The sequence below is a fragment of the Haemaphysalis longicornis genome, unplaced genomic scaffold (assembly GCF_048455015.1).
Source record: "Haemaphysalis longicornis isolate Haplotype H1 unplaced genomic scaffold, Haemaphysalis longicornis Haplotype H1 scaffold_10, whole genome shotgun sequence".
Classification (NCBI taxonomy): Eukaryota; Metazoa; Arthropoda; class Arachnida; order Ixodida; family Ixodidae; genus Haemaphysalis; species Haemaphysalis longicornis.
In genome coordinates, this window is record NW_027526204.1 from 80,187,368 (window position 1) to 80,259,456 (window position 72,089).

Sequence of the window (72,089 nt, forward strand, 5' to 3'; positions counted from 1 at the left end):
TGAACAATTGCTAAATGGAATTAATTCGCAGCTAAAGAAAAAAAAAAAGACCTGGGGAGTGTATAAGACAAATGGTGGGATTTCCTTTTCACGCCAACGGCGGGGGTTCAAGCCTCAGTAACGCCAATATTTCGCGCAAGCACCAGAGACTTTCTTTTACTGCAATATATTCCCATACGGCCATTCTAGGCATTCTTTCCCAAAATAAGAATGGTTTGATATCTGTTAGCCCGATTTAACCTATTCAGATGTTTATTAACTCTGCGGCTCATCTTAATACGACGCGGTAAAGAGGCGCATGTGGGGTGCGTCTGAGCGGCCAGGTTTGTCGAATACGCTGTCCGGTGGGTCAACTTTGGGCATTCTGGCCTGCAGCTTCGTTCCCGGACACGATGGAATGGGCGTTATCGCGCTCACCGTTCTGTTCCTCGCAGTAGGGCGTTTTTCTTACCTACGCTGGCTACGCTAGCACAGACCAGTGCAGCGACATATGCATCAACCTCGCCATACACCTCAGTGTTGGGAAAAAACACCATAACAGCTCTATACAGTGAGAACGAAGGGTGTAGATGACGGTTGCAAGATATATATATATATATATATATATATATATATATATATATATATATAGGGAGTAGTAGAACTTTGAAGATGGTAGAGAACACAAGAGAAGAAAAACTTCGAACAAGGTAAAAGCACGATTGTGGCCTACGTTTCAGCAAAGAGAACTTGCTTTCCTCAGGCCCCTCTCCCAACCCCTCTAGAGCTCACATTCTGGCCCTGAGGAAAGCAAGTTCTCTTTGCTGAAACGTAGGCCACAATCGTGCTTTTACCTTGTTCGAAGTTTTTCTTCTCTTTTTCTTTTCTATATATATATATATATATATATATATATATATATATATATATATATATATATATATACGAAAGAGTGTTTCGTTTGGGGCAACACACACATTGCCCCTCGCGATGACCACAATGTACCGCCTTTGTAAAAATTTTGTAGCCCATGGCACCATGGCCGGAGCAGGCGGCGCGGCCAAGCAGGGGCGCTGCGGTTGCCGCTGTAGGCTGGTTGCACGGCTTAAAGCGCTAGACTCATGTACGACGGGCGCACGCGATTCGCATGCGACTGATCGTTACGACGTATTGTTAGGATCGGTCGTACATGTGTCTAGCGCTTAAGAGAGTGAGGGAGCGTTCGCTGATGCTTTCGGGTTATGGATGGCGATAAGGGTGGTGAGGGGCCAATTTTTCAGAGCAGGTACTTCACTTCAGTGCAGACACTTCGCGCCGCACTTGTGCCAGCCACACTGCAAAAGCAAGAGCAAAAGTTCCCACAAACCCTTTAGCCGCGCAACCAGCCGACAGCGGCAACCGCAGCGCCCCTGCTGGGCCGCGCGCTCGCTCCGACCGCGTTCGCCGTGGCCTACAAAGTTTTGACAAAGGCTGTGCCTTTCTGCCTTGGTATAAAAACAAACTGGTTTTACAACTTCTGCGCCACATCTTGCGTCTGACACAACGGCGATTAATTTGAAGATCGGGGATCCCGTGCAGCTGCGTGAAAATGCACGGGCTTCGGTGGCAAGGTGTTCTATGCTGCATTTTATTTTATTCCACTGCTTACACGGCCCGGCTGGTGCAAAAGCTCGGCAGAGGTGGCGGATATTGGATGTCTATAGACGCAGATATGATGCGCGAGGCGTTCAGACGTCAGCGAGCGATTTTTTGTGCGTAGGCAACGCTCTTAACAGCGGGCGTTTCTCGTGACGAGAACGACATACATTTTAGCTTTTTTTTTCTTTCGGCGACGTCAAACATGACGTCGCACCTCCTACGCCACTGCTGTCACAGCTGACAATTGGGCGTATTCGGGGGCTGGTGCTTATACAAACCATTTCCCCCAGATTTTTCTACGTCAAGACGTCGACTGTGCGACTTCCGAGAATCGAGCATTCCATCGAGTATTTAAAAATAAATAAAGCGAAGCGACACGGAATAATTGATTATTTATTTCTTTGCTCATAATACAGTCGAACACGGATATATCGAACACGGGTATATCGAATTATTGTCTATATCGAACTCATAAATTATCCCCTTGAAAATTCTGTGCAAAAGTATAGGAATTCGTACGTTTATATCGAACCGTATTTTTCCCGACATTGGGTATATCGAACTCCGCGCGAGGTGCTCTTCGGCGGTCGCTGCACCCCTGATTGAGGTTGAGGAGGATGTGGAGGAATGCGCGGGCACGGCGAAGACTGGCTCGCGGAACTAATCCCCCCTACCGGAACGAATTTGCGCTTGCCCAGTCGGGCCCCGCTACCGGCCGCCGTAGCGTTAGCGAACGGAGCCCGGAGCCCGAACGCAGCTCTCTAGGCACACAAGCCCGAACGCTCCGAAGATGTGACAGTGTGAGGTAAGGATGCCCCGACTGCACACGTTCTTTTTTTTTCCGGCTGCGTACGTTCCCCGGCTTGCCGAAAAAGAATTTTTTTCTCTCTCTCTCTGGGTCTGTCATCCCGCGATGTCGTCTCGGGAAAGGGAGGAGGGAACGAAGGCGCTGACGGCCTCCTCCTTCTTTTGCATTTTGCTGCTGTTGCTGCTGTTTGGCGAGTTGTCCCGCGCCTTTCGGAGATCACTGTTTCTCTCGGAGATGACCATCGCGAGCGCTTTGTTGGAGTCCGTTCAGAGAGCCTTGGAATTGTTACCTTCAAAGTTCTTGTGGTACGTGCGCGCTGTTCTTCTTTTGCGTGCGTGTTGTGCATGGTGTGCGAAGGCGCAGCGTACTGCTGGAATGTTCTAGTTGTGCAGCCTCGAAAAGATCGAGACCAGTGTCTTTAATTTTATTTCCAGGACGAAGAAGCAGGCCATGATCAGCGATTTTTTTTCACGGAATTAAAGCGTCCTGTTGCGTCGTGAGTGCGTAATTAGTTTTCATTCTTGAATGCGACGATCGGTAAGTGATCGTCCGCCATAGGTGAGGTCTCAGAGCCCATATTTTTTATATCGAATTTTTCATATATCGAACTATTTCGCGATCCCCTTGGAGTTCGATATATCCGTGTTCGACTGTATGACATGTGAAGAATGCCGGCACGCGGTGTTTCAGGTGGTAAAAAGTCTTTTTCACTGAAGGCGTACGTTGCTGAGCACAGCCCGTACGCGCATGCGCAGTGACCTGTGTGCATTGCAGTTAACACCACTGGAGATGGATCTGCGGTATGCGGCAACTGTCTGCAAAAAGTGCGAGCAATGACTCCTCGGAAGAATACTGCAAATACCAGAACATTTGACGGGAAGGAAGCGTGTTTCCTTGAATTTGAATTTTATTTACAAGGGGTTTGATATTATGAGTAATACGATGGGGAACACAGGAACACGTAGTAACACCCTAAGATAGCTATGGGCATAGAGTTTCTTAGTGGGTATACTAGAGAGGAAACTGCACCTGAGAAGCTATGTCGTCGTGGGGGTTATGGGAAGACCCCTCTTGGGGTCTTCCCATAACCCCCACGGTCTTTGGATCTTTGGCTTGGGCTTGGCATGACTATTGGATTCTTAAGCGGTTTTTGGGATTTGCTTTCTTCACTATGCATTAACACATCTACGAGCTACGAGGAAGCCGACCCGCCGCGGTGGCTCAGTGGCTAAGGCGTTGCGCTGCTGAGCACGAGGTCGCGGGCTCGATTCCCGGCCGCGGCGGCCGCTTTTCTGATGGAGGCGAAAAGCAAAAACGCCCGTGTGTACGAGATTTCGGCGCACGTTAAAGATCCCCAGGTGGTCAAAATTAATCCGGAGCCCTCCACTACGGCGCGCCTCATCGCCTGCGTTGCGTCGGCGCGTTAAACCCTACAATCAATCAAGATCCCCAGGTGGTCAAAATTAATCCGGAGCCCTCCACTACGGCGCGCCTCATCGCCTGCGTTGCGTCGGCGCGTTAAAACCTACAATCAATCAACGAGGAAGCCGAAATCTTCCCTGTTGTGTGGTAGCCATGTTCGGTGAAAAGACAGGCAGTGCGTGATCGTACCTGACGTTGGTCATGCCGCAGTCGGCGGACGTATCACTGAGCGGGTAATATGCCGCTTCGAAAGTTGCAGCTAACGAAAAAAAAAAAAAGAAGCAAAACGTTCTTCGACGAAGTCAAGATACGACAGATACGGGTGCCTATATCTGTCCTATCTTGTCTTCGTCCGCGACTGTTTAATTAACGCCATGTTTTCTTTTTTCAGGTAGGAACCAACTCACTCAACAACAAGTTTTGTTAAACTGTAGCTGACGGTCGGTGCACCGGTTCATCACGAAGACGACGTTTTCGTAGGCACGCTCAAAAAGCTTTCCGAACTCTTCAAGCAACTTATTATCTGAAATAATAATAAATGTAACCAAAAAACTCTGTAATGAGTTTCCCACAAAATATTGAAATTGTTGTTAACTACCAGCTTGGACTGAAGAACAGTAGGCACAACCGTTCCTGCGAAAATACACTTTGCTTCCTTTTTCATTAGCCTTTAAACAGCCTGTTTTATGTTCCACTTATATAATAACACACCATTCTTTGTGATTTTGTGTTTGAATATACGGCCACTAAAGCGTTTCAATCCAATCCAATGATGAAACTAGGCGAGCGCACAATGTAATGACAGCCCATGACTACACAAATGGCCTTGATGTGAATCGCATAGACGCTAGCGCCAGATTCCTCTCTAGTGTATATTGTAAGAAACTCTACGCTTGCGTCTGCAAATTACGAAGCTTCGTATCGCCAGCAGACAGTGATAACTCTGTTAGGTAATGCGTCACTGGCAACTTTTTGCGCCGATTCGTTACAACAGGTAGCACTGTTCCTTACTTCGATATTGATTCATGGTCAATCTTGTAAAGCGCAAAAAAGAGCTCTAAGGTGAGTTGAAAATAAGTTTATTGGCGCTTGCCCAATGTTTAAAAGACGCAGAAGCAAATGAAAAAATTGGCCGCGTATCTGCTTCTTTCGTTGCAAATGTCGTCGAAAGACGATGGTCTTTATTGACTTTTGCCAAGTAAATGCCTCCCTTCGCTTTCCCGCTCACCTCTCATGTTGTTCCTCTTGCGTCGCGCTAGTCCCAAGGTAAAGACGCCAAAGGTTTGCATAAATCATTTTAAATTTCCCGCGTTCCACTGCTCCAAACCGGGTGTCTCGATGCCAACGCTGCCGTACGGCGAAGACGCGCGTGAATCGAGGCGCCCTACTTCAACGTTTATAGAACCGCGTTTCCATACTCCACGTGCGTTGCAAGCAGAACGTGAAACCTATCTAGTGGAACCTTTCGTAACTGTTGCCGGTTGATTCCTTAAAATTCCGCAAGAAGCTATAGTGGCGCGGGCGACAGCAAGCGATGGCGGAGTGAATTTTTTTTCTGGAGTTGATGAAGTATTTAATTTCGCCAAAGTGAAGCATGTATGATTTTTTATAAAGGAACACTGCAAACATGACTTCTGTATTAATTTGTTCTCTTATATTTGCGTAATGTCTTGTTCTTCTTCAACAATGTTGACAGGTACGAACATTACACCGGACTTAGACGGGTAGATTTAGCTGTGACTATATAAGACTCTTGCGCAAACATTGTTTTATTTTGGCCGGGTGGCTGAATCGAGTCACAGACCGACAGACGGACAGACAGACATATAGACAGACCAAAATTTCTGGGTTTAAGCAGCCCAAGAAACACTATCGTCTTTAATACGGCAATAGCGTCATCCAAGCTCCTCCTTTGTTTGGTCGTTGGTGGCCTATAATAACGCGCCATGCCACCGCCGACTTGAACGACTGCCTCTATTCTTCGGAGCAGAAACACGCAGAGAGCCTCGATGAGTGCGGTGTCACGTTGAAGGCGCTTCCACTCATGTTCTGTTGCTTCCCATAGTTGGGTCGGAGTTCGCCAATTCCAGGGACAACATCGAGAGGTTCACTTTGATACGGCCCCAAATATGCTCTGTAATCTTCACGTCGGCACCCTTGGCGCACCACTGAAGTTGCCTTACCCGTCGCTCTTCCAAAAGGCGCGCCACGTCCTTCGATGTGTGAACGGAAGACAAGTCCTGCTGGGAATGGGTGCGTCCCGTTCAACACATAGAGGATCATGTAGTGCTCGAGCAGAGTGCAATACTATTCAACGCAGAAGTTTGGGCTAGTCGGTGATACGACTACGATACCGTAAAAGGCCCGACAAGACGGGGACAAAGGAAGAGACGGGCCGAACGCTAGTTGCAATCGACAGCTGCAATCGTGGACTATCCTCTTCATGGGTCCCGTCTTGTCGCACCTTTTACCATGTCCGAGTACAATACGCAGCCCTGGCGTACCTCCCATCAATTATCACCAGTGGGCCTTCGTGGGAAATCGCCCCCAGACGTTCACAGACATGCGTCCCCTGGCGGCCACCTCCTGGATATTCTGCGGACTAAAGCGTGTGTGTTCGTTCCGCCACACTTCCTCTCGTTGGTCCCAGCGGCTCCAGAACGTGGACTCATCAGAGAAAACCGCATACTTGCGTTCGCTCTCGCTCTAGCTGCGGTGTTCAGTAGCGAACCTCAGAGACCTGCTTTGTTGGCTGCGGTGAGCAGAGGTTTGTGTGCCGCGATGCGACTTCGCAGTCCTGCTTCTCTAAGCCTTCGCCGTACCGCGCTGTCGCTCAAGTTGTCCTGGCCAAGTGCACTGCGAACGTCCTTCGCACTTTGAAATGGTTTGTCGCTGACGGCAGCCACGATGCAGAGGTCTTGGTCGTTCGTTGTTGATCGGCGTCGCCTGCGGTGCAGCGCATCGTTTGTTTGTCCTTCGTCTCGAAAAGCCTGAATAATCCGGTTAACCGTTTTTAAAAGGGCGGCGTATCACGAGAGCAATATTGCGCTGCTAACCACTTTCAGACATTTCTTTTGTACTTTCCCGCTGTTCGAGAATCACTCGAGGCATATGGAGGCTACAAAATCAGTTGACTGCTCTGCGTGGGCCACTGATGCGTGTGATCTGAATTTTTCGGAACGAAATTTGCGCAACAAAGTCGCCCGAGAGACAGTTTATCAATGTTTCTTTTTTTTTATCTATTCGTCTGTCATCCTGGGTTCGAGCGCCGCCGCTGTTTGAGGTTTCACTGACAACTGGGTGCGTTGATTCAAATAAAGAATCGGTTTGAATTACAGGTCAAGCTTGGTCTAAGAGTACTATCAAGGGGTTGTGCGAAGTAAAAAAAAGAGAATGGGTAAATGAATGGATAATGAATCGGTGTAAGTCACTCAATTGCACCCATTACCGTCTGATTGCCTGTCGGACGATACCATGCTATCGGCGAAATGACGTAAGCTGCTGCTTTGTAGAGATCCCAGCGTGGTGGGAGTGCCAACAGTTAGTGGAAGAGCGCCCTCCTCCCCCCTTTGATTTTCACAGCGCTATCCACGTATCGCTCCGAGTCTCTTTCGAGGCTGTTTTCCACGCGTTCCCGTGTTCCCTTTCATATTGCTCGCGATAGTACACGATAGAAGCATGATTTGGAAAAACACACTAACAGGTTCCAGGTAAAAGTCGCAGGCGTATCTTCACCTCCTGCGACTTCTGTAGTATTTGCGCTGCATTTCAAAAAAGAATAAGTGTTGTGTAACAGAGGACCTGTCAACGGTTGTTCGTCCGATCGGCTAAAGGCGGTGGCCAACACTGACAGTAGAATATAGTGACAAGTGATAAGAAAAGGAAATCAGAGCGCTTGGCAGTACAATTCTGCACGGAAATCACGTCCTTGTTGAACGCAGGCAATTCGGAATGATGCTCCTCGGTTCACCCGAACGTTTCTTGCGTCACTGGTTGCAGATTCCGAAAGCATAATACGGCGTATGTTTGGGGCGAGTTGATAATCGATGCTTAACGCTTTCTGCACAAAAAAGAAAAGAAAAACAATTGAGAAGAGAGAAAGACAGGGACGAACAGAGGAGGGAACACGGCACAATGTGGTTTAGTTAAGACAAATGACCTTTCGCTATATCCCGAGAAATGTACAGCTGTTTCCGGGCATGCTTAACCTCAGGCGACATTTAACGTAGCACACTGTAACAAAACTGCATCACTGACGTCGTGCTGTTGCCATGGGTCTCAAAACGTTCCGATACGTTTATACGGAGTTGTTTCCTACAGTGCTGGCGAAGTTTCTTCTTGTTCGTACCTGTGGCACCCCGCACTCCAGTTTCTTACTGCAACAAACGTGAAACAATTACCGTGTAAGAAAAAAAAAGTGAGGTTATAGGGACTTTTCATTTCGTGAATGTTTTATAAATGCGTTTAAAGACGATATTCGTTCCTGGCGTACATAAACGACAACATTTTGGTCTGTCTGTCTGTCTGTCTGTCTGTCGGTCTGTCTGTCTGTCTGTCTGTCTGTCTGTCTGCCGATTCAGCCGCCCGGCCAAAAGTAAGTATATTCTTGCACGATATGTTTATATAGACTAAAAGTTTCCAAACTACTAAATTTCGTAGCAATGTTCATAGTTTTTAACATTGGTGAGCAAAAAGCAAACAGGTATATTTGAAAGATAACATCAATGCACAACTGTTACTCGCAATGCTTCCGTAATTGTAAGTAGATGTGAGCTTGATTTTTCTATAGCAGATCAGACATACGGGTTGAAAACAATATTGTGATCCCAAAATACAAAAGCCTTCGCGGAGACATTTCAAGTCAAACAGTAACGAACTATTCCAACAGATGGTACGTGAGCAGTGGAAGTAGGGGAAATTTATTTTATTTATTTATTTATTTATTCAAAGTACCCCTGAAGGCCCTCACGCAGGAGGGTATTACATAGGGGGTAGTCAGTGCAGCAGAAACAAACATATGAACAAAATATATACACTGGGAAAAATAGAACATAAAAAGGACAACGCATGCGCGAACACAAATATGATATATGTAATGTTAGCTCGAAATAACGCGTAAAAAATTAACTCTGTAGAAGCAACAACAAACAAAACTTTTTAGAAAAAGAACAATCTGTCAGAAATTATACAATAAATAAGCGATAGTTTTGTTTTCAATTCACAACTTCAGTGAGTATTAGTTGATTAAAATTAACAGCATCAATGACGGTGGCTATGTGTGATGGCAATGCGTTCCAGTCAATGATTGTACGCGGAACGAATGACCGAGAATAGTGCAATGTATGACATAGTAAACTCTTCACTTTGAAAGGATGGTCGTGTCTGGGAAGAATGGAAGCTGGTGAAGAAAAGAAATCGTTATGAAGCAATGGGTGGTGATAAAGTTTGTGAAAAAGTGATAACCTTGCAGCTGTGCGTCGTTGCGACAAGTCGAGCAGTTCTGCACGAATTTTCAACTCAGTGACATTGGAATGACGGAAGTAGTCTGAAAAGATGAAGCGAACTGCGCGGTTTTGAAGTGATTCGATGTTGTTGATTATTGAATTGACGGAAGGACCTTTCCAGGGCAACAGGGGCTTAAAATAGACTGCGCTTTTGTGCTCCAACCACAATTAAACGACAGATGTTTTTCGCATTTCAGGTTAAGTTACTGTTGTTTAGTATGGTCGACAACTACACAGAAAAGTCTAAACAATATGATGACTTTACAAAAAAGAGCTCTGCGGGCAGTTGGTAGTAATATTTTGCTCCAAGAAAGTTGTACGCCTTACGTCAGTCTTGGGAGTACAGATTTTTAGACCTATGCAAATTACGACGTTAGAAATTTATCGTCAATACAAAACAGGCAAAGATATATTCACCATGAAACATCACGAAAACAGAAGTCCCTATGGATTAAGAAACGAACTGATAGCAAGAACTCGTGTTAGGACAACTTATGGGGGCCAGCTATTGGTTTCACAAATACTACATCTGTTGAATCGGTACCCTGCAGTATCTGTTCTAATTCAAACTACTATCTTGCGACATGGGTTTAAAATTAAATCGAGAAACAATTTTCTTCCTGCAGAGTAGCACGTGTTGTGTGCATTAGCACTAGACAATTATTTAATTCCTTTTTCCTTTAAACAGTAAAATATCGTGTTAGTTCATTTGTATACACAAAAAATATTGTGTATCGTGTACTTCATTTTATATATTTATGTTGCATGCACTAATTTATAGATCTTGGAAAATCTTTCCTCTGTATCCAGTTGCCTGATGAAAGTGATTATTGTGTAAGGGGTTTGAACTGTGTTAGCCAAAAGCGCTTGTTATCTCAATATATTTGTCGTGTTGTACCTATTGCTTGCTTGATTTCTGGTATGTTGAACTTCTTGGTTTTTTTTGTGCCTTGTAAGGGGTGGCATGGCCTCTTAAGGCATTTCTTTGCCTTTAACTTTTCAGTCGAGACAATACTTGTGCGAGAATTGTTTCGAATAAATGCAAAAAATAACAACAACGACAACAACAACAACAAATACTTGAGCAAATATCCACCGTGTTTATCGAGGGTGAGCGTGACAGGTTACGCGGAAGCGCTACCAGAAGACTCTCGTCTTTGGTCGACAATAACTGCATTATCACTATGGATGAATAAACAAATTATTATTATTATTATTATTATTATTTACAGAGAAGGGAGCATATGCGTGGTGATTTTTTCCTAATGAAACGATTTGGCTAAGCTGAAAATCGAATACCGTAAAAATAAACAGCGCAAATTTCTGCCCACAAAGCCTACTATCCCTTTGTTTGTGTGTGTGTGTGCGTGTGTGTGTAACCCCGCTAAGCTTCACCGTACGCATACCGGATTCCGAGAACGGGCACGGACTTTTTGTGGTCGACTTTTCGAGTGCTTCACTCATAAATAATTGATTGTTTTATTCATTGCTTGGTGCATGTCTTAGCAGTGTGTGTTGTAACCCACGCTGCAGCAGCGCAAATTTGTTTGCACAGCGCGTTTTAACACCTCGCTGCTTGTATGTTCACATTTCTGGGTACTCCATATACAATCCGCATCCCCATTCAATGAAAAGCACTCTACACAACGAGGTGCAAACGATTCCCGGAATTTTACAGACATACGTTCCACTACATACATATTTCTTCATAGCCGACGATCCAATGTTTTCTATTAAGCGCGTTTTGAAGTATTTAATAGAAATACATTTTTTACAGCTCATTTCATACCAGGCATAATCACAATTACCTGAACCTGACACCAGCCATCTTTATTGGCCTTAAATTGATTCCACCCTTTATTTTTACTGAAGGGCTTTAGTATTTACTTTCACACCACTGTCATGAAATAACTCTTTTGGCTCTCTTTGTCCGTAGTCGTACTTGCGCCATAAAAACACATTTGGTGGGCAGTAACTGTCGGGTATGTGCGGAGCATTGGATTTTAGGCGTAACATTTGGGTTTAAGTAGCTACGACGTCATCGGGTACCGGCAGCTTTAAGCACGTTGGGTACATATAAGCGAAGAAGGAAAAATGAGAGTTTATTCGAGGTGATGTAAAATATGGTCTTCAAGAGTATTTCCGAATGGGTACCGTTGACCGCGTCATACCTCAGCTGAGTTACGTTAGGCGTAGCATAATATGTTCTGGACTAACGTTATATCACCTTATTCATTTTCATTTCATTTCATTTATTCGTTCCTTAAGGGCCCGAAGGCATTACATAAAGGGGGGGGGGGGGGGTGGGGGGCAAATACATATAGGGAAGACAACAAAAAAGAAAGAAAAAGAAAAATAGTGACTGACATGCACCAGTCAGCACAACAACAACAAAGCAAAAAAAAAAAAGCAGATCAGAGGAAACTACCACCAGATTACCAGATTACACATGTTCAGTTATAAAAAAAAAAAGCACAGAAAAAGAAAAGACAAGCAACAGCAATCGTGCAGGTTCCAAATAGTAAGGGTCCCACTGGTAAGTAAGTTCAGCTTTAGCGCATGTCAAGCAAATTACGTCGCGGCTACAGCCACCGGTTGACGCTATTTGACCTCAAACCGCAGCGTTAGGCCTAGCGCCGTGTCGGTGCATACCCGGTTCTCCCCATCCCGCTACTGCGCATAAACGTTAGCCCAATGGAGTTATAAACTCGAAAACACGGGAATTCGAGAGCGACGGCGTTCTTTTTAAAGACGATAGTCTTTCTTGGGCTACTTAAACCCAGAAATTTTGGTCTGTCTGTCTGTCTGTCTGTCTGTCTGTCTGTCTGTCTGTCTGTTCAGCCGCCCGGCCAAGAGTAAGTATATTCTTGCACGATACGTTTATGTAGACTAAAAATTTCCAAACTTCTAAATCTCGTAGCAATGTTCATCGTTCTTAACATTGGTGAGCAAAAAGGAAACAGGTATATTAGAAAGAAAACATCAATGCACAACTGTTACTCGCAATGCTTGCTTAATTGAAAATAGATGTGAGCTTGATTTTTCTATAGCAGATCAGAAATACGCGTTGAAAACAATATTGTGATCCCAAAATATAAAAGCCTTCGCGGCGGCATTCCAAGTCAAACAGTAACGAACTATTCCAACAGATGGTACGTAAGCAGTGGAAGCAGGGGACATTGAATTGACGGAAGGACCTTTCCAGGGCAACATGGGCTTTATATAGACTGCGCTTTTGTGCTCCAACCACAATTAAACGACAGATGTTTTTCGCATTTCAAGTTAAGATACTGTTTTTTAGTATGGTCGACAACTACACAGAAAAGTCTAAACAATATGATGACTTTACAAAAAAGAGCTCTGCGGGCAGTTGGTAGTAATATTTTGCTCCAAGAAAGTTGTACGCCTTACGTCAGTCTTGGGAGTACAGATTTTTAGACCTATGCAAATTACGACTTTAGAATTTTATCGTCAATACAAAACAGGCAAAGATATATTCACCATGAAATATCACGAAAAGACAAGTCCCTATGAATTAAGAAACGAACTGATAGCAAAAACTCGTGTTAGGACAACTTATGGGCACCTGCTATTGGTTTCGCAAATACCACATCTGTTGAATCGGTACCCTGCAGTATCTGTTCTAATTCAAACTACTATCTCGCGACATGGGTTTAAAATTAAATCAAGAAACAATTTTCTTCCTGCAGAGTAGCACAGGTTGTGTGAATTAATGAGCACTAGACAATTATTTCATTCCTTTTATTTTAAACAGTAAAAATGACTTGTTAGTTCATTTGTATACACAAGAAAATATCGTATATTGTGTACTTCATTTTGTATATTTATGTTGCATGCACTAATTTATAGATCTTGGAAAATGTTTTCTCTGTATCCAAGTGCCTGATGCAAGTGAATATTGTGTAAGGAGTTTGAACTGTGTTAGCCAAAAGCGCTTGTTATCTCAATATATTTGTCGTGTTGTACCTATTGCTTGCTTGATTTCTGGTATGTCGGAACTGCTTGGTTTTTCTTTGCCATGTAAGGGGTGGCATGACCACTTATTAAGGCATTTCTTTGCCTTTAGCTTTTCACTCGAGACAATACTTGTGCGAGAATTGTCTCGAATAAATGCAAAACAACAACAACGACGACAACAACAACAACAACAAAAACCTGAGCAAATATCCACCGTGTTTATCGAGGGTGAGCGTGGCAGGGTATACGCGGCAGCGCTACCAGAAGACTCTCGTCTTTGGTCGACAATAACTGTATTGTCATTGTGGATCAATAAACAAATTATTATTATTATTATTTGCAGAGAAGTGAGCATATACGTGGTCATTTTTTTTAATGGAACGATTTGGCTGCGCTAAACATCGAATAGCGTGAGAACAAAAAAAAGCAGCGCGAATTTCCGCCCACAAAGCCTACTATCCCTTTGTTTGTGTGTGTGCGTGCGTGTGTGTGTCACCCCGCTAAGCTTCACCGTATACGCGTACCGGATTCCGAGAACGCGCACAGAGTTTTTGTGGTCGAATTTTCTAGTGCGTAACTCATAAATAATTGATTGTTTTATTCATTGCTTGGTGCGTGTCTTAGCAGCGTGTGTTGCAGCAGCGCAAATTTGTTTAGCGCGTTTCAACACCTTGCTCGCTGCTTATATGTTCACATTTCTGGGTACTCCGTATACAATCCGCATCCTCATTCAATGAAAAGCACTCGACACAACAAGGTGCAAACGATTCCCGGAATTTCACAGACATACGTTCCACTAAATTCATCTTTCTTCATAGCCGACGATCCAATGTTTTCTATTAAGCGCGATTTCAAGTAATTAACAGAAATCTAATTTTTGCACCTCATTTCATGAAACGCATAATCACAACCTGGCCATTTAGACCAGCCATCTTTATTGGCTTTAAATTCATTTCACCTTTATTTTTACTGAAGGGCTTCAGTATTTACTTTCACACCACTGACATGAAATAACCTTTTTAGCTCTCTTTGTCCGTAGTCGGCCCTGCGACATAAAAACCGAGTCATCACCATAACATTTGGTGGGCAGTAACTGTCGGGTATTTGCGGAGCATTGAATTTTAGGCCTAACATTTGGGTTTAAGTTGCTACGACGTCATCTGGTACCGGTAGCTTGAAGCACGTTGGGTACATATAAGTGGAGAAGGAGGAGTGATAGTTTATTCGGGGTGAAGTAAAATATGGTCTTCAGGAGTAATTCCCAATGCGTACCGGTTGACCACGTTATACCTCAACTGAGTTACGTTAGGCGTAACATATTATGTTTTGGACTAACGTTATATCACCTTAAAGTTCAGCTTTAGCGCATGTCAAGCAAATTACGTCGTGACTGCAGGCACCGGTTGACGCTATTTGGCCTCAAACCGCAGCGTTAGGCCTAGCGTCGTGTTGGTGCATACCCGGTTCTTCCCATCCCGCTACTGCGCATAAACGTTAGCCCAATGGAGTTATAAACTCGAAAACACGGGAATTCGGGAGCGACGGCGCTCTTTTCTCTCGTCCGGTCTTCACTGTAGTACTGTACGAAACCTGGCTGGACGCAGGGGTTCTTACACGCTGTACTTGAGAGCGGCTTCAGAAATCGTCTCGCCGATTTCAGAGGCGAAACACTTCAGATCACCCGAAAATAAATCAATCGATCAGAAATAAAGATAATCCACGGGTTAGATAAGAATACACACATGGAAAGACTGCAGTAGTATACATTTAACTCATAAACCACGTATCGGTATACGTTTAGACTGTTCGTATATGATGCGTTTACGTAGTGCGCGACATCCTCACATGGGTTCGCTCTTCGTTTGCTATTTGGGACTCTGAAAGTTTGAAAGTTATTGCAACCGGATGCACTTTCCGTGATGGTTGGACGCACTTCTAGCTTTTGCGTTTCTCTCAACATTCTTTAGGAATGGATGGTCTTTTTCTTAAAACAATCTGGCTGCTTTCCCATATTTTATCCCAAACATGCCTAAGGTTTCCTTTGTGTCGAAGGGATGGCAGAGTTCATTTACAGCGAAGGAACCATCGATACGTGGTTAATCTATGGTCGGGCGGCAAGCAGTCGAATTTGCGCTTAGGTAGGGCAAAAAAAAGTATCGATGGACTGAAGGGTACCATAGCTCTCACGACGACACACAGATAAAAATAAATTGAACATTGAACACTAAACAGAGACGTTGTTTGAAAAAGTAAAATTGTTTACGGAGTAAAGAAAAAAAACCCCAGAAAAATGCGTCGCCTTTCTGTCACATTTTTACAACCTAATTGTCTGAATACAGCAACCGCTACTAACCTCTTGCGATCTTTGCCACATTGACATATCGTTATTTTGTCGCGGCTTTTGTTATCATGCATTGGCGTTACCGTAGATGCCTTCTGTTTGTGCGCTTGGGTGACCTGAATCATGGTAATTACGGCTCGACATCTTGAGCAGTGCGCCCACGCCAAGGCAAAGTAAATTTCACGCCAGATGTCGAATTAAAAAAAAAACGGGGAAAAAATCCTTCCACAAAACCACTACATGTGTCTAATGGTGCTGCTTTTCGGGAAGAAAACATCGGCGCAACGTGCCCGTGTAGGGAGGTTAATGGGCCTTCAGCGTTATTTTAGATGCGAAGCATCTCATGGTCGGGGCTGTGTCCCTACCTCTCTCGTTGTCGTTTTCGGCCGTCCGCACTCTACTGCGCATGCGCGTCTCTTCAGCCCCGTCAGCGTTCGGCCTGACGTCAGCGCAGTCCACTATAAAAAGAAATAGTTAGGCGGCGCCCGATTTCGATCCCACCGATGGCCGCAACGGGAGGTACGTGGCGCTCTTCCCACTGCGCTACAAACCGAGACGGCAGCATGTGCTAAGAACGCGCCTTATGTCCTTCACTCATTCGGACTACGTCAAGAAGCTACTGATACAACTAAGGCACGCGAAGCTGAAGGTCAACGGAAACGACGAACTGAAAACTAAGGGGAACTTCAGTCGACCCCATGGCTGCTTGGCATACTACTCAGGGTTCCCCTACGGGAAGATGGCGTAATTTTTTCTTCCCTGTCTTATCAGAGCCGGATCTTGCGGTCAAATAATATCGACAGAACATTCTACTGGAGTGGAAACATCCGTACGTATTCGCATTTTCGCCTGCCAGTTTTAACGGTCGTCTGCTTTAGCGGTCGTCTGCAGACCAACATTGGTGGCCATCTTCTCAATTTGCTGTTTTTCAGCCTGTTTTGGCCTTATATATATCGCCACTGTAGACACCACTACCGAGGATTGCGCGTTTTGAGATGTACCAAGAGCTATTCTTGCTTAAAAAGCTCCCGCTTCGCACACTTGTTGAATGAAGCCAACGCGTACACTACGCGAGCCACGAACCGCGTTGTTACCTCTGCACGCCTATAGCAGAAAACCGGTGAAAACGGTTCTTGTTGCTGGTCAAATGAAATCATATCCAAAGTGATTCATTTCTTTTTGTCGAAACGTTCGTTTTAATAAGCTACGCGACGTATCGTATCAAAAGTATTTCTTCTCGGTAAAAGCCAATGTGTGGAAAGCAACCTTCTTTTTGTTTGTTTTTCTTCACCTGCTGCGTTCCAGTTCATTGTGCGTCCCCCTTTCTTCTCCTCTGCTTCGTTTTCGCGTCTTTCCAAGAGTCGCGAACGAGCCGACGAACGGCGTCTCTTCACCTCCCCCTCCCCCCCCCCCCCCCCCCCCCCACACACACACACACACACTTCTGACTTGCACACCGCAAATACGAACTTGGCGCTGGCGTCAAGGCCTGGGCAATGCGCAACCGACAACTCACATGTCAGGGGAACACGTGCTTTTGTGACTGATCACTCCGTCCCTTGGTTGCCCCACCTCGGGTCCTTCACCGAACCAGGATCCCGACGCAGTCAGTTACCAGGCACACATCGTAGTCAAAGCGCCGGTATCTGCGCCGAATATATTTATTTATTTATTTATTTATTTATTTATTTATTTATTTATTTATTTATTTATTTATTTAGATACTGCGATTCCTGATAAGGATTTTAGCTAGTGGTTTCAAGGTTTTAAAATAATGCATAAGGTTGGCAACAATTGTACAATACAACACAGGTGAATAGGTTCTCTTTCTGCTCGGGTGAAAAGGGTTGTGGCAAATAATAGTGTGACACATTTACACACACACACGCGCGCGCGCACACGCACACACAACGAAGAACAACAGAATATTTATTTTATAATGATAATTAAGGTGGGACTCGAACAAACTTATAGATGGCTGTAGAGCTTGAGTATTCTGAGGTTTATTCCAATCGAAAATATTTCTAGGCAAAAGGAATACATTAGTCTGTACGTGCGCGATGCGGGGCGTGACTGTTAATCCATCGCGTACCCTGCTGAAATTGAAATCACATCTGCAATATCCATTTTTTTACGCCCCTGATTATCTGGTAGAAAAAAAAATTCAGTCGGGATAATGGCTCCTGGGTGTCTTGACCGGGAAACACACATTGCAGCATGTTTCTTCGAGGTGGAAACGAAATTCCTCGGTGCACTGGAGTCGTTGTCGTTATCGTTGTCCGCCGTCCGCACTCTACTGCGCATGCGCGTCTCTTCAGCCCCTTCGGCGTTTGGGCTGACGTCAGCACAGTTCACTATAAAAACGGAATAGTTAGGCGGCGCCCGGTTTCGATCCCTCGACTCTCTGGCCGCAACGGGAGGTACGTGGCGCTCTTCCCACTGTGCTGCAAATCTTTTTTTTTTCTTTATTGCACTGCGCTACAAATCGAGACGGGAGCATGTGCTACGAACACGCCTTATGTCCTTCACTCATTCGAACTACGTCAAGAAGCTACTGATACAACGAAGGCACGCGAAACTGAACGTCAACGGAAATGACGAACTGAAAATTAATGGGAACTTCAGTCGACCCCATGGCTGCTTCTCATACTACTCAGGATTCCCCTACGGGAAGATGGTGCTTCCTGCAACACTGAACTTACGGCGAGTAAGAGCAGCTCCGCTGTGAAAAAGAGCTTGGATTGCTTTTTTGCACGACGGGGCAATTAGGGTTTCACGTTAAAAGGTTTCGAATGTGTCAGAGCTTCGAAAGTGTCAGAGAACCTCGCATAACTACAGCAGCAATAATTTATACCAGCAGCAGCCTACAGAAAAAAATTCAATTCCGAGGTAGCTGCACACACTCAAACAGGACAACTAAATGACACGGGAAGTTAAATGTGAACTGCTTTGGAAGACGTCAATGTAACACGGGTCAATGTTTGCACGATGAGAAGACACCGCATAGACAGAATACAGGAAAATATTCTTGCAGGAAAAAAGGCAGGGTGACGATGTGTTCATGAGAAGTTTGATTGATCAAGTTTTAAAATGGGATTATTCAGATGACATTTTGCACCATTCCAATTATCACGGTTTAAGCTATTTCGCGCTGAATAATTATGTGGCTCAGCCTTGACGCCAAGGCACGGTCACCGGATTTCGTAAACGCGCCCAACTTTTCATTGTGCGCTTTAGTTAGCGGTTCTGTTTTCTAGTCTTACGGTTGCATGAGAGCATGCGGTCGGTGCTGTTGCGGTGCCGCAGGCTACGAAGTGTGTACAGTAGAAAAAAGTGCGTTCGATCCCATCACGAGTGCGTCGCACCTTGTATGCCGCCAAGAGGTTCTTATCACGCCCGTTCTACATGGTGCGAATTTCCCCTGCGAATTCGCAGCTGCGGCGCCGCTCGTTCGGCAAAACGATCTATTTTTTCTGTTTTCACTGATGCGGCATATCGCGGAACGCCAAGGGGCGTTCACAGGAGAAGTTCGATTGTTCTTAACATTTGACAATTTGCCACAGCAACGAGAACAGATCGTTTTGCCGCACGAGCGGCGCCGAAGTTGCGAATTCGCAGGCGTAATTCGCATCATGTAGAACGGGCTTTAGTCCACCCAACCTCTCCAACAGGCGAAGTTAACTTCTCCGCTAGGAAAGTTTTTACGAAGCTTCTCATTGGTATCGTGCGCCTAGTCTCCGACAAGTTACAAGTTAATGTAACAAAACGTGTTGGGGGGCTAGTTGGTCCATGATTCTTAAAAATATGTTTAGCGTAAAAAACCAAGGAGACGGGACAAGCGCTAACTTTCTACGGCCAACTGCACTCAAATTTCACCTCGACCAAATTTATTTTTAATGTGTAGCAAGTACCCCCCAGTCAGCTGGGACACAAGTGGTAGCCCCGTGAAACGCCTCGTTAATCAGTCAGAAGCGTTTAAAAAAGCTCTGCGGCAGACCACGCTGCACCTGACGGCGGATCGCGTAAACAGCCATGACGCTCCTGTGACGTTCCAGCCGACGGGGGCTTCTTCCTCTGGCCAGCCACGCAGCCGGAGAACCGGTCGAGCTCTGCTGCGCACGCTTCACCCGTTGGCTGTCCCGTGCGCGCGTAGAGCTTGCGCGCAGACTTTCTCCCGCGCTGGTGACCATCCGGCCGCTCGCTGGACGGCTGCAACGTCACTGCAATGGCCGCGCTCTCCTCGGTTTTGGTTTCAAAATCGCCAATTTTTGCTGGCCGATTGCGGCGTCCACGCGCGTATTTCAGCTGTTGTATTTTGCATGTTGCTTTCTATTTCAGCAGACTATACGAAAATAAGGTTTTCAAGAGGTCGAAATTTTGAGTGCAGTTGGCCTTTAAGGTTTTTTTCGAGCGTTTCGGTGATTGACGCATATGCGTACTTGTGATACTGTTACTGTGGCGCATGCTGCGCATGCTCGAGTTGTTTCTATATTTACCGGCTCCGGCGGTGAATGAAGTTCAGTTGAAAGTTAGCGCTTGTCCCGTCTCCTTTCTTGTGGAGCGTCTTTGGTTTTTTGGGCTAAACATATTTTTAATTTACAAGTTATTTAATTGGAAGTCGCGCGAATCGCTACAGGCGGGTTGCTTAAACTAGCCCCTCACAATTTTTCGGAGACCGAGATTTTTTACATGTTCAAAAGTTAATTTCAAAAGTACGACAATTGCTCTAAATTCGTTTCTGTGGAGGCCCAGTCAGTATTTCGTGTATGTTTTATTCATACGACGCTCTGTTCTAGAGCAACGCGAATCCAAACTTTTCGTGGAGTTTAGCACCTGGTGTGCGGATTGGTTGATTGACTGTGAGGTTTAACGCACCGAAGCTAGACCTGGGCTATGAGGCGCGCCGTAGTGCAGGGCTCCGGATTATTTGTGACAACCTGAAGACCTTTAACGTGCGCCGGAATCTCGGCGGCGCACAGGCGTTTTCGTTTCTCGCCTCCATCAGAAAAGCGGCCACCGCGGCCAGGATCGAACGCGAGTCTTTGGGCTCAGCAACACAACGCCTTAGCTACTGAGGCACAAAATTAACGGCGGGTTCTGCGGCCACGCCACTTGCTATGGTTCCACTACAACGGTTTAGTGAAGCCAAGTGTGAATGCTGAACAGTTTTATCACTTGGTTTATTTATTTAAAGGTATCCTCCTATTATTGCCGTAACCCTATAACTGTCAACGACTAGATTAACTTGTTCAGTCATGCTGCTTTGTCAGGAAGTATTTCAAACGATTTTTATATGCGCCTAATTCGCCCATCAATCAATCACTAACTGCTCATGTAGGATCCTCATTGGCATTCGAACCAGGCACAAACCTACACACATCTTTGTAGGAGTGGTTATAGCCTAAAAATGCTGCCAATGACGTGCTAATTCAAGGACGACGTCCTTTGTGAAGCGTTGGTAGCGTTGTCAAGAGAATGAGAACTTATTACCCAAACCTTTACCCCTTTTCCCCAACATGCACGAGTGCCATTCTTGTGCAATTCATTCATTCATTAATCTGCGCTGAAGTCGCAAAATTCGCGCGCGTTGTCGGGAGAAAAATGGCGCCTTCGACCTTTTCTACGAAGAATACTTAAGAGTATCACTGAAACCAAAAACTGGAGTGAGGAAAAACCAAAAACTGGAGTGAGGAAGAGACGCGAATCTCGCGGTTGTACAGTGGTCCTCGTAAGGTAACTCACCACGGTGAGGTTTTATTTCGGGAGCATGCCGAGTGCCGACGAATTTACCGCCTCCTCCGAAGCCAGAGCTGTGATTTACCGTCGCAAGCTGTCGACCCTTAGTGTCCTGTCCCTGTTACGAAAGGCGCCGCAGAGACGAGGAATAGCAGGGAAAGTAGGGCGGGCATTGCCGGCCTCGTTAGTGCCATTGGCGGTGAGATCGTTGCGTGGCGCCCCCTGGTTCATGACGTCAGTATGCTTTACACTGATTGAGCGTGGCTGCAGTGTTCGCGCTCGAACTGACCCGGTTTGGTGCTTGAATGCATCGAAAAGCCATTCCTCCTTTGCTGAATTGTATTATGAACTTTTGAAACCCGTAATTAACATCAGGCTGTGTACCGCAACAAATTAATCATTAACAAATCAGTGTAACTCGTTTGTGCTACCTTATTCTCGAAGTCCAGGGCTCAGTGCCGTGTAATTAGTGCTTAGTTAAACTGCCTTGGCTTTATACAAAGTATTTTCGTGATGCTATCAAGAAGGCTCAAAGGGTTAGCCTCTACTGCTTTGCACCGAACAGTGGGCGCCACCAATTGCATTGCAAATGAATGAATAAAATGTTTAATGAGAAGCAGGTGCTATTGTAAGGGGGCCAACCGGGTGGAGAGGATGCCTAGTCCGCCACCCATTGGCTGCGTGATGGTTTAAGAACTTTATTTGCCGCAAAAGGGAAGGGGGCGAAGGTAAAGGGATGGAATGGCCATATGCGGAGTAGGCCTCCGCTCAGATTTCGGCCCATGGATTTCTGGAGGTCAGGCGCTGGGCTGCACATGATAGCCTCCCACTGCGGCTGCGCGGGACCTCTTCGCCAGGACGCCAAGCCGGATCCTATATGGTCCTTGCTGGCCAACCGCACCGTCCACTGTTGATGGAATGGTTGGGGGTTGGTTGCACACCGGGTGTTCATTGACACTACCATACCTGGTGATATTGGGCACTGGGTGATGGACAGGAGTTAGCTTGATAGTGAGTGCAGAAACTAACATCTCATCATTACGTCGCCCCGGTAAGTGAGACGTGGGTGTGGGACGCCATAATTTCTAATGATAGCGACAGTAGGAATTGTTGCGCGGCAGTAACCAATGAACAATATATCAATGACAGCGTGCAGGCTTTATAAAAATTGTAGCGTGGAGTATGGTTTCTATAATCAGGAGTGACATCGGTATCGCGCTCCCCGTAGTTGTCCGAGCCCAGCTGATGCATGCTATAGCGGGTAAAGAGCAGGAGTAGGACGTAATCAGTAACCTCATTAGTAATTGCAGTGCGGAATGCAACTCCTCGTGAGCACTGAGGTCACGATCTCTCTCTTATTGGGAGGCGCAATAGGAACTATTAGCTTGTTACCTCATTGACTGTGGCGGGAACTTTTCCTGCTGTAACCCTGATGTCTGATATTCACCACTCATCAACGTAGTCACCCCCCATCTGGTGTAGCAAGCCTTGTCCCTAGCAGGGCCGACCTCACCAATTCACATTAAAGAGCATTCTCTCTCTCTCTCTCTCTCTCTCTCTCTCTCTCTCAGTTGTCAATGTCGGGCAAGGTCGTAATGGTCGACCGGGGTCTTTATTAGGTGGATGACGATTCCAATCCTTATTCAGTGGCCACTCATCCTCCTGCTAGCGAGGTTACTCAAAGCGCTACAATTCCCAATGGAGGGCGGCACTTTGATCCTACTCCTCAAGCTAACTACTGGGCAGTGCAAGTAAACAACGTTGTCCTCGGGGGTTAGCCGGATCATGATCTCCCACTGATTTTGCTTAGCAGGCGTGCTCTTAACGTTACCTTGGAACACTGGAATTTAAAGTGAGCTATAAACTCTTGGACAAATGACTAAATCGCCCCATTGTGCGTCTGATTTCCGTGTGCATCTCTGTGTTTGAGCAGTCACGTGTAAGCGAGAGTTCTTTCATATATTTTCATCACGCCTTCACCCCCTTCGGTGTAGCAAGTCGGGCGCCCAGCCTGACTGGTCACCTCGCCTGCCCATCAAAGGTGTTTCTCTCTCTCTCCCTTAGCCCAGATGAAACGTTGATAGCTCCTTGGACAAAGTGAAGGCATCAGTTCCCAGCCGAAGCGCACGAGCAGTGCTTTCAGAAGCTTTTGTTTTTATCCCACGCTTCGACTGTGCAAGTTTTATCACAAAACGTGATGTTTGATGGCTGGTCGACACTGGTCGCGCTCCTTTAGGCGTAATCACTGGCCATTGTTTCTTCCTGCCCTATAGCGTAATTTTTACGCAGGGGGAATTCCGGGAAATTCACCAGGTGTCATTAAACGTCGGTGTTACTAAATGCCGCGTGCGGACGCTTCTGAAGGTTGTGCATGAATGCTACCTAAGAGAACACAGCGGTCAGCCCGCAGGCCAGTGTTACCACTCCAGTGTTACCACTCCGGAGTTACCACTCCGGAATGGTTACCACTGGGGGTGTGCATGTTTACTCGTGTAAACGTAATATTACTTTCAACATGTTTTGTTGTTACAATGTAAGTGTTTGGTTCAACCGCAGTGTCAAAATTAATTGCTGTGTGCCCTGATGGATCACTGTCTATCGTCGCCTACATGCCTTGTAATGGCTTCTGGGGCCCCGACAAACTGCGTGACGCAGCTTTTAGCCGTGGAAGCTTTTCCAGTTTGTTTCTGGAATAAATATTTTTTTGATTGATTGTTTGATTGAATTGGAGACTCCGGACTCATTCCACTTTTTTGCGGCCCCGGAATGGAATGGCAATGGAATGGCGACAATGCTTAGAGGAATGAAATGGGAGTTGAATTAAGGCGCCTTTTGCCCGGAATGGAATGGGCTGAATTTTTGAACTAGCTGTGTCAATCTTCAGCTACGCCGTTAGCTATTCAACAGCATCACTGCAGCCAAAGCGTTCAATCGCTGCCTTTAGTTTCTTGGCAGCCAATGTGAACGCTCGGGTAATAGTTGTCGCCCATCAAAAGAGGAGCTCTAGAAGAGTAACACGTTCCTGGCACCTATAAGGTGCGCTAACGCGGCTGCTTTGAGTGACTACCGTCGTATTTTGAAGCCGCGCAGTCGCCAAAATCTACAACGGCAAGTGCGGCCACTTTTCCCCGCCATGGATTTTCTCCGCATCAGCTGCTGTGAATCTCATCTCAGCCGGTAGCATAAATGAACATTTTTTTAAATGCCAGCTGTCAGACTCAGATAAAACCAATCGTAATGCGCGCCAATATACAATGTTTAAAGGGATTGAGAGTGATTATGATGCATGGTTACTCTCTGAAATTTCAGTGCGGTCACACTATTTCACAGCGTTGGCACAATGATGCCATACCTGCCACTCTTTTACACTCCAACATTACAGTTTAGGAGTTATAATTTAACGCCTACAAGTTTTGCTTCGCGCACAGGACATGTGCCGTAAGCTGTGTGACGCGAACATATAAACTTTGGCAGGCGGTCTACCGGACGCGGGGAGCCGTTTTCACGCTCGTCTTGCTCAAGCATTACAACCACCAAAAGTAGTTCATACTCTGATGAATTACAGAAATGGAATTGAACTTCACGGCCATTCCAAGAGCGGGAATGGGCAAAATTTTGGCATTCCGCGGGTTTGAAAGGAATGGAATAACGGACAGTTCTAATTTCTCGGAACGGAATTTGAACGGAACGGGCCTACTTATTCCGCAACACTGCCGCGGAGTAATCAGGTACCCCTTTGGTTACACTGTTCTTCAACCGTAGAGCGGCCAAAGAAGGGGGGTGTAAAGAGGCCGCCGCAGCCAAAGCGCACGGGTGATTCGCCGGAGCGCGCACGGCCGCAGGCCCTCTCGTCAGCGCTTCTCCTCTGCGGAGGGCGTCGCGTCGGGTCCCATGGCTCGGTTGGACCCCGGCCCAGTTGGCACAGCCCAGTGGCGCCGCTCTGACAAGCGGGCCACGACGCACGGCTGCCGCCTTCCACTGCCCTTTCTCAGTCACAGTCGGAGTCGGGGCGAGCAGACGACGCAGCCGGGAAAGGGGACCGGCAGACGACCGCAAAGAGACGAACAATATTCCGGGCGCGCCAACTTTGAACGAAAAAAAATAAAAAGAGGAGAAGGGGGCAAGGAAGAAGAAGCGACGACCCTGACAGTGCCGTCGCCTGCTCTGGCCTTCATTCTTCCCAGCGGGACAGCCTTCCAATAGAAGGCGGTTCGAGTGTCGTCTGCTATCTACCCAAGGCCTGCTCGATGCGGTAACAGGCAGTTACGAGAGGTTAGGGTACAACGACCCGCCAAAGAATGGGTCTGCTAGCGCTACCTAGGAATTAACGCTGACAGTGCAACGTGCCCTGGCCGTGAGCGCTTGGCATGAAACTCGCCTTGTGTGTGAGCTATTGTAGCGTGCGTGTGCAATTGTGTGTTCACTGTAGCGTGTGCGCGCGTGTCTGCGTGTGCGTGTGTGTGTGTGTGTGTGGGGGGGGGGGGGGGGGGGGAGTTTAGCGTCTTACGCCCAGTTCTGTGCGCAAGCGGGACTGTGTTCAACTGCGGCCTGGTTACGGTCGCTTGGAAACAACAGAATTATTTGCAGACGGTTAGGGGGCAGTCTGCTAACGTCTGGACGTCTTCTTTGCTCCGTTGCCGACGGCGGCGAAAAGTTCAAATAGGCCCGACAACAGCATTGGCATCCGGGTGTGGATAGAAAACAGAAATGTGCCCCACAATTCCTGTCAGCGGCGGAGCTAACAGTGCAGGTGGGGCATCTAACGCCGTCTAAAGTTCTTGAAGACGTCTCTCTCCGTCTCTCTCTCTCTCTGCCTTTTTAAAATGAAGTCGCGTAATCATCACATTTCAGCGAGGTCGACCAGGCACTTTAATAAATAAATATCACATGTTTCAACAGTATTCTTTTCGGGCGCTTGTTTGGGTCGGAACAGAAACTATATGAGCGACTACAAGCATAAAATTAGCCCCAAAGGGACTCTGGGACTCTATAGAAGCGAAAAGGTTAATGAAGGTTTCTAATCCATCTGAAAAAAAAAAAAAAAAAATCCCGGTGTCAGCGCAGACAAAAAGCCTAACCAATGGAGGCAAGCAACAGAGCATGCCAGCCGACTCGAGTCGTTGTCGCCTAACTCCGCCACAGCCCTCAGCGGAAGCCGAAGAAGGAGGGCAAAGAAGAACTCATGAATGGCGTGGTGTGCGTGGAGTTTAGCGTGGATTCACGACTGAAGCCACAAGTGCAAGAGGGTGGAAAGGGCGCGACAGAAGGCACGCAATGGGGGACTGGCTGCTGGTATCATATTTCTAGCAGTCGGCGTGTCTGCGCGTGGGAGTTATCGGACGGGCCTTCTCCCCTACCAGGAGGTCCTGTAGGGTCACAGACGATAAGAAAGAAGCCCGCGAAGGAGGAGCCCGCTCTCACAGCATTGACAAGTTCCGTGCAATGAGACAGTCTTTACCCGCACTGAGTCAAATCACAGCAGCGTATCAACTCGAACGCCGCATCACACCGCCACACATCAATTGAACTGTTTGAGTTAGCTAAAACTGATCGAACTTCAACGAGGCTACTTTCAAACCATCTGTATTAACGCTACAGGCATGGAGCCCATTTGAGATATCATCGCCAGAAAAGCAGTTCTCGAAAACGACGACCACTCCGAAATGCAATCTGCATAAAAGTGTACAAGCAGCTCCCCTGAATAGCAGTTTCACACGCCCGCACCTTGAACTAGGCAGTTACTTAGGAACTGCTGGTACATGCGGATAAAACTTGGTCGGGTAATCAAAGCTGTGTTTTTTTTTTAGTTTGATCTAACTTCGAATTAACATTTTGTGGCTCCTGGATTTTTTAACTCATCGCTGATGAAAAGAACTGGACATAAGTTCGAACCTTGCGGCACTACCAAGGCGACGGCGCTTGAATGTCAGCCGCTTTTATCACGTTCGGTTACGCTGCATGCATTCTCGACATCGTAGTCCTGTCATTTTCGCTGGTTGGCAGGGGTGCGGGGGGGGGGGGGGGGGGGGGAGGGGAAGAGATACGGCCTGGCAGCACAGCGACACCCAACACCACGTGACCACTCTGTCGAGGAACCACGCTTGTGTCTCGCATGGGACGAGCGACCGCTCGGGCCGGGGCTTTTTCCACGGGATATCCTCCCACGCCCACGCTCGTGCGTGTGTGTGTTGACATTCAATATCCTTCGCTTCACTTCTCGGCCCCCGCTGATAGAGGCCTGTCTTGCTCCGCCCTTTTCTTTACTAGTCTCTGTCAGGGTTTCTCGAAGTCGCGCCTTCCTGCTCCGTTTCCAGTTTCGGCCGGATCTAGCTCGCTCAAATGCGGCACAAATTGGTACTGACTGGACTGTAACAGAAGAAGCGCACTGAAAAAAATATTTGCTCAGGGGCCCTCGCTGTAGGGGAAATGGAAGCGGATGCGATAAAGCTATGGAACAGGGGGACGCCCCAAGGCAATGTCCTGTCCCCTTTTCTCTTCAACGTCGCCATGATTGGTCTTCCCAAAATTTTAAACCGAATTGAAAGCCTTCAACAAAGCCTTTACGCAATGTCAAGGACGTCGGATGGTGATAGTAAAGAGCATTGATAACCTTTAGGAAATGAAACGTTTTATTCACAAAGAGGCTCTTATCATCGATTTTTTACACATCCTTGTCTACATGCATTATCACATGCATGCGCGACATGTTGGCCTCCATTCGAGACCTGTCCGATCGTTGAACGTATATCTCAGCTAAGAGAAAGTGCTCTCGAGATCACAGCTTCCATTAGCTAGGCGCAACAATGTCAGTGCAGCATCTGCCAGTCTGGGGTAGCGAGCGTAGAGTCATGCCAATATTCAGTGAGTTCAAAAACTGTGTTTGTGGGGCTTGTTTCCAGCAGGTACAGGTTGAGAACGGCGGACCGTCAGCCCACAATTGTGCAGATCCCCACTTTGAAAAGGTACATGCTGGGATTAATGGGGTTTAAACCCGATTCCCTTGAGACAAGTTCCGGGTGTGAGAATCGGGTAAGATCTGGTTTTACCCGAAAACGAACAACCTTACCTATATACCATCGGGTGTGGAAGTGTTCTCACACCCTAAGTTTGCATCCTCTGCCGACCCCTTCCCAAGAGCAGTGGGAGGGCCACTGGGCCGTTCCCGCCTGGAGGAACAGCTACCGCTGATCTTCTGGGCGACAGGACATCCTAAACGGAGGATGTCGCCTGGGCGTTCAAACGGATATCCCCTGTTTCGCTCTCGATAAACGTTATTTCCCCGCCCTGCGAAGAGACGTAATAAGAACCCTCAAGAGCATGCCATCGACAAACGCATAAAAAAGGGGCACTGCGTTCGAACAAAGATTCTATGAAACTGAAGGTTACGCACATCGCCGTCGCGTCAAAGAAGGCACGTCCCTCAGTTGAGCTCCATTACCTCCCTCCATTCCTCCCTCTACTCTAAATCCATCCATCCATCCATCCATCCATCCATCCATCCATCCATCCATCCATCCGTCCGTCCATCCATCCGTCCGTCCATCCATCCGTCCGTCCATCCATCCATCCATCCATCCATCCATCCATCCATCCATCCATCCATCCGTCCGTCCATCCATCCATCCATCCATCCATCCATCCGTCCGTCCATCCATCCATCCATCCATCCATCCGTCCGTCCGTCCATCCATCCATCCATCCATCCATCCATCCATCCATCCATCCATCCATCCATCCATCCATCCATCCATCCGTCCGTCCGTCCATCCATCCATCCATCCATCCATCCATCCATCCATCCATCCATCCATCCATCCATCCATCCATCCATCCATCCATCCATCCGTCCGTCCGTCCGTCCGTCCACCCACCCACCCACCCACCCACCCGTCCGTCCGTCCGTCTGTCTGTCTGTCTGTCTGTCTGTCTGTCTGTCTGTCTGTCTGTCTGTCTGTCAACCCTTCCTGTGCTAACGCAGCCTTCATAATGACCCCAACATGTCGGCGAGCACTGTGCGACAAACTAATCAGGCGAAAGCGTGCCATGCTGCAGTCCGTTCGAAGTGTCCATAGCCGTTCCCACTCATGTTCTTGCGCAGCTCTCCAATGTCCGCCAGCAAGCTTAGACAAAGGCCTTCTCCCATTGTCCTAGCAAACTTGGTAATGGCCTCCTATTTGCAGCCTAACCATCTGGCCAAGCCGTGGAAGACCTTTCGTTTCCCCGGCGTCCTTCCTGAAACAGTCGCATCCGCTTAATCACTGTAATTTGTCGCTCACTCTCGTCGCAGGTGTCACAGAGAATTCCGGGAGGGTGCTGGCACGTACCTGGTGGACGCAAATACACACGTGCTGTCTGAGATATGAAAGCGATTACATCTACTTCAGCGGCCACCAAGCTACGCTAACCCTTGGTCAAATAAAGTTTTATCTTTCTACATGGGCGAGTTATATAGCTCCCACCGCTACAGGTATTGACACATCGCGATATGAAGCGGAAGCCAAAGAGGCAACGAAAAATTCGATGAAGCTGTCGAAGACAAGAAGTTTTCCGAGATTTATTTAAATAAAGCACGTGGAAGCTTTTCGCAGACGGTGGTGGGCACATAAAGCTTGCGTACGCTAACTCGAAGTGTGCCTAAAACATACGAAGAGATGTGTGCGCATGTTATCGCATGCGAGTGAGCAAAGGTAAGATTATTCCTGCGACGATCGTTGCATTTGTGCGTACGTCACGTGTGTTAGTGCGAGTGTGTGTGCGTGCGCGTAGCCGCTTTATACCTACAGGTCTGTCTTCGAATCTCGCTGGGGATGGCGCCAACCTTCGTAATCTGGCCGCTGTCGTCACCTGAAGACGACAAAGATAGCGCGGGGGCTTTTCCGCTCGTGCCAAAGATATAGACGAGGTCTATTGACTCTTCGGCACTTGGGAATCCTCTTTCGTCACGTGCCAACCGACCGTACATGGGCGCTTATCGCGTGATTGTGTTGCTACGCGGGGGCTATGTCAAGTAGAAACTGTTGCCGGCCATTAAAGGTATCCTCAGCAGGGCTGAATAACTTTTGCGCTTCTTTACTGTTCGACTTTGTGGAGTCGGCGGCAATGACTTGTCAGAGTTTTACTTTGCGATAAACGTAGCGGCGCATATATGCACTCTAAAACGATCCTGCGGCTCAGCTTTACGCAATGCACTTCATTGAGGAATACACGCAGCGCAGAATGAAATGCGGATGCACTTATTACACCGACACTGGAGGCAGCGAAATGATTTCGTCGCTATCGTATTAGTGCGGGATACATATCATCACTTGGAAATGTTTCAACCAGACGTAGGGGCAAGTGTCGACGCCACCGACCGTTTTCAGCACTCCGATTTGTGACGTCACAAAACTGGAAAGCATATTAACAGCGCTGCTTATAGATCTGGGGAAGATTAGTTTGCGGTCTGTAAATTTAGGAGAAGACCATTGCTTTAAAGCGGAACTTTTCGCGACCGCTGATTCGTTCGAAAACGCAGTGCACGAAAGCCAACTTTCTCTCACGATGATGATGATGATCGTGGGTAAGGGAACGAAAAAAGTAACTCTTCCCGTGTTCGTATTCGAACCGGGGTACCTCGTTTTGTGAAGCCAACATCTATCCGGCTGCGCCAATCTGACGCGGTCAAAGCAGTTTGAATATGGAAAGGGGTGCATGGGCGGGCAAAATAAGGCGGAAAAACCATGCACCCCTCCGTCTAATGCCGACGACGGTGATTGAACGCTATATGTTTTTTTCTTCGCGCGAAATCTAATAACGAGTGGCCAAAGTCAAAGCCACTGTGATAAAAAGTACAAACTCTGTGTGACTTGTAGTCTAAGCTCAACGAGTCGAAGTCCAAGTCTGCGAGTCAAAGTAAAATTTCAGACGACAACCAAGGAATCCCTCACGAAAAGCTTCGCCTTCAACCGTCGTGGTCATTAGACGGATGGGTGCATAATTTTTTGTTGCGGGAATGATAGAAGCTCAACGCTATCGCTGTATTTTAGATGCGAAGCATCTCATGCTCGGGGCTGTGTCCCTCCCTCCCTTGTTGTCGTCCGCCGTCCGCCCTCTACTGCGCATGCGCGCCTCTTCCACCCCGTCAGCGTTTGGGCTGACGTCAGTGCAGTCCACTATAAAAACAAATAGTTAGGTGGCACCCGGTTTCGATCCCACGACTCTCTGGCCGCAACAAGAGGCACGTGCGCTCTTCCCGCTGCGCTACAAACCGCGACGGGAGCATGTGCTACGAACGCGCCTTATGTCCTTCACTCATTTAAACTACGTCAAGAAGCTACTGATACAACGAAGGCACGTGAAGGTGAACGTCAACGGAAACGACTAACTGAAAACTAATGGGAACTTCAGTCGACCCCATGACTGCTTCGCATACTATCAGGGTTCCCCTACGGGAAGATGGTGTAATTTGCTTCAGCAAGTCTGTTTTTGAGAAACCTTTAGCCTAGGAGAATCAATGATGCTCTGATTTCTTATGATTATAGAGGAGACAGCAATATAACAGCAACAGCTAGGAGACAGCGTGAGCAAGTCGTCAAATATTCAGTGTTTTTAGCAATTACTTACTCCGAACATATACGTCGCAAAGCTTCGTTTCTTCAAGCAGCGTTGAGGTTGCACACCAGCTGTACGTGTCAGCTTACTTTAGTTACTATATAATTGCCCTGCTTCACGGCGGGATCGCAACCCATACCGACGTCAAGGAACTCACGGTGAGTGATCTCATGAGTGGAACATTATCCGCCATCAAGCGGCGGCGAAAACTAGCCCGTGGACTGTGAAACAGCGATAGCTTAGAGCTAGGTATACGGTGCGGAAACAGCTGCAAGTTCTGGGTGTATCGCAGTTTATAGGGCCAGATCTGTGGCGGTGCGCTCGTTTATTATTTAGCATCCCGATATACTTCCTGCAACCCTTTTTACGGTGCACCTTCGTCGTTCACCGCTCAGGCATTACAAAAATGGAGGAGGGCCGATTGTATTGCCAGGATGCATTCCTCATCCGCCTTCCTCTTCTCTTCCTTTGAAGCGAAAGAGCTCTCCACAACGGCTTCTACATGTCAGTAAGTTCACGGCGAAGTACGCCGAATTGCGTCTAGTTTTCCTAAATTTCTCCGCTTTCGCTAGGAGGAGAAGTTCCTCTGCAGCATCGCCACGCAATCCACAGTATCGCATCGCCAGTATCCACAGTATCGCACAGTATCGCGAACTTCCATAAAATAATCCTCCTCCTCCTCCTCCCCCTTCCTCCTTCCTCGTCATCATCATCATCATCACCATCATCATCATCTCCAGTCTGGTTGTGTCTACTGCATGAGGAAAACCTCTCCCAAAGATCTCCAGCCGCGCCTCTCGTGCGCTAGCAGAGTCCATTCTTTGGCCCCCGATCCTTCGTAGTTCATTCCATCATCGAGTCCTTGTCCAACCCCTATTGAGTTTACGGTCTACTGGCAAGCACTCCGATAAACGGATGGTCCACTTGTACCGTATGCGCATGGCGTGACCCGTCCATGCCAGTTTTCTGCGCTTAATTTGCGTCACAATGTCTTCCACGTGAACTTACTACTAACCCAAGTGGCGGATTTCTTACCTCAAAGTGTGACCCATAGCAACATTCTCTCCATTCCTCGTTTGGACGGTCTTGAGATTGCCTTGTGAGAGACCAAGTTTCTGCTCCATACGTCATTACCGGAAGAACGCACTGGCTGTATATCCACTTTCTCAGTGACAGAAGAATATTGAATTTCAATTTATGTGGTACTGCGAATACTATCATTCTTTAACTTAGTTGGAAGTTCTGCACGCAGCGACCATATTTAACACTCGAAATATTACTTACTCGTCAAAGCTCTTCCCTCTCCTGGTCCCTTTCCGAACTAGAGAGCAATGAGTAGAAAGCAATAAAAATCTCGCACCGAAGAACGTCACTCCTCATCTACAAAAGTTCAATGCAATGCTTTTAGCGGGGCGTGGTCGTCATGCTGTTCAAAAGAATGAAAATATCAAGGAATTTTTTCTGATTTTTTTTTCTTCTAATCTATCCAACGAGGATTTTCAACGAGGACCCATGGTATTTTCCGCCGTGCCTTAAAATCCCGTTCACGAGTGCCTTTAAGTGTCTACAATGTAGCGCTATCGTGTCTTGCTGTCGCCGTTTTTTTCCCTTCTTAATCTCGTGTCCTGCACTGCTATCGCCGTAAGGTCGCACGGCAACTGCAGTCTGGTTCTATCCAGATCTCTCCACCACTGCGGCTGGAGACAGTCCGGCGAGATCTGGCTTCTAGGAATGTGCACGCTTACTCTTGCTGATAAATTGACGTTTTTTCCTTCTTTGTTCGTTAACTTTGTTCCGCATAGTTATCTATCTAGACTGACACAAGGACTTCCCCAGCCGCTGTGGTTATCCTAGAAGGCGCGTGTACAATAGAAGCACAGATAAGGAGGTGAAGTGCAGTGCAGTAGCGGACACAACGCCGATGCTCTTGGAGCGAAGACATGTAATTGCCCCCGCGAGAGATAACCTCGGTACTCGTAGACTCGCCTCACAAGAGCCGGGATAAAATTGAATAAATAAAGAAAAAAAGCGCGTGGGAGTCTCACATGTTGGTTGCCGCCTGCCAACACGAGTAACGAAGAAAGTGGAGCCAAGTTTCTTGACAAGAGCCTGGGCTAAGAGCGTGACCCTGTTTGGGCCGGATAAGCGGTATCCGCCGGGGACGCTTGTATGCGGCCTCTTGTCACGGTTAACGCAAATGCTCTTTGCCGGTGCACTTCAATTGCTTTAAAGGGCCATAGAGGGGCTATGGCTCCGAAGCAAATATTGACGTCCGCAGGGCCTTATCTGTAGTGGTACTCGCTGTGAGGGCGAAATATTCAATGACTCATCAAAAACGGTTCGCCGATGGATGCGGATAAAATTATTTGTTTGCCCCTGGCCGTATCTCTTGATTTCCAGAGCCCGAAAGTTCTGATAACGTAGTACAGAAGAATGCATTGTTAAGCTACGTGAGGGAATTCTGGCGAGCCATTGAAGAATGTCTGAAACACATAAGCATTTTCATCCCGACGTAATTCAATTTCAGCAGTTGACATTAAGAGCTCGTCGACGTTCAGTAAAGTTTGATTTGAATGAAGTTGTGCAACAAAATATTAGCCCTTGCTTGATCGAACGTTGCTTCCTATAAATTCCCTTAAAGAACTGGCTTGAAAATTCAGCTGCACTTCCTCGGAGACGAAGTATACAACAGCGTGCATTAGCATTCATTGAGGTTAAAAACTATGAAATTTCCCACACAAACCAAGTGCCACCGGAACCACATGGCAATTACTGTTTCTTACTTATGCGAGAGAGAGAGAGAGAGAGAGAGAGAGAGAGAGAGAGAGAGAGAGAGAGAGAGAGAGAGAGAGAGAGAGAGAGAGAGAGAGAGAGAGATAACTTTATTCTGGAACCGTTGGGTCAACGACGACTGATGAGCAGCGCTTGGAGGGCACCGGTGACCTAAGCTGCTCGTTCAGCGAGTCCTTGCTGGACCCGCGGATCCCAGCTGCCTAACGCCGCCTCCCAGTGCTCCACACAAGAGATAAGAGGGAATGAGTTTTGAGGGCATTGCCAAATGATATGAGCAACGGTTTCGGAAAAACAATTTGAAAGAAAATCAAGTTTCTCGAGTGAAGGAGGAGGAGGAGGAGAAAAGCTAAAGGAAAGGCCGAGAGGTTGTCCAGGCTTAGAGCCAGGATTGCTACTCGGCACTGGGGAAGGGGTGTTCAGGGGATGAAAGAGAGGGCAGGTGAAAAAGAGGGGATAGGAGCGGGGCCGCGCACACACTTTAGTCCCTTCGTGGGCACTACAGTCTTTCGTCCAAGCGTGTGTCCTTCATGAAACGCAGAAGGGCTTCTGTTGCCTTCCGCGAAGTCGATCGTAGGGGTCGTTGTCCTGAGAATAGTCTCTAGCTTGAACTGTTGGTTGTCCAATCGGCTGAGCTCGGCTGCCAAAACGCGTCTTTCCGATGAATACTGACCCGCCGCCGTGGCTCAGTGGCTAAGGCGCTGCGCTGCTGAGCACGAGGTCGCGGGTTCGATTCCCGGCCGCGCCGGCCGCTTTTCTGATGGAGGCGAAAAGCAAAAACGCCCGTGTGTACGAGATTTCGGCGCACGTTAAATATCCCCAGGTGGTCAAAATTAATCCGGAGCCCTCCACTACGGCGCGCCTCATCGCCTGCGTTGCGTCGGCGCGTTAAACCCTACAGCCAAAAAGCCGATGAATACTGGCAACTCTTCATGCTGACTTTTCAGTCGAGAACGCGGCTTTATTTTTTAAGTTGCTATCGCGCAGCGTTCATTGCTGTAACTGAAGAAAAACCGGCCAACAGCCGCTACATGGCCTCGGTGACGTAATTCGGGCCGTCGAAGAACGTCAAGACCGGGAACGAGAGAAAAACATTTTGAGCGAGTTTCCAAGTTATCTGATGGGCATAGAGCAGTAATTTTTGGCTGAGGTACTTGAGACCCCCTAATCTAAGTAATGGTGTGTGGTAAATACGTTCTGCAAGCATTTAAGATTTCACAAATAGTTGAAAAAAGTGTTGCAGGGTCCCTTTAATATTCGCTTCAGCACAGCGCGGGTATAGGACTGTGTAGCTTCGGCGTGTAAAACCTCCTTTTTAACCTGAACTTGTTCAGTTTCGCTTAATAACGTTTATTTTTGCTCATTTCAAACTCATCTCAGCACACGAGCCTCCCCTTGACTCTCCCGTTTTAACCGTCTCTGCGTTATTGCACCTGCATACCTAACACTTGCCTGTCATTTCAGCATCAAAAAGTGAAATCTCTCTCGCGCGTTCCATCTTCCGTCGCTGCCGCCAGCTATCCTCTTCGCCTCTTTTTTTATCGCTGCCGCCGCTTCGGCGCCGGCTCTAGATTAAATGGGGGCAGGGAGTGCGGCATAAAATAAGATAAGGCCCAAGTGTCCTTGCATCGGGCCACTGCCCCGTCGGGATTTAGCATCAAGGCTGTTAGGTCATGCGCAGAGGCGCCCCGATGCGAGAACGCTATACGCGGCGAGCGCAGTATCTCCGCATTCGTCTCTTTCCAGCGATCGTTCCAGCTTTATTCGCGCGCGAAGCGAGAGACAAGTGAAAGGAGCGAAAAATTCCTCGGGAACTTAAGTCTGCTTATGTTGTTCGAAGGCGAAAGCCTAGCGATGATCAAAGACTTCTTTTCTGCTTTATCTTGTTTGCGTCTCCTTCTCTTTTTGTTTGTTTATTTACCTACGTATTTACTTATTCGGGTTAACGGTTTCGTTTGGTTTTATTTCTTTGCTGTTGTTTTTGGTTGCGCTTATGCAATGTGTGAGCCAATGTAACCGCCCTATGTAACCCCCTCACGGGGGCATTTAGAGGTATTGTAAATAAATAAATAAATAAATAAATAAATAAATAAATAAATAAATAAATAAATAAATAAATAAATAAATAAATAAATCCTTACACCCCAGAGGGCATTAGTGCTATATTAACATGTTCAAACGGTTAACAAGCATTCTATTCCATGAAGAAATATGCACGAAAATAGTATTCATACAGCAGTGCGTAAATATATACAGAGGCTTAACAGAAATGTTTAAAGGTGTTGGTGGGAATTAAACATATTGAATGGAAGATAAACACTATGGCAAAAATTAGGGTCACCAACTGCATTGAGGTGTAGTAATCCGACACATTTCCCCCCCTAAACTCGTCAATGTTGTTAATAAGCATTAGGACTGGCGGTAGGCGATTCGGCTGCGATGGACTTTTAGGAATAAACAAATCTGAATATGATACACTACGTGCAGCATTAGGGGATACCAACTTTTCAACAATGATCTATGGGCAATGAAACATGAGTGAAGAGAGGAGGGAGGGGAGATAAGGGCTTTTATAAAGGTGGGGTTGAATTGATAGATTTTATAGATATGACACATGCTTTATATGGATAGCCGGAAGAAAATTCGGTAGTGCTGTGTACGCATAAAACACGTGAGGCGAATACCCATGCGCATGCGCGGAAAAACGATCTTGGAGAGGAGTTAGAGGTAAGAGGAGAGAGATTGACTGGGTTTATCGATGATGTGGCTGCACTGTCGCATCTACTGATACTAGTAAGTGGCAGCTGAGCATTTTAGACATATAGTTTGTATAATACACATGAAAAGTATTAATGACTGTGCTTTTGTGCTGTTGTTCTCTTATATTTAAATTTTTTAAAATTTTTGGACATCACATTTATTGCGTAGACTGTGATTCGGGTGGCTGATGCACCTGTCAGGCTACATCCGCCCCTAGCCTCCGCCTCCCGTTGGTTTTCTCCAAGAAATGAAACGAAATCAAATAAAAAACGTGCAGGCAAACATCTGCCGCACGTTACCGTTTCACTGTTCCACCGTTCGTATACTGAGATCATGGGCATGTTTATTTCGTCTATTGAGGCGAATCTCTCCGACAACCGGTGGTCACCACGCACCGCTAAACCACAGGACTCAATAAAATCTCTCTCTCTCTCTCTCTCTCTCTCTCTCTCTCTCTCTCTCTCTCTCTCTCTCTCTCTCTCTCTCTCTCTCTCTCTCTCTCTCTCTCTCTCTCTCTCTCTCTCTCTCTCTCCCCGACATGCAGGATGGCCGCAATTCACCTTGCAGCTCCAGAGCTCTCCCGCACCTGCCTCAGCGCACGCATCACGCTCATTGTTGAACTGTTTTGCCAGGGTGGTGGGTTAGCGCTGTGGTTAGAGCACCTGGCTGCCACTCTGGCAACACGGGTTCAAATCCCTCACGGACCAAATTTGTTTTCTCTTTGCAGTGGCGACCATTTTGGTATCATTTGTCGCCTCCGCCGAGTCGCCGTCGGCGGTCACATCTCGCTTTTGAAGAGACACCTAAGGCTTTCATCTTAATATTGCTCCACAGGGGCGAAGATGGCAGTGCTTCCTTCGTCACATTGGCGGCGCTGCGTCAAGCGAGAAATTGATAGACGTTGTAAAGACCTCGAGGCCCCCGAGCTCTTCGAGAGCGCTGCCCGCGATTTCAGGCCTCTCATATATGCATCTCGCTGAGAGCCAACGTTCTGACAATGTGCCCGAGGCTCTGGCAAAAGGTTATCCTCATCTGTCTGCCGAAGATTATTAATATCCACCCCTCCGTCTTCCAGTGGACAGAGTGAAGAAGGGGTCGTAGTTCACGTTAAGGATAACCTTACGGAAACTATTTTCGAAATAGAAGCACATGGTTCTTTAAACTAGTGAGCTCTCTCTCCGAACTATACGGGAGGGCACGGGAGGCAACAGGCTGACCTCGAACCTATCAAAGTGAGGGCGGTTCACATTAAACGATAGAGGTACGTGTCAGGGCACGATTGATAAAAGTAACATTTAGGGTAATTGTCATACCCAGGATGAGTTTATTTACTCTACGCCGGGTGGAAATAGGTCTTACTAGCAAAGATTTCTCGATGTACATTCGGGAAATTGCGAGAAGGAAGGAATCATGATGTCGATGCGACAACAAGCCGTTTGCTGCGCAGGAGTTTCTATTTTCGATATCGCTGGAGCGAAATGTCGAGACAAGGGAGAAATCTTTATTTAGGTGAACCGCACAAACTGGACGACAGCTTTAGGGCCCCTCAGCCGGTTTTTGTAAGAACTCAGGCTCACCCCACCAAAACTGAATGCAAATTTTAAGCCATTCATAAGCTCTTTTTCCCATCACCCCTACCTCCTCATTCCTTCTCACAATCACTTCTTTCCCTTTCTCAGTAAAGCCTATCAATCCATCAATCTTTCCCTCTAAGACGGAGTAGCATCGGTCGGTCATAATGACGCGTTTAATCTGAACAGTGCACTAATAGAGAGAGAGAGAGATAAACTTTATTTTGAAGCCTGTGTCCAAAGGACTGCTCGGCTTCTTGGTTAGGTTGCAGGGACTATAGTGAGTGCCCATAAAACTTTTTCCGTCCTTATCTGTTTTGAAAGTCTGGATCCAACATCTAAGTCGCCTGTCAGCTCTGTTGTGTATTTCGAAGGCTCGAAAGGAGCGCCGTGGTTCCAAAACAAAATCGGGCCCTGACAGCCTTATTCCCACAAGTTTGAAGTCCGATATACGCATATTTGATAAGTTCTAACAATTTGATTAAGACTATGAAATTGAGGTCTGGCCTTGATGTAGGATGGCGGTATGTCCCGACGCGTCAAAAGACGTGTTAAAAAAATAAGGATGGTGAAATTGGCGTATGTCACAGCAAAAAAAGATAAGCCCAAACTTTCCTGTGAACACTAAAATTGATGCGTAAGCATTATCGTCCGGGCGAAAATTGCGTTCACATATATATAACTGACGTCAGACATGACGCCGCTAGGTGGCACCCGTATTGATCACGGGTGCCACAGAGCCGGGCTCCAGTGGACGAAAAGAAGACTAGAATGTTGGTGGACGAAAAGCAGAGAGGGGAATATTGCCTAGGACAGTTACCACCTGTAACAGAAAAAAAAAGTATTTTGTGCCCAATAAGCTTTTTGTGCCTGCCCTAAGCAGCGCTAGTATTAAACCAAGAGTATAAAACTTGGGTATATCAGTTCTTTTTGGTAAGATGACATTTCATCACCCCGATACAAAGGGGAAAACAATAGCAATCATCATCATCATCATCATCATCATCATCATCACCGAGCACAAGTGCTCACCTCTTTTCTGCTCTTAGAAAGCTAGTCCTCCGCGCGGTTGTCGCGAGGTTCTGGTTCCAGCTATCTTATACTGCACGCTGCGTAAAGTACGAGGCAAAGTTCCTGAATCCATCGTAGTCAATCAATGACTAGAGCTATAGTTTTCCTCTTAGCGGCACTTATATACACAACGAATATTTATATCTTCTGGGACCCGTTCCTGTTTCTTTCTCAGTCCTGTAGTTGTTACTGCTTCACTGTCCGGAACTTTGCAGTTCAATATTGCAGGATTTCTTGACCGGTAGACACGGTCTAAAGCGCGAAGAATGGCAGTCAGAAGTTGAATTTTTTGCTACATTGCGTTGAGTTCGCAACAGAGGAGAACCAACTTTAGCGTGCACTCACTGTAGCCGCTTCATCTCTAGCCTGCCGCATTTCTAGTCAGCGAGCAAGAGAACCAGGCAGCATGCGCGCAGCATTACAAAGCCCTTCGTCAAGACACTGAGCCTAAGCTATAGCACACCTGACGCTTCCGCTAGCACTACAACATTAAACGCACGAAACCGCCCCGCCGGGCCAACTTGAATCGGAGAGACGACCAATAGCTCAATGCCCAGCTGAGGACGTTGAACACTCAGCGTTGTCCCAGATGCCTGGATTGACAGGTTCGTATCTCCGAAACTACGGCAAACCTTCAGAGATATCGCAGGTCTTCTAGTTTTTACAAGTTTTCTACCGTACCACATAACATAGCGCTCGTGCACATTGGCAGGCTCCACACAACTCTCAGCATGGAGTTATGCTAAGTATGTTAAGGACCCTTGAGTGACCCTTGAGTACTGGAATATACCAAGAACTGATGATGATGATGATGATGTTTGAATGTTAATGGCGCAAGGCCAACTAGGGAAAAGAGCGCCAAGAAGGTGTTTTGATGAATAGGTGACAACCAAAATTGGTTAGAGTGAACACATGTAAAATCTATGAGGACGGCTGGTGTAAGGGGCCACGAATATTCCAAGAACTGGAATATTCCAAGAATGGTGAACCACTGCCGGTATTGTCAACCGTTCCAGTAAAGGCAGCTGAAATCTGGGAGAGGGTTTAAGAATTGAGTTCTCCTCTGTATATGACAGCTATAATAAAGACTTCATTATTTAGCTGGGGTGCTTGCGAAAGCGACCGTGGTTTGGGGCTAAACTCTACGCTTCTTCGACGCCGCACAACCTCTCTAATGGCGGTTATTAGCCTTTCACTGTAAACCGACAGTGACGTCCCGAAGCGCCCAGACGACAAGGTTGCGCTCCACTGCGCCTCTCGTCTAGTCGCGATGATGGATGCCTGCGTGGGACAGCCGACGTTACTGTCGTGTTATATAGCGTTCATAGAACGCCGCGGAATGCAACTGGAACCGGCCCGAACCGGAGAGGCTCCCGGCGCCACTGCCTGAACGACCTGACGCAGGTGTTCGCAGTATACGCGCTGGCTCCATTCACAGAGCCAGGCTCCAACTTACTGTAGGAAACACGGCGCCAGTGAAAGGGAGCGAGCGAGAGAGAGAGAGAGCGACAGGTTGAGAGGTCACGTCCGACTAAACGAAGAGCGCTTGCAGCGTGCACAGCGCTCAGAAATACTTAGCACTACCGACGCCATTGTTTCGTTCAGGCACCTACTATAGTACTATTTCAAAGATGTGGCATCTTGCATACAGCGAGTTTTTAAGCGCATGCATTTAATTCGACGAAAAAAACGCTGCAGAAATTGGCAGGACTTTTCATAATTATTCGTCGAAACTTCGAATTCGCACATTCAGGGCGCCGGTACTGCAGCGCACCTTGTCTGCCACCGTCCTCGTCTTATTTGCCCCCTATCACCGTACATTCACGCTTGCTGAATTCCTTTCCACTGGAACTTGTTGGAACGGCCTCCTTTAGATGACATCGAACACAGAGCGATGTTTCTCTTTCGACGCTTACTGTAAGAGAAAAATGAGCAATAGACTGAGTACTAGAGACACTGTGTAAGTAATGCAATGTCCCGAATGCAGGAGAAAATTGCTGTGAGTACACGAGCTTTGTTTTTGATTTAATAAGCACGGAAGAGCGGAAGATGAAGATCGATGAGTTCAAATTGCTTGTGCTGCCGAAAAAATAAAGCTTGTTTTTATTTCCCAGGCCATACCGGATCACGTGAAGTTACAGAAGCCTTCTACTCGAGGCAACACTGGACCACCTCCTGGGGACACGTCCGGGTCTTCAGTCAGCACGAGCTCGCCTCGGGTATCACCCAGGCCGACAGCCTGAGCTTCGCCCCTCGACACACGGTGCCCAATGCCGTCCCCTCCTGAACTCCATTGTAGCGACAGGACTACCAGATCCCACTAAGTTTATACCAAATGGCGTACTCGCGCAACAAGAAAAGGGTGACAGCAGAAGACAGAAAAGAAACATGATCGAAGGACACCCGGAGATAAGCCCGCTCTAAGTGGTGCGAATTTCCCTGCAAAATCGCAGCTGCGGCGCCGCTCGTGCGGCAGAACGGCAGATTTCCGTAGCTTCGGCAGCAGCGAAAATAGATGGTTTTGCCGCACGAGCGGTGCCTCAGCTGCGAATTCGCAGGGAAATTCGCACCACTTAGAACGGGCTATAGATGAAAACATCATCGTTGTCGTCGTCATCACAATCATCATAACAATCATTCTCGTTATTGCGTAACCACACCACCATCATCATAATAAACATCAGCAGCATACTAGAGAAGGCAAAAATGGTGCTTCAAAATAAATAGCAAACGAATAACACGCAACATAAGAGAGCACTGGAATGTGCGAATGCCTCGACTTTGGCACGCGGGTTCGAAGGCGCGACTTCAAAAAAATTCCCCGCATTTCCCCGAAGGGAAGAATGTGAAAGTGCGAATGCACAAGTTGAATTTGCGCGGTTCGGTGATGTTCGCGAAAGAGAGATCACACACACACACACAACTACAAAGAAAGAAAGATGCATTTATTCACAGACACCTATTTGTGTTGTCGTTGTACTTGATTGCTAGAGCGGATCTCAGCTTTGAAATTTCGTGTCAGTACTCCTTTAAGCGGGTGCATTAGCCCTTCTCACGCCCGATTCCTGGCCAATCCCCCACGTGGGTATGTGCCATGCACAGACACCTATTTGTGTTGTCGTTGTACTTGATTGCTAGAGCGGATCTCAGCTTTGAAATTTCGTGTCAGTACTCCTTTAAGCGGGTGCATTAGCCCTTCTCACGCCCGATTCCTGGCCAATCCCCCACGTGGGTATGTGCCATGTCAGCGGCCAGGCAGCGCGCGCCCATCTCCCCCCGTTGCCAAGGAAGACGAGGAGATTCCTGGCCAATCCCCCACGTGGGTATGTGCCATGTCAGCGGCCAGGCAGCGCGCGCCCATCTCCCCCCTTTGCAAAGGAAGACGAGGAGCGCGCGTACCCGCAGCTGTTGCTATGCGGACGGCGGCGGACGCTTCAGGCTCGCTTAAGAAGTGCATTCGCACTTAAAATAACGGGAATGTAAAAAAGAAATGGCATACGAAATGTTCCTGTATTGCAGTGCTTAGCAGACTTCATTTCTCAAGGTACAGGTGAGTGTCTGCAAATAGGTAGTCTAGGAAATTTGCCTGCGCGCCGAACCTGTGAAGCCCTGTCCTATCGCTCTGGCAGCAGAAGTCCAACGCCTTGCATTTTATTTCTAAATTTACAGAAGGAAGACAAAACAGCACGAGTTCTTTGTAGCCGCTCCACATCACAACCTTTTGCAAACACCTTTAATTTCTTCGCAAAGAATTTTTTCGATCTATTGTGAGCTTATACTGGGGTTATTAAGGACGTCGTTCTGCTCTGACGCTGCCTACTTCTGTACTCGGTACGGGCGGCACATTGAGTGTAGCCCCGAATACAACAACCCCGACCCATTCTCATAAACTAAGCCACGGCGCTGTGCAGTAAACGTACTCCCGATACAGAAACAAGTGTCGCTCTTTGGGCTTCCGGGTGCGTCACAACTTCGTACGCCACAAAATCGCATGAAGACAATTATGAAAGGGCAGGGGGAGTTTCGGACGCACGGTTTTCCAGAAAAAGCCTGCAAAACATGGACAAAAAGAAATAAACAACAGATGTGGCACACAGTTAATGTAGCCTTTACCCTGAAAGGGTTAGTAAAAAATTCAAGTACTGGATTCCGTTTTTTTTAACAATAAAAAACCGCCGTCGTTGTCAAGCGCTGAACTTTGTGTCCCTGTCGCCGCTGTATACTCCTACATGGAGATGAACGCTAAGGTAATATTTGGTTTAAATACGGACTGTGATCTGCGCTGAGGCACTACAATGCGGAAAGTCATGCCTGCATTGCGTGATTCCACAGCGCCGAGTGAAGTTTTGAGTCAAATCTATGCTCGAATCGTCCCGCACTCGCCAAAATGTCATTCTTTGCTACAAGGATTGGTCGATCAAGTACACTGAACAGCCGAATCGTTTAAGGGGTATGTATGTATGTATGTATGTATGTATGTATGTATGTATGTATGTATGTATGTATGTATGTATGTATGTATGTATGTATGTATGTATGTATGTATGTATGTATGTATGTATGTATGTATGTATGTATGTATGTATGTATGTATGTATGTATGTATGTATGTATGTATGTATGTATGTATGTATGTATGTATGCACGTGTGTATGTATGTATGTATGCATTTATGTATGTATGTATGCATGTACGTATGTATCTATGTATGTATGTATGCATGTGCATGTGCCACCATAAGTAACTGGAGAAATTGGAGCCAGGATTTGTGAATATCGATATATTTGACTTACAGCTTATCTGTTGGGGAGGTGGAGGACCCCTTTAAACGCCCATCAATGCTGCCAGGCAGTTTGCGGAAGAGGAAATTCCTGCAAATTTAGGAGACCGTGTTCCAACTTCTTTTGGCAGCAACTGTACGTATGCGCTTGTGTGACCGTGAATGTGTCTTCAATGCTGTGAACGCATTTTCTTTCTATCTCGCTCAATCGAAACAACACTGTATGGCTCGCCTCCCTGTGTGGCCGCTGGGATACTGCGGAAGCCTCCAATCTGCGATATACGTTGGTTCTCCGCGAAACCGCCCCTGTGAATGACAGGCCGGCCCTCTATACTTAGTCGGACCGTGACCCATAATAGCGCCGCGACACTTGAAAAGGGTTGACGTCCCGTCCCGTTCTCCCTCGTATCGCGTTTCTCGGGGCAGCAGAAAATATCACCGCCTCGCCGCTTCCCTCCCCCCACCGACTTCCTCCCCGGCAACGAGTCATTAAAGCTGTGTTTGAGTCCCTTCCGGTAGCAACTGAAGGGAACAAAATAACGGGCACGTCGCCGCCGCCTCCGCTGCCGCCGTTTCCTGCGCTTCACGACGTCTCAGGGCCAACCACAGATGCGCGCGCGTGTGTGTGTCTGTGTGTGAAAGAGAGAAAGAGCGTGCATTCCTTGAAACGCAGGCGCGTTGCCGAGTCCCTGGAGGGTGTCGGGGTTCAAACCCTGCGCGTCCGGGTTCAACCGAGTCCAACTTCGCTTCGCTAATAGGCGACGTTTCGTGGTACTTTTTACGAGCAGTCTAAACGCAGCCTTTATGCGTTCGTTGGGAAGAGTTATAGGAGAAGCCGTCTGCTTAGGATCAAGAGATTGGAGTGAATTCGCAATGGAAAATTTACCTTTTGTATGGGAGGGTGGAGAAGTCCTTCTTTGCCTCTCGGCAGCAAAATTTGTTGAAATATCAACCCTGGCTGCAGCTGTAGGTCACGGGACACCCAGTTGAGCAGTCACTACATGTAGACGGCTGTAATAAACGGATGTAAAACGAGAGGGCGATTGGAATAAAAACAAGCACTTAACCACAAATAACTCTTTTGATGATGATTATAATTGATGTAGGGGGGCGAATGTGGAAGATGAAGATGATTATTATCATAGAGTTTCATACTAATATATACTAGAGGGAAATCTGGCGCTGCATTCGCGGGCCGCCGTGGGCGGCGCCATTGCAGCTAGCGACGTTCCTCGCCTCCTTGGCTTGGTTAGCCACATGGCTTCTTTTTCATCTTGGAGCCAAAAGGGGTAACATTGTTTTTTTGTTCATCTCGCATGAAGCTTCTAAATAATCCCTGACAAATAAATCTTTATGGAGCTTTAATTTTATAATAATAAAACAAATTCTATTAATCTGCGACAGTATAATTGTTGCATTTTTGCAGCCAAAGCCAACTTTTGAGCCTGCTCATGAGCCATGCCAAGGACAAGTGGAACGTGCCTGCCCGGTACATGACGGCACGCTCGCTGAAGCGCGGCTCCCCTAGACGGTGGCGCCAGATTTCCCTCTAGTGTATATTAGTATGAAACTCTATGATTATTATGATTATGACGATGATAACGATGATAACGATGACGACACCGAGGTTCTCAATGAGCTTATTGAAAGGTTCACGCTTATTTTTTTACACCAAATTTATTGCTCTACCGTCCGTCCAGTGGGCCGATTCCGGACAATCCAGAAGAAAAAAAAAAGCTTGAGGAAGAAAAAGTGTGCCGCTAAATATGTCGTTATTGGCTGTTCGTTTTATTTTTCATATTTAAATTACGCTGCTTCCGCGGAAATAATTTCTGCTCCTTTTCCTCTCGGAGGCTCACTCAAACTTCGGCCTATCCTCTTGTGTGGATACGTGTCTCCCGCATTGGCGGCAAGTAGCATATAGAGTTTTATAGCGCAGTAGATTGGAGGACAATCGTGGCAGTGATGTCCGCGCAAACCGAAAATCGCCAAGTGTTGTTCCATTCTTCCGTGCCTTGGCTGGCGAAGGTGCTCCAAATTGTCTGTGACCGCAGAAGCAGTAATTTTAAGGATTATGTCAAATTGTTCACCACTATAGTAAGGAACCCTCTCCCGCTAGTAATTTGTTAAACGCTCCATAAAACACGCCAAAGAACAAGAATTGCGCTAGCAGTACGATTCGATTGATTGTAGGGTTCAACGCGCCGCCGCAACGCAGGCGATGAGGCGCGCCGTAGTGGACGGCTCCGAATAAATTTTGACCACCTGGGGATCTTTAACGTGCGCCGAAATCTCGTACACAGGGGCGTTTTTGCGTTTCGCCTCCATCAGAAAAGCTGCCGCCGCGGCCGGTAATCGAACCCGAGACCTCGTGCTCAGCAGCACAACGCCTTAGCCACTGAGCCACCGCGGCGGGTAGTACGATTCATGTTGGGAGAAAAAGGGTCGAGAACTTCCCCAGTTGGTATACATTCGTTGTGATAAGGCAGCGCAAACTTGACGGGACGAATGAAAGACAACACAAGCGCTTACGAACAACTGACGTTTCTGTTAAACAGCGGAAAAAAGACGCGATTCTCTATATGTTTTTTTTTTTCACTTCAGTTGTTAGTGTCTTTTTGTCTTCTATTCGTCCCGTAAAGTTTTCGATGTCCTGCCATTATCAGGCTGTGCGATTAGGTGATTTGATTAGACGAACTGAACTCATTTTGCCAACCCTCCGCTTTCGCCTCGCCGAACACGTGTCACAGGCGCTGTTTCTAGGGTATACGTTCGAAGGCCATATCGAAGGCTAGACGTAGCGAGGCACTTGCTCGCGGTTAACGACACGCGAATATGTCGTGGCCCGAGTCCTCGCAAAAAGACGGATGACGCACAAGAAAACGTGCATGTCCTCATTTGCTATATATTAGCGGTCTCAGCTCGAACAGAACGCGAACTCGGCTGAAACGTCAAAGTTTCCGCCGATGTCAACAGTCGCGAGCGGCATTAACGACATGTATCTGCAGTGCGTGTGTATAAACGCGGATGCGACGCCGTTTTCGCCGAACCGGATAGCGAAATCAATTATTTCGCCAATGGCTGTTTTGGGCACGCGCTATATCTATCAAAGCAAGCACGTGTGGAAGCCGCGGTCATTACCGCGGCGCGCACGTTTCACGCCATTATTTGTGCGACTTCGACTGCCTTTCCAGCGGATATACTCCCACACTCCCCGGTTTCCTAAGCTCTTCATTTGCTTATCTGCAGCTCTTGTGTATTCAATTCTTTTAGCTTTACTCCCCAGACGACTGGTGCAGTCCTCAATTCGCCCCGAATTGTACATTATTATCTTTTAACAACAGAGCTGTTGTTGCTGGCCGTAATGTGTGCGGCGTAATAAAGAAAACCTAATGTCATAGTTACTCCCGCCGTTAACCGACATCCTTAGCACGCGCCTTACGAGGAGTGCCCGGCGTCGTCCAGGCTTGCGCGTGGCGCTCGCGAAAATACCAAGAAAACAGTTCATCCGCGTCCGCACCTCGAGGGGGAGCACAAGACAGCTCGCGCTACAGACGCCCAGTTTAGTTCGCGAAGCCGGTTGCTGCAGGTTCTAGCGAGTGCAGACGTGTTCCACTTTGGGGAAAATGTGAAAGCCCGCGGAAAAAATGATCCGAACTCGCGAGTCATTCATGAGGAGGACGACGATATAAATGCATACGACGGTGACTACTATTACCACTCTGAAAAGCATTGACGGAACATGTACATAAGCAATTTCAAATCTAATGCAACGCATGGTGGTGTGCCTTTCAGTGCTTATATAGAAAGCAATCCTTCAGCTTCGCTATGGTTCAAGCCTTGCAGGACTTAATGCGAGCTTCGCCAATTTTTTTCATACCTAACGACAAGATCGGCACGTGACTCGCCTATATCGGTCACTCGGAAAGCAGTGAAGAGCCACCGAACTTTGTTTTGACCGGTATCTCTTTGTTTATCGCTCTTAAATTGTCATGAGCAATTCTTGCCTGCAGCGCGATTTTCTTCAATCTGCCGAGTCAAGCAAGTATTTCTCCGAGTCAATAACTTCGGCTCGTGCCTCGTCTATCGCTGCTCCGGAGTTTGTCGAGGAGCCGACCGCCGGAATGCGTGAACGCAGTCAGCAGGAAGACCGCTGCATTGTTTTAAGCGTGCAGTTAAGTTAGTTAACCTCAACTTGAGTTTGTACATTTGGAGGGCATGGGGCAATATTCCCATTCAGCAAATTCTTTCTTTCTTTCTTTCTTTCTTTCTTTCTTTCTTTCTTTCTTTCTTTCTTTCTTTCTTCCCCTTTCCTTCTTTCTTTCTTCCTTCCTTCTTTCTTCATTTCTTTCTTTTTCGTTCTTTCTTTTTTCTTTCTTTCCTTCTTTCTTCTTTTTTTCTTTTTTATTTCTTTCTTCCTTCCTTCCTTCCTTCCTTCCTTCCTTCCTTTATTTCTTTATTTCTTTCCTTCAGTCTTTGTTAATTTCTTTCTTTCTTTCCTTGTTAAATTCTTTCTTTCTTTCTTTCTTTCTTTCTTTCTTTCTTTCTTTCTTTCTTTCTTTCTTTCTTTCTTCCTTCCTTCTTTCTTCATTTCTTTCTTTTTCGTTCTTTCTTTTTTCTTTCTTTCCTTCTTTCTTCTTTTTTTCTTTTTTATTTCTTTCTTCCTTCCTTCCTTCCTTCCTTCCTTCCTTTATTTCTTTATTTCTTTCCTTCAGTCTTTGTTAATTTCTTTCTTTCTTTCCTTGTTAAATTCTTTCTTTCTTTCTTTCTTTCTTTCTTTCTTTCTTTCTTTCTTTCTTCTTTCCTACCCTCCTTCCTTTCTTCTTGCTTTCGTACTTTCTTCTTTCTTTCTTTTCTTCTTTCTTCCTTCCTTCCTTTCTTCCTTCCTTTATTTCTTTATTTATTTATTTATTTCCTTCAGTCTTTGTTTTTTTTCCTTTCTGTCTATCTGTCTGTCTGTCTGTTGTATCGTCGCTGCGGTGTCTGCAGCTGAGTCAACATTTGGCAGGCACTAATCCCGCAGGTACTATTCGTTTCAACATCATGCATGCCTGAAAAAAGAGTTGTGGCGAAGTGGGTTCGCTTAGAAAACATGATGCACGAGCTTGAACGCCAGAACCCAAGAATGCGTTTCATATTTCTATATGTGTGCCCAAGGCGTTCACGCAGGCGGAGCAAAAGAAAAAAAATAATCTGGGTTTCTTCCAAGCGAAGGCATTACACGCTAGAAGAATGGCCCGGTAGGATACTTTCCGCTCGCTTTTATTCCCTGAATCGTCAAATACAGACATTGTACGTTAAAAACATTCTTTTTTGTTGAGTATGTATGGGTAAAAAGCAGAGGACGGATTCAGGCGGCCCGTCCCTAACACACAGGGACACAGAGTGGAGGCCGTGCAATCTCATGCGCTGTCACATCGCGCTCCCACCGCCTGCTCTTGTTTTACGGTCTATACGGAGCTTGCGTGACCAGACAATGTGTACTTTTGCTTTTCACGTGTTTTCCTTTAGGCGAAGGGGGTTTTTACGGGTGACCCCGATCATATCGCACAGGTCGAGTGTATAGCGTGCTCTACAGCCATCGAAAGCGCTGTGTACTGCGCCCCGCATGTTCCGTGTATGCATGTGCATGTCCGTGCAGGCAGCTGGTCCGCTGCGCTTCTTGCGGGATCCTTGACCGGTCCGCACAGCGATATACCAGTATACAGAGGGAGGAAAAAAATGGCCGCGTATCTGCTAACTTCTCTGAAAATGTCGATTAGAGACGAGTCTTCCTCAACCCGTGCAACGTGAATGTGTCATTTATGGGTCCCACCTCTTACGCTCTTCCCGTCCGTCTCACTCCTCAAGCGATAAACACGGTGGAGTTTTGCTTAAGCCAGTTAAATTTTCCCGCATTCCAGTGCTCGCGAGACATCTATTGGAACTTTTCGTTACTGTGGATGTGGAATGCCGCCAGGAGGTATATTCTCGGCCGCGAGCTATATTTGTATTTTTAGTTGAAATTATTGTCTCCAACTCGTATCTTTTTTAGCTATCGCAAATATCAATCGCTCATCGCTTTTCAAAGGACATCGTCTAGTACACCAATATGCCTCCAATTAAACATGCCTAATGATTTCTTTTTGCTGAGCAGTGTTGATAAGTATAAAATATCGTACCGGATTTAGTGGCTTGGGAAGTTTTGCGTATATAAACTTCTCGTTTCACTATTATCATCTTTTGTTCGGGTGTCTGAATCGAGGAACAGACAGAGAGACCAAGAAATTGCGAGTTGAAATAGCCCAAGAAAGCCTATCGTCTTTAAAAGGCCCCGAGCATCTGTTCCGCGAAGCCATAAACGCCATCATTTGGAGGGTCTACCTTTTCCCACGTATTTTGCGCACACTCGGCCCATGGCCTCCGCCTTTTCACGCTTATCCTGACGTATGTTTCGTTTGCGCCTATTAGCCACTTGAAGTCGGCTGGGCTGCGCCACGACGTATGGCCTCAGTGGGGCGGTCGTTGCGTCGCCATTGCTACGACGCTGTTGCTATTGGCGCGACCTTCGATGACACCAATACCCGCCCGTCAAGCTAAGCTTTTAACGCGGAAGCATTACTTGGTTAAGAAGGGGAAAGTGCGTGCCCAGATCACGTCCTCTAAAAGCGTCTTCCCGGGGGTTGTCCTCTCGGCTTGGCGGTGGGATGCAGCGCCACTAATTAGTTTCAGCATAGCGTGTAGCGTACGGTACCATAGCATTACCATGTACCAGGACCCGACTACCCACTGACGTGCTTGCTGTGTAGGCTGAACCTGCGTGTTGCAAGCATAGTACCGTGGTGGTGTCATGGCCGCCATCTATAGACCTGTTTGTAGAGCTTGCCACTTCTACTGTGGCACTAAAATTATGACTGGTCAAGTGTAGGAAACGTTATTATTTGTCATAGCGAAGCCACAAAATCATATTCCTCCTTCTTTATAAATGACTTAGGATGCCATGAAAGGCTTCGGCCCCACCAGGACAAAGACCACTTTGTCCTTATCGGCAACACTTCAGTTGTGTGCGCAACAAGCGTACTAGGTGCTAAACCCGGCATGCACTACCTCCACCAAGAGCCTGCACAGTACTGCAGGAGGACAGGAACCAAGGAACCATGGTGCCACCGCAACACTGGCTGTCCTTCTGCAGTGGAACGCTGGGAAGCCCTCACCTCCCACTGGGACGACGCCCGTGCGAGCAGAGTCCATCTACGGATGCGAAGACATCCTGCACCGCACTCTTTTAGTGCCCCTTTCCAAGCCTGGCTGAGAGGCCAAATTTGTTTAATAAAATTCACCAATTCATCGTTGCCATCAATCAACCAGGTCGAGCGCAAGTATTGCTCGAAAATATGAACGTCTGGCTATGATACGGCAACACTTACTTTGTTCTTCAATGACCAGGTGGTCTTTGTTCGGGCGATGTTCAATTTAGACTTCCCAACGTTTTGTCAAGAGAGGGAGGCGGAGGAATAAACATTTAATTGAGCAGTCAATGTTGTTGGGTCGAGCGCCAGGTGGGGGACCTCTTCAGTCCAGGAAGCCCTGGGTGTTGGCGGTCAGTTTCGCCCGGTCTACCAGATGTTGTTGGTGATCCGGGTTGGAGCTGGTCCACCGACCCTCCCACTGCTCAAATGAGGGATTGGAATTTGGGGCAAGGGATGGTGTGTGGCGGCAATCCCATACCATGTGGTAGAGAGTGCATGGCTCTATGCAGAATTTACAAGTGTATGTGTCCAAGGTCGGATGCATTGAGCGTAGTAGTGTACCATGTGGAAATGTATTAGTTTGCAGCTGTCTGTAGAAGGCCGTGTCTTCGCGAGAGATGTTGAGATGTGGAGGCTGAAAGGTTCTTCGTCCCAAGCGGTAGTGGGCCAGGATGTTACTGTACCTTCTGGGGATTATTTCTCGTGTTGGGCTTATGGAAAAACTGAGAGAGAGAGAAACTTTCTTGTAATAAAAAAAAAAACAGAAAGGTCGACCTGATGTTATTAGTTCTGGCAAGCTATCCTGTTTGTGGGAAGGGGAAGGCGAAGAAATAGCGTGGATAGAGGATGATAGAGATGAAGATGACGGAGAAATGAATAAATAGCTATGTAGGAAAGACATTCGGATAAATGCCATAAATGTAAAGAAAGGGCAGATCTAGCACATATGCTATGGGCCTGCCCGCAGGCGGCTATACCCGCGCGCAGAATCACTCGGGCGGAGCAATGGGAGACCGTGTTGCTCAGCCACGACCCAGCGGATCAAGTCTGGGCCGTCCAGCTGGCCGAAGACGCTGCTAGAGCCCAAGGGCTCTTGGCCGACGCCTAGGATCACCAGCCTCTCCCAATAAAGTTATTTCTCTCTCTCTCTCTCTGTAGGAAAGATGTCTATACTTATACAGGTGTTCTTTATACGAAGCTGAACAGGCGATCTCACTCCTAGTTGGTCGTACCGGTATTTGGACCTGCTAGTTTTTCAAGCTTTTGTGAATGCACGTGTACAGAACCGACAAAAACAGATCTTTGCCAGTCCGAAGAAAACACGTCACGCAACTGGGTCGAAATCCATACGGGCTCCTTCTGGACCCAGTTGCGTGAAGTGTTTTCCTCGGACTGGCAAAAATGTGTTTTTGTCGATTCTGTACACGTGCATTCACAAAAGCTTGAAAAAATAGCAGATCTATATACCGGCACGACCAACTAGGAGTCGGCTCGGCTGTTCAGCTTTTGTACATAGCCATTTATTCATTTCTCCGCCAATTCACCTCTCTCATCTTCTACCCACGCTCTTTCTTCGCTATCCATACGAGCGCCTTCCATATTTCAAGCAAAACTACTGTGTTGGAGTAAGTTTTGTCGGAAGTGCTTTCTTTATAGGAAAGCACAGGCTTCAAACTTAAGGAGCAGCCAGGAAAGGAGAGCCTTCGTTTTGTTCCCTCGGAAGCTAGCGCAAGGCTTCAATGAAAGTTTTTATTTTCCCGGGATGTGATGTTTTGAATGTTTTGATTTTCACATGACCGGGATGGATGGATGGTGCGGGAAGAGGAGACCCTCTAAAGCGAAAAGTGGGTAGAAAGAGTGCTTGCTTGCGGGCAGCCCACAGGGTACACCAATCAGCACAATAACGTAGCCTGTGCTAAGCCTGGGTAAATTCCACTTAATAATTCAACAATCAATATCAATAAATCAATATCAAAATATCAATCATCAATAAATTCAATAATCGGTAGCAGCGAAAGAAGGCGGTGGGAGAACCTGCAGTGGGCTTATAGACAGTAAGCTTCGAACTGTTTGGAAACGAGACAATGTCTACGTATACGTGCAATCAAAATGAGGTATACAAATCCAGCCGCCGAACCAGAATCAAACCGGCGGCTACTGTATTGCGTCACAACTTTCGACATCCGTACGATTCAGGACAGCCTTAGTTGGGTACTCCTCGGCCACAGTGTTTCATTTTCTGTGCTCGCCTCCTCGTGCGGATTCCAGATCCGGAGGAGGCCGAGCGACACCCAACACTAGCGGGTCACTCTGGCAGTGTACAGACCGCACTTGGAACGCGTCCCTGGCTCGGGTTCGGCTTTCGCTACTGTATACACCCCCCTTATCGCATCCTCCCAACGCTGTCCAGCTTCGAAGAAGGCCTGTGAGTACCGGGTCATCGCACGCAATCAACTACGACCATTTGAATAGACGCTCTGTTTGAAAGAAAGGTCATCGTTCAAGGTCCTGAGTAGGCCTAGAATGGCCAATCGCTGGGCGGAGATATAGCGTTAGTTAACGCGGCCTTTGTGTCAAGTCGGCGTCGCCCCGTCGCGACACTCTACAACGCCCGCGAGGGAGGTCGTGGCCGCCGTAACCGCAGTCACCGTCTCGAGTTGCGTCAATGGTGACGTCAATGGTCATGTGACGGAACGCCTTCGCTGGCGTCGACTGTGACAGTGTCGTCGTCGTCGTCGTCGTCGGCTGTGCGCGGCGACCGTGGGTGATATACGCGCTGGCATGCAGAACAATTCATATCACGGCTAAAACGGAGCGTGAACTTTCAGCCGCTGCATATGTTTACGGGGCCATTGGCGTCGGGGGAGCTTGTCTGCGTGCGTCAATGGAGACACCTCTCGCGGCTCTTTTGCACAGGAATGTTTGGCAGTGAATGTCACACGGGAAAGAACCGGCAACTCTGCTTTCTAACGAGTCCAAAGTGTAGGCCGGATCAAAAGACAGAAATTACTAGTACTCTTCCCGAAATATCATGCGTAATTGGTTCTAGATATATCTGCAAGGACGCTGCACCGATAACTGACATCTTAAATGCACTCTGTGTGCTTTTACCCTCCTTTCTTAGGCCACTGGCCACCCTTGCGTACGCAAACATTGACATATATGTCATAATACTCTATGTAAAGCGATCGGTCGCTTGCTGCTGTATTACATTCTTTCGCGGATAGAAATTACATTTTACAGCAAAAAAAATAAAAAATAAAATCTCCCCTCTTGTGCCCCAGCGTCGTCTCCATTGAAAATACGACCTTGTCTTCACACGCGGCGTTGGTAGTTCCAATGCACGATCTCATAGGATCCAACATAACTAGTAATCCAATATAATTTATTCAGCAGACAGCAGGTATGCAAACAGTCTGTGTACTCCTATATTATACTTCTATTAAATGTACAGTCGTATTTTTTTTATTTCATTTCAGATAATCCGGCTTGATCATTTAATTCAGCCAAATTTGTAAGCTTCGTTAACGTGTGAAGTTACTAATTTTGACTTCGAATAAATTATTTCAATTTCCCGCTCGGTTCGACCAAACTTTTAAACGTTCCGTCGAGATCGAAAGGAGGGTCGTACGCATGCCAGTCTTGGCGGTGAAGCCTACATCGCCCCTTTTCAGTGCTGACACGCGGCCCAACAGCGGATGCGCCGCCCAAAGTATACCGGCCAAATCATCTCGTATTCAAACTAACCTCGCATTTGAACCGGGAGGGAATACGATACGCAAGCACCACCAGGCTGTCAATGTAGGGCGTACAGTTTTGAGCGAAACGCTGATCCGTGAGATTGCGACATCGCGTTGCTTTGGAAGCGTATTCGAGCGGAACGATCGAAGTTGACCCAGTGCACTCGAGCTTGGCTGATACAACATCTTTCGCATACTTTACGGCCCATTCAGACGCACATGTGTGATGTTTATTCGTCGCAGCTGGGAATTGTCATCGTGAGTTACCAGTTGCATTTGCAACCGGAAGGAATACCATTTCCGCGCACCCGGGGCTGTCGATACAGTGTAAGTTATGTTGGTTTCTGCACCCAGTGGAGCGGGACGAATGGAGTTGACCCAGTGCACTCACGCCTAACGCGGCGGAACGCTAGTTGGCCAAGCGTTGCAATAGCGATCGTCGTTCACGCCCGTAACACGAACGACACTTCCCTATACGGACATAACCAGTGTAACAAGCTACTAATATCAATTTGCTGCCGTCTCGGACCGCCATTGTGGTCGCCTAGCGCCAGCTGCGCGCGCAGTTTTCTTAAAATGGACGCCGGAACGAGTTCTGAACGATGTGGAGTATTTCAGCTTTACTGAGGTTTGAATTTTTATTAGGCAGCGATGGCGTAGGCAGCGATGGCGTAGAGGTAGAACACCCGCCTCGCGTGCAGAAGGACCGTGGTTCGAATCCCGGTGCCGGACAATTCCCACCGGATTAAAAAAAAAAATCCGCGTATTGATGGAATTGCACAAAGGGGCTTGGGGTGCGGCCTGACCCCGGCGACCATTGCCGGTAATGCACTCCCTCACCAGAGCAGGATTGGCCACCCTGGTGCAGTACCGGCCACAACCTCCCATGAAGCGCTGCAGGGGGCGGCAGAAAGTTAGATGGGCAGATGAGATCAAGAAGTTTGTGGGGGTAAATTGGTCACAGTTGGCACAGGACCGAGGTAATTGGAGAATAATGGGAGAGGCCTTTGCCCTGCAGTGGGCGTAGACAGGCTGGTGATGATGATGATGATGAATTTCTATTACCCGTTCTGAACGTTTTCATCCAAATTTACGCGCATTTATTTTGTTTTCTTTATGCAGAAAACTAGTTAATTCGAAGCAGTGGTTTCTCTCGCACCGCACATAGCACCGCTGATATGCCAACGTCACAAGTGACGACACGAGTCTATTACGTTTGACGGATTGCTAGGACGAGTATGATGCGATAAACTGGCTCCCCAAGGTCGACACTAGCGATAAGATAGGTGAACATTATAATGTTGATTACTGAGGCGGGCGACTGTTGTTTTCTACGCTTGTGATTTATTTTCAACAATTTTTTGGACAATTCCTATGCGGTAAAAAAAAAAATAACGAATGACCCCAGTGAAGTGCGCAGCGCGGCCGCGTTAACTGCTCTAAATTTTCGCAACATCGAATTGAACAGTCGTCTGCCAGCGCTTTTTTTTTTCCAAGGAACTCGCGTGAACCGCTTCAATTAGTAGGAAGGCCATGACAAGTGCGAGAAATCCCGGTTGAAGCGATGTGGCCGTGCAGCTCCTTTAAAAAAATAAAACTCTTCAACTGTTCCGATGTACGCCTTCACTCATTTCTTTACGCCTGAAAGCACTTCGAAAGCTACAGTTATGGCCAGCACGGAAAGATACTGCGTGATTCTCTCGCCGCAGGAGATACGCCTTCAGTTTCTGTCTTGCTTTTGTGGCTTTCTTTTTTAAAGTGGTCACCGATTGCATTCCCTGCTGCAACTGAAGGAAAACCGGCCAACAGCCGCTACAGCGCTTTAATTACGTACTTCCAGCAGTCTAAGAACGGCAAGACCGGGAAAGAGAGAAATATTTTTTCAGCAAGTTTCTAAGTTGTCTGATGGGAATAGAGCAGTGATTTTCTGGCTGAGGTACTTCGTGACCCCGTAATCTAAGTACTGGATGTTTGGCTGACTACGTTCTTCAAGCATTTAGGATTTCATTTTTCATTTCATTTCATGAAATGAAATGAAAATGAAATGAAATTTAGGATTTCAAAAAAAAAATGTGGAAAGAAGCGTCGCACGGTCATTTTAAATGCGAACACGCTGAGCCGAACGCCCTCTAGCGATTGTTTCCTCCATCGCCACGGTGAGTTCAAGCCATGATTGGTGACTGGGCGCAATTAGAGGATTTGCATGGTCGAATCCTCTGACGTAGCCAGCAATGTCACATAAAAAGGAGGCATATTAAGTAAATGTGCAAATAACAAGGCGTGCGAAACGGGTCGGGAGGGAAGAGGGACGAGCCTGCTCATGATTTATAAGAGATCGATAAATGAATTTACAATTAATTTTTTATTACAACTAACGTACACTCACGGCGGTTACGACTGCAGTTAATTCCGTTTCTCTAATCCAAGCGCGTTGTTTATTGATTTTAACCGTTGGCATGCACACACATCGTCAAGCGCTGAGCACTTACCATTCGTAGATGCGAAGACACCGGACACCTCCCGCCCGCGTGAAAGCGTTTGGGTTGGGTGTTTATCCGCGGAGGCACCGCTCGAGTTCCGTGTATACTGTGCGTCAAATGTTGCCTCGCGTAAACAGGAACGACACGAGACGCGCGTTCTACGAGCTGGCCGTTCCCACCATTCCGGGATGCGCTGGACGTGGCGCTTCCTGGCGTGAGAAAGTGCGACGATGGCGCTCGCCAAAGCATGCGGCCGAGTTGTCTTCGTACGTGGCTGTAAACACAGCACGTCAGCGTAGGGAGACCACAAAGCCACTGGCGTCGCATGCAGTGGAGCGTCGCATATAGAGACGTGCACAATCTATGGACCTTTAAAACATTGTGTGCGAGACTTATAATATATATATATATATATATATATATATATATATATATATATATATATATATATATATATATATATATATATATATATATATATATATATATATATATATATATATATATATATATATAGTCTGAAAAGATAAAAACTCACACAGAGCGCGAACAAAATAAGGTTAGTAGAGACAGAGACAAACGAGAAAGACGTAGAAACTAAGAATAAGTTTACTGACGTTTCAGGGAGAGGACTCCCTTTCTTCAGAGTACAAAATAAGTTCGTTTCAGAGCTATATATATACAGAAAATGTAGCAAGGGCGAGGGCAAGGTAAGAGGAGGGAGAGTGTGTACAAATGGATCATGGTTGGTGGGTAGCAAAAGAATGAAGAGAGAGCGGGAAAATAAATTATAAAAAGGATAATAAGAATACAGTCACGCGGTACAAACTTGGAAAAAAAAGAGAGAGAAGAACCAAACACAGAGAAAAAAATAATTAAAAAATAAAAAAAAATAATAAATAACAAGGTAATTTTCTCCCCATGGCAACGGGGGTGAAAGAGGGGTCAAAACAAGATATGCCCATGCCCGTGTTTGATATGGGCAAAAAGATTAGTCACGCCGAACGAAGACGTTCCAAAGAAGATATGAACACAAAGGGCGAACATCTGCCCATTCACACCCATTCTAGGAATCCAAGTATGGTCATTGAAACAAGATACACGTGGCTTCTGTTGGTGGGAGGCAGGGGTCGCGCCCAAAAGCAAGGACACGCAGTTTCGACAGGAAAGAGTGTACATTGGTCTACAAAGAGCGAAAAAAAAAATAAAATAACCAGGTAAATATTCCCCTGCCTCGTGGCAACGGGGTTGGAACAGGGGTCAAAACAAGATATGCCCATGCACGTGTTTGACATGGGCAAAAAGATTAGTCACGCGGAACAAGGAAACGAAGATATGCAAATGCACACAAAGGATGAACATCTGCCCATACACACCCGTTCTAAGAATCCTGGTAAGGTCATTGATACGTGAGACACGTGGCTTCTGTTGGGGGGAGGCAAGGGTCACACCAAAAAGCAGTAGGACAGGTAGTTTCGACTCGAAATGAGTGTCCATTGATAGGGAAAAAAAAGACAAGGTCAAACAAGTCATGAAAAGAAAGAAAACAGGCAGGTGCACGCGTATGACGCGGCAGCAAGTGGTATTCATCTGCCCGGCGCATGGTGCCAGTTCAGGGAATGCCGAGGCGGTCAGCAAGGAATATTAGAAAACAACAATACAAAAAATAAAGAGGACACGAAAACAATCACACACGGTCGGGTTCACAAATTAATTACAAGGTGAGAATATCAAAGCTAAAAATGGTACTGCAGCCTTCTACCCAGAACACAATGTCCAGACTTGTTCATCAAATTTGGTTCAGTGAAGCCATTGTGCTAAAAAACGTCGTGCTAGCACGAAACTATACCCAACTACGGGAGCTCGCCATATAATGGGAGAATAATATTCAGGGAAAGAAATGAACAGACATAACACTAGCCTGAGAAATGCAGCCGAAATTTCAATCGGAGGAAAGACAGGTTAATTTCCCAAAACTTTCATTTATGCCAAACTTTCACTAAGCTTGTTTGCTACCCACCAACCATGATCAATTTGTACAAACTCTCCCTCCTCTTACCTTGCCCTCGCCCTTGCTACATTTTCTGTATATATATAGCTCTGAAACGAACTTATTTTGTACTCTGAAGAAAGGGAGTCCTCTCCCTGAAACGTCAGTAAACTTATTTCTATTTTCTACAACTTTTTCGTTTGTGTCTGTCTCTACTAACCTTATATATATATATATATATATATATATATATATATATATATATATATATATATATATATATATATATATATATATATATATATACAAAGTAGAAGTACGCTCTTCGGAGACTTTATTTCCAACGTTTCGACTTGAGACAGGTCTTCCTCAGGAATGAGGAAGACCTGTATATATAATATATATATATATATATATATATATATATATATATATATATATATATATATATATATATATACCGGCTACGGGAGTGTCGGCTGTCTTCTTGACAATATATATGTACACAAAAAGTAAGTAAAGACAAAGACACACGAGCACAAACATTAAAAAAAATGAACTTTACGGACGTTTCGTCTGGAGGACCAGCCTTCATCGGAGTGACGTACAATCTAAACACTCGGAAGCGTCCGTGTTTCTAGGTTGTACGTTACTCCGACGAAAACTGGTCCTCCATTCGAAATGTCAGTGAACTTAATTTTTGTAATGTTTTTTCTCGCGTGTCTCTGTTTTTACTTAACTTCTTTCTCGCGCTCTGTGCGAGTTTTTTCCACACACTATAATATAAATAATATATATATATATATATATATATATATATATATATATATATATATATATATACATATATATGTCCTCGTGAGTGGTCCGCGACGGCCACTGGTTACTCCGGGGCGTGACACCATACCCACGCGACTATCCTAGAGTGCAACATCTGTTCAATGTAGAATTTTGGATGAAGCAAAAAAAATCAACACCTACAGGTTAATGCTTTCATCTTTTGCTCATTTTCTAATACGCAGAGACGCAAGAGATTGCGGGAAATGCCTCCCCTTCAAGTTCAGTTTCAGCTGAGCGGGCCACGTGCTGGCGGCTGGGCGAGAGGACGCACGGTCTCGACCAGACGAGGAGCTTCGCCTGTTCTCCTTACATGATTCGTGGGTCGCCCGCTACTCAACTCGAGGTTCAGATGGTCAAAAAACACATACAAGCCACTTCACCCCATTCGCAATATGTCATTCCGTTATGCGCAATACCTCACCCGCAGCCTCGCAACCGCACACACAAAACACAAGTTAGCCTGAATGGGAGTTTCTTGGCTGGGATACGTCTTTTAAACTCCTCACGACAGGCGGCCTGCTCCCACGTGTGGTAGTATGATGGTGGAAAAACTGCCAGTTTACACCGGGGGCCACAAGCCGTCGTAAATAAGCGCATTTACCACGGTTGTACCTCTTCACAAAAGGCAGTATCTGGCTGTGATTACTGCGTTTGTCCTAATGGGAGTATTAAAAACTCCCACGCCACCTCCATTTCCTTCTCCTCCTCCTTCACCCCTTCCTCCTCTACGCGTCCTTACAAAATGGCTGCCAGTTGGTGTCGTGTGTCGTGTGAGCTCCAGCGTCCCCGAACATTTATTGCCAGTGTGAACTTGCGGCCGGACGAACGGATGTGAAGTGCTTCTCAACAACCGAAGCTCGTTGCGAACATTGTGGAACCAGCCTGGACTGACGTGCGACGGACTGCAACGTCGCCTCCGAGTCACCGACCTTCGAGCCGACGGAATACGCCAGCGAGCCGACGCGAGGCCTAAATTCAGTGATCGCTGAGAGTGGCTCGTTAAAAACAACGCGGTTGTGCCTCTGTGAGGTGGTTGAAGGTAAGATTTTCACGTTTTTTATTGTACGCAACATTTTGGGAGACTTGTGCCCCTTCTAGCGTCAAATAAACTCAACGTGTTTCCCGCGCCACTGCACGGGCGATTCTCCGCCACTCGAGGTGAGCGTTGTGCTTGAAAGACGGCACCATGCCCGGAACGTCATTGGGGAGGCCGAACGGTGTGAACGCAATGCGTATTTGCGCGGGTCTCGAGCAGAACACTCACTCATTCACACTTGCAAGCAGAATGAAAACTGTCCGAACTCTGGACGGCTGTTAGGTGTTTTTGTTAGGCTGTGTCTGTGGCTTACTGGCAAGCGAGGGTGAAGTTGGCCGGTCAAACGTCGCAGGGCGGCCGCTTTTCCTGAGAAGTAGGTGTGGTGCCAGCCGCGCCTGCTACGAGGAGGGTGACTGCCGCGTGCCGCCGGCGATTAATTGCATTCACTGGAAAGGGAGAAGGTCGGGGCCCCGTGGGAGCTCTCCGTACGCTAGGCGCGTGTAACTATAACCAGCAAACGCCATTCGAGGGAGCATTCTGTAGAGTCGACAGACGACTGCTTGTTTTATTTATTATTTTTTTTTTGAAGGGGGGCACGCGCAGGTGTCACACCGACCGAAATTTTTCCTTAACTTTTGGTGAGGGGAGAGAGGGGCAGTGCGGGGGGTAAAACCTGAAGCTCGTTCCCAGAACACTACACGCAACGAAAAGAGGGAAAGGAAGCATTTTGAGAAGTTGGTCGCCACAAGGGTCGCGCACCTTTTTGAACAGCAGAACACTTCGTTTTGACGAACTAGTGAGCGCGCAGGTGCCTCGGACAGAAGTGCAATTTTGCGTAGCTTTAAACAAACATTCAACATTCGGAAAGTTGGACACAAGAGTGACAAATGCAGCGTCTTAACAGTGCCGTTTCTTTTTTTTTTTTTTTTTTTTTTTTCAGGTCAGATGCCCAATATGCCTCTGTATTTGTTCCCGCAGATTTAAAGCGTTTTGCTATCCCTCTGATGAATGTGCTGCTGTGGCTTCCAGGGGAATTCGCGAGGGGGTGCGGCAACGTCAGCGTTTGGGAGGCTGGTGCAAGCAAACAGCGCATCGACGACATGCTGACCTCATTGTTTGCAAATGGCTTAAATTTGTTTCGTTGAGGAGTGTTGTAGTAGATAAAGCTCTTTCCAAGATACCTTGTGTTCTCGATGTAGGTGTTTTGTTGATTCCGTGTTTTTATTGTCTTATTAACGTGTTCGCACGTACATCGTATTCATGTAATTTTTATGCAATAAATTGACTGTGCAGAAAACAAACTTTTCACGTTTCGCCATTCAACGTTTGAAGCGGAAAAAGACTAGAAATTACGTGATCCCCAACGAAAAATAAAAATGCGGCCTGTGCCCTTATTAAGAACTCCCAAATGCAGTAATACATTCCACTGCAGCGCATATATATGAAGCGCACAAAAACACACAAAAAAACCTCGAATGCAGGTCAACACTTCTCCCAATGCGCCCCCTGAAAACTCCCAGTTGGAGGAAACAATACACTCCCAATGGTACCCCTGGAAACTCCCATTGTAGTGGCAGTAAAATGAAACTCCCATATGCTACTGAAAAAACTGCCGAAATAATGGGAGTAATGCGATACACCCATTGGAAGGAGTTTTGAAAACTCCGAATTGGTACTGAGTTATGACACAAGCCATTTACTCCCATTCCGGCTTATTTGTGTTCTGTGTGCAGCCTCTTCACCGCACCTTCCATAAAAGCGTACAGAACGTCACCATGCACCCCCCCCCCCCCCCCCCCACCTACTATCGCATTTATACTTTGTAAAGGAATGTTACAGCTCTTGTATTCGTCCATCAGCTCCGCAACGGTGGAAGAACTACGTATAGTGACGTGATATAAAAGTAACCACCCACTGCGGTGGCTTGGTATGGTAAGTGTACATATTAAAACAGCGTGCTAGAGACGAGACAAAGAAGACGACATAGGACTAGTGCTGGGGTTCTGCGCGTCCTGAAGACCCCGACCACAAATATGCTCACTTCAACTCTGATTAAAGTTCTCTCTCTCTCTCTCTCTCTCTCTCTCTCTCTCTCTCTCTCTCTCTCTCTCTCTCTCTCTCTCTCTCTCTCTCTCTCTCTCCTGGAGTCCGGCGTTAGCCCTGTGTGTCCCCTTCTTGATCCCGTCTCTACCACGCTGTTTCAATATGTTTCCCTGCTCTAGCAACGAACTCTCCCACATTGATGCATTGATAAGTGTGCATGATTCGTGTTCAGTTACAGTTCCGCGGCTGCTCTTCAATGGGAAGCATGCGTTGCCTGCTTACCCCGGTTTCAATGGCCTCGCCTCCTGTCACAGGTGCGTTCGAGTACGTCAGAGCAGCTGTCGCTGGCGTAACAAGCGTCGCACGCACGCACACACGCACACGCCAACGTACACGCACACGTGCGCACATACTACGGTATGGCTTTCGTGCTGCGTGTGTTACCCAGTAATACTCTCTAGCCGAGGATAGCAATTCGCATTGATGGAAGACTATAATAACCCGACGAGCATACCACCTGTCAAGCTCTTCGGTGCTCGCTGGAGATCCCCGGGTGGTCCGAATTCATCCGGAGAAGCCCTCCGCACTACGGTAGGCTTGTTAGCCCGGCTGAAGAAAGTTGGGCCGCTAAAACAAATTCAAAATTTTTGTAGGGAACGACCTCCTCCTTTCGTTGGAATGCTGATACGCCTTATATGTTACGTGAGAGAGAGAGAGAGAGAGAGAGAGAGAGAGAGAGAGAGAGAGAGAGAGAGAGAGAGAGAGAGAGAGAGAGAGAGAGAGAGAGAGATAGAGAGAGAGAGGAGGTGCAGGTGCTCTTTAATGTGAACTGGTGGGGTCAACCCTGCTGGCATGAAGCAAACAACTGGTATGTGTCTCCTAGGATGTGGGCGTACACGTTCATGCTTCAATACAAGCTAAAGGCTTTCCAAATGGGGTCGTCCTTAGCACGTGGGGAGCAGACTCGAGGTCTAGACTGCTTGTGCGAGACCTTTAGGTAGAGGAAGTTGAGTAATGGGTGGTCCCTGTATATTCAGAAAGTGAAATTACTGTCTTTCGAGATTTTAAGGGAGTTAATCCGATGTCAAGCATTGGAGCAGATGATGACACGTGTAACGTTAAGGGACGAGAAGAGAGCGGGGTGGGTCAGGGAACAAACGCGTGTTAAGGACATATTAGTATGCGAAGGCAAGATAACCGTTGTTCGGGGATCCCTAGAGAAGGCAAGCGTTGCATAAGGGGGCAGATCAAGAAGCTTTCGGGGATAAATTGGTCGCAGTTAGCACAGGACCGCGATAATTGAAGATCCATGGGAGAGGCCTTTGCCCTGCAGTGGGCGTAGATAGGCTGGTGATGAAGCTGATGTTCTGTGGAAAAAAGTAACACGCATGCAATTCTACATTCAAGCTGGCAGAAGTTTCCAAAAGGTTGTGGAGTCTATTGACGTACGTTCCATAATGGTATCTATAAATATAGCATTAAGGAACACGCACACACAAAAACGCGCACATCAGGGTGACCGTATTTTTTTTTGTACAACACAGCTTCTTCACTTTTGTTTCGTACACCGAAAATAGCCTTGTCTTAGCGTTAACAGACGTCACACAACATGGATGTCCGTTGACTTCCCGACCTTTCACTACAGTTTTAGCTTCGTACATTTAAGGTCACACGTCCACATTGACATGGTGTTATGAAGTTTGGATTCAGAGCCATGTGTACAGAGTTTGCACAGAGCAGCTCCACATCTTGCAACCATACGTGTGTCGCTTGTACACTTGAAATCCCGTCGCATGGACTTGGAAGTAACGTGAGAGGAAATATATACGGTTCGGAAAAAAAAAAGCTGAGGGGCGTATTAGGTCCTTGGAATTCTTCCAAACGTGCCGCTCGGGCTATGAAAGCCTTATTAACGTACTTAAAAGACACAAGTCTTGATCACACTTTGTAAATAGTTAAAATCTTATGTAGTCCTCTTCATCATTATAATCATAATCGTCCTCGCATTCATCTGGCGTAGCAAGCCAGGCAGCTTAGCTCGGCTGACATCGTCAGTTTCATTAAAGATCTCTCTCTCTCTCTCTCTCTCTCTCTCTCTCTCTCTCTCTCTCTCTCTCTCTCTCTCTCTCTCTCTCTCTCTCTCTCTCTCTCTCTCTCACACACACACACACACACACACACACACACACACACACACACGCACGCACAACCCATTTAATAGTTTTAAGGAACTGTCAAGCGAATTTACCGGAACAATACTTGAGGCTCCATTGTGCCGTTTACAGCCTGCAATCCAATCATTTATGTCACTTGTTAGCGAAATTTGTAACCGTAGTTTATGTGTAAACATCCGAAAAACACAAAGTATTGCACCGCTTTTGCGGCAGCTTTGCAAGCCACCTTATTGTGACGTCACAGTGGTTTGCACTATAGTTTGACCTTGCCACAAAATTCTGATTTTCCACTCTGATTGCCATAAACTATGACTTCTTATTAGTGCACGAGCGGCTTATAATGTCAAATCTGCTCGGAATCCGGTGAAAATTCCCGGGAATCAAAATGCTTGTATTTACCTAACCGGGGTTTCGAAAAATGTGTCGGCACAGCAAAACGGCGAGGGGAATGATGGATTGGATACAAAACCTATGCATCATTTACATATATATATATATATATATATATATATATATATATATATATATATATATATATATATATATAGTTAAGAGAAAAGGTTCCTGGCTATGAGGTTAGCTGTACGATAGAGAAGTCAATCTGAAAAACATAACATTTACTCTAACGTTTCGACCGGGGACCGGTCGAAACGTTAGAACAAATGTTATGTTTTTCAGGTTGACTTCTCTATCGAATACACACACACGTATGTGTGTGTGTGTGTGTGTGTGTGTGTGTGTGTGTGTGTGTGTGTGTGTGTGTGTGTGTGTGTGTGTGTGTGTGTGTGTGTGTGTGTGTGTGTGTGTGTGTGTGTGTGTGTGTGTGTGTGTGTGAGTATCTGTGACTGTGCAGGCGGTCTTGGACGCCGATCCTTATGTGTTGCTTCCATCTTTCTGCAAATTTTTATAAGATCTACCACTTCGTTTTATGCCATGTACTTCTTTCTGCGAGATATTTCCCCCTACAGTTAACTGGACCGGTAGTGCACTTTCGCTCGAGCGAGGCAGTGCACGACCCATGGTCTCTCGCCGAGCTGGTACCTTTGCCACCTCGCGTCTTACTTTCGCTCCTCTTGGACCTCATCTGCTGGCCGCTTCTACACAACTTAGTCGCCCCTATCGCGAAGACCCTGATAATGCGGCCCGTAACTGGAACCATCATTACCCCTCTTGCCGACTTTCTCTTTCCGCTGGTCGCGCCCTCCCGCGTACATCATCCACATTTGCAAGACAGCTTGCGAGACTCCACAGCGCTCCAAGGAACAACCTCGAGCGAGAGCCGCAAAACATCAACCATCAACTCCACTGCAGAAGAAACGTTTCGGAGGGAGAGAAGTACGGCGAGAGAGGTGTAGCCCGCCCCCACGAGTGCTGGCCGGAGATAAGAAGGAGCGCGTCCGACCTCCGGTCGAGCCGCGAGCGCCTACAACCGCAGCGGCAGTTCACTAGGCCTAACGCGGCGGCGCTTATCCTGCCGCGGCCGGTAGCACGTGGCGGCGGCGATAACGGGCCCGCGCTCCGTGGCAGCGGCAGGGGCGGTGCCGGCGGCGCACGCGAGGCAGCCGCGCTCGGTCAACGGCACCGACGTTCACTGCCAAGGTCGCCCGGCGCGGCAAACGCCGACGTCGCGAAGCGCAGAAGCGGATGCGAACACGAAGCCGACGCCGAAAGGCGGCCTGCGTCGACCAGTGTTACAGCTGCAACACTGTCGTACTGCCGTCTGTCTGACTCGCCGAGAGGAGGCAGCAATTAACGAAACGAAACACGCACGCACGCACAAGAGAAAGATAGAGAGAGAGAGAGCAGGTATACACTGACTTCCCGCAAACCTCCGCTATTCTGTACCCATTGTAACCTTTGCGTACTTGTCCAAGTTATCCCAAGAGCGCATGATAACGTGGAGAGTGTCTGATGTGACGACGATGATAGGACTTTCATCGGCGGGACGATGAGGACGCGTCGCGTGTGCGCGTACGTAAAACGTCACTCCTATCATCATCAGCAGCATTCTTTGCCAATGCTGGCAACTGATTTGACTGATTGTAGGGTTTAACGCGCCGACGCAATGCAGGCGATGAGGCGCACTGTAGTGGAGGGCTCCGGATTAATTTTGACCACCTGGTGATCTTTAACGTGCGCCGAAATCGCGTACACACGGGCGTTTTTGCTTTTCGCCTCCATTAGAAAAGCGGCCGCCGCGGCAATGCTGGGAATTATGATGATGTTGTCGTTCTGATAGGTCGATGCGTGCGTACGCGCGTGTGGCGAAATTTTTACTCGCAGACAGGCATAGCAGTATAGCATAGTGTATACGCAAAACAAATGAAAAAAAAAACAACAAATACCAAAAGGAAGGTTTTGAAATTTCTAAAAAAAAAAAGTGCAATGGAAACGTCTCCTGTTGAAGCGTCAAATTGCGGGGAATGAGAACCCCGCCTGCGCCGGATGAGAAGAGAAACTGGAAAATTACGGAGCGTGTGTTTGGGAGCACCCGTAAGGGAAAAAAGTTGAGGCAGGAATGAAATTGAGCTTTCATCCTATCAGCTTTTGCTCCTCTTCCAATTTTTTTTTTTTTTTTTTTGCTACTCTAAAAGTTAATTGTGGCTGAACCGCTAGTTTATATATTTTGTTGGCAAGCCAGCTGTTCGCCGTAAAGGAGGCCAAGCAATTTTGTTTGATTTTCTTTAAAAGCCGAGTTAATTAAGCCAGAAAAGGTTCAATCAAAATGACGTTTTTCTTTCCGCTTATCCAAAAAAGAAAAGGGAACCAATGAGCAGGACTTACTGCCACGCAAAACAAACGGGAAACATTACGCTGGAAGAGCTTTTTTTTTATCTGAGTTAAAACTTCACTTGTGCTCTGGCCGTAAATTATTACCTGATAACGCCACGGTGTAGTGCTCAAACTGGGCCACACTGTATGGATCGGCCACAGGGTGCTGGATAAAGAGGCCCAGGGTTCAGCCAGCCGCATCGCTACGCAGTACACGACGGTTGCAACAAAAAAAAATTACACCATCTTCCCGAGGGGAGCACTGAGGTGATGCGAAGCATCGCAGAGTTCCAATCCAATCCAATCCAATCCAATCCAATCCAATCCAATCCAATCCAATCCAATCCAATCCAACCCAACCCAATCCAATCCAATCCAATCGAATACAATCCAATGCCCCTCGCGAGAGAGTGTTCGCTATCGGAAAGGAGAGGGGGTGAGCGGCGTAGAGCGCAGCTGGCGCGGCGAGGAGAATGGGGGAGGGGTGTGGACGCCGACAACGCCGACAACAACGCCGGATGGATGCAGGGACAAGGCGAGTGAATGAGATGCGTCGCATCTAAAATTACCACCCCTTCCTAAAAAATGCTGAGAGAAGCGCGAACGCTGTCCAACATCAAAACTGTGTCAAACTTGCGTCAGAACCGTCGCTCAAAGTGCGTCCAACCTTAGCTGATAAACCCAAACCGCAAACGAAGAACGAACCAATGCGCCGATTTTTCGCGTATTATAGGCAAACGTATGTACAGTGCGCAACACCTTTGTCTATAACACTGAGTTTAACTTTGGCTGGTTACCTCTCAAAACTGCGGACTCAAACTTGTCACAAAAAGCGTGGAGGTCAAAATATATGGTCAAGACTTCAGAATGACACAATAGTTTTTTCCAAATGTTTTTCGCCCGAGGCAAGATCAGGCTATAAGTACGAAACCTGTTTTATAGACAAGGTTGTTGCCCTCTGTACGAACGATCCAAGTGTGTACCGATACCTGGTTTATCAGATAAAGGTACGCTGTTGTACTTCTTCTTCATGATGGATGGGGTATTGTCTTATCTAGAGCCGCTCCTTTTTCGCTATTTTTAAGTAACCGTTTTGGCACAACAGAAGCCCGGTTTCACGCATGCGCCGTGTGTCCGGGGATCCGATCGGAGCTTTTCGGTCTACCAACCCGTCTATGTGGAAATGCATTAGCTCTTTGACCGGACGCCATCGGACCCACTAAGAAAGCTTTCGCTGCAAAACGAGGGACACAATTTCCGCCGCACGAGCGCCACTTGTCGGGGACAGACAACAAACAACATGCTGCTGGATAACGCCCCGATAAGGCGATGGTAGCGGTCTTCTGTATGATGGCTCTACGTGAATAATACGGGTCCCAGGGTTCTACAATGAAAACCAGTCGCGAAACTGATTGATTGATTGATTGATTGATTGATTGATTGATTGATTGATTGATTGATTGATTGATTGTAGGGTTTAACGCGCCCACGCAACGCAGGCGATGAGGCGAGCCGTAGTGGAGGGCTCCGGAATAATTTTGACCACCTGGGGCTCTTTAACGTGCGCCGAAATGTCGTACACACGGGCGTTTTTGCTTTTCACCTCCATCAGAAAAGCGGCCGCCGCGGCCGGGAATCGGACCCACGTCCTCGTGCTCAGCAGCGCAACTCCTTAGCCACCGAGCCACCGCGGCGGGTTGGTCGCGAAACTCCGTTTCTAAAACCTGGCCGTGGGAGCACATCCGCCCCGTAGTAAATTATGGGCAAGTGCGTGCTCTATCTTGGGGGCAAAAGCGGAACTTTGTTAAACGTTTATCGCACATTCCGTCAAACGTTCATGACGTTCCGTCTGACCGCCGTCTTGTTTTACAGCGTTGGATATCACGCCAAAAACTGTCGGAGGTTTAGCACTCTATGGCCCTTTCTGTTGGTAAGAATCTGCGGTAATTGCAATAACATAATGTAACACTGTCAGCATTACCGGTCACGCAAACCTTGTAGAATTAATAAGTAGAAATTAAGATAACGGTAATGATATTTATCACTAAAGTTCTCCGAGCCACGTGGTTTTGCTCATTTCCTGGTCGCCATTACGGACGTCAGAGACTGGAAGAGAGCAGTGCTCTGGCAGCAAGTTTCGCTTTCCTCCTGCAAGCATGGGTTTACTACAGGGCTGTCTGCAAAATTTAATCTTGCTTTGTGGTTTTTTTTTTCAATGACGTCAGCAGCCACGTTCTCGCATGCCAGCAAGTGGAAACAATTTACTTGGGCTTCGAAAAGGTGGTGAGTATTGCAATATCCCGATCGTCTGCATGTAGCCCGGGTTACCAGAATGGTTTTCCACTTACCGAACAACGGAATAAATTGTGCTCACTATGGAGGGGGCCCATCTCACCTTTTTCGCTGACCTTTCAAGGGAGCCACAAGGCTCAATACTGGGTCCTCTTCTTTTCAATTTATTTTTTACCCAAATCCTACGCGTGATCTACCAATCCGCCCTACCGCAGATTATTTAGGGCAGCCATTTGGGCCACTTAGGGTTGAGTGAACTTTGACATTATTAGACCGCGCAAGGAGGGCAGGTGCCCGTCATGTGCGTATGCTTTTTCTCCATGCATCGGGGGCTTTCTGCTCTGGCTAATAAGGTTGAAGTTCGCCGAATCGAAGTTTATGGATGCCGTGAAACTTTCTCCAGCTGTTATATATCCGGAAGGTCGTCGTAAACCTGAAAAAGAAGCTGACGCAGTTTCTCCGTGGGGTTCAAAAATAACTATCTGGTCCTAAACCCTTCAAACACATCAATTATTCCTTACCCTA

The 72,089-nt window shown here is 47.0% G+C and overlaps 2 long non-coding RNA genes across 2 annotated transcripts; both read right to left on the reverse strand.

Annotated features, from left to right (window-relative positions):
- Nucleotides 1-7,611: 7,611 nt before the first annotated feature.
- On the reverse strand, nt 7,612-17,269 carry LOC144157820 (uncharacterized). Its single transcript, XR_013319879.1, has 3 exons — nt 17,187-17,269; nt 8,196-8,223; nt 7,612-7,907 (listed from the first exon to the last, which is right to left on the reverse strand). It is a non-coding gene; the product is annotated as an uncharacterized LOC144157820 (long non-coding RNA).
- Nucleotides 17,270-22,084: 4,815 nt separating this feature from the next.
- LOC144157822 (uncharacterized) lies at nt 22,085-58,685 on the reverse strand. The gene is made up of 2 exons (XR_013319880.1): nt 58,427-58,685; nt 22,085-22,313 (listed from the first exon to the last, which is right to left on the reverse strand). It is a non-coding gene; the product is annotated as an uncharacterized LOC144157822 (long non-coding RNA).
- Between the last annotated feature and the right edge of the window lie 13,404 nt (nt 58,686-72,089).